Genomic DNA, 72089 nt, shown 5'->3' with positions numbered 1-72089 from the left:
GAATTGATGTGTGATTTCCCGTGTGCTGACACAGAGACTGTGGCAGAGGAGTCCATTGCGGACGAATCTTTGTTTCTTATCAGTACTTTAGATCCGTGGTACGGAGATATAATCATCTATCTCCAAACCCAAACCTTTCGGCCTGAAGCTTCCAAAGCGGACCGTCAAAAAATTCGGTTTCAATCCCAGCAATACAAAATTATTGGAGATACACTTTATCGCCGGGGGGCAGACTTAGTTTTTCGACGTTGTTTAACTCACGAAGAGGCTGAGAAGGTTTTGAATGATTGTCACTCTGGAGCATGTGGCGGTCATATGTCTGGGTATGCCACAGCTCAGAAGGTGTTGCGCGCTGGTTACTTCTGGCCATCTATGTTTAAAGATTGTATCATTGCAGTCCGGAAGTGCCACAACTGCCAAGTGTTTGATCGAAAGATGCCCGCACCACCTGCTCCTCTCCACCCTATAATTGCCGTTGGTCCATTCGCCAAATGGGGTATCGACTTTATTACTTGTAACCCTCACTCGGCCGGGGGGCATGCGTATATCATCCTCGCGGTTGATTATTTTACTAAATGGGCCGAGGCGATGCCTACATTCGACGCAAGCGGCAAAACAGCTGCAGTTTTTGTATTCAATCATATCATAACTAGGTTTGGTGTCCCACAAGCAATCATTACTGACCATGGGAGCCATTTTCGAAACATCATGATGACTGAGCTTACAAGCCAGCTTGGTTTGCGCCACGATAGCTCTACTCCTTATTATCCGCAAGCCAACGGTTTGGTTGAGTCTATCAACAAAGTTCTGGTTATCATGATCCGACGAACCATTGGTATTCATCGGTCGAATTGGCACAACATGTTATTTTCAGCGCTATGGGCATACCGAACCTCAGTGAAAAATTCAACAGGGTTCACTCCTTTCCAGCTAGTTTATGGCTTGGAAGCTGTGTTACCCATTGAATGCGAAATCCCATCACTTCAAATGGCTGTCGAATTACTCCCAGCTACTTCCGAAGAGGAGAAACGTTTATTATACTTAGCTAAATTAGATGAGACTCGACGTGACGCTACATTGGCAATCGAGACTCACGCGAAGCGAATGAAAGCTCAGTATGATAGAAATGTGACCCCTCGAAGTTTTTCGGAGGGAGACCTAGTGCTATTATATGATCAAGCTAACGATAAGCTAGGTGCTGGAAAATTCGTTCCTATGTGGCATGGACCCTACATTGTAAAGCGAAAGCTAGCAAAAGGGGCTTATGAGCTGGTTGATTTTGATGGGGACTCTTTGGGTAAACCCAGAAATGGACTTTACCTAAAGAGGTATTATGCTTAAATGGTGGGTATGGAGAATTTTTTAGTTAGGTTAGGTTTTCTTTCTAGCTAGTATGCTTGTTAGTTAGTCAGTGTGTTTAGCTTAGAGAGTGGGTTTTTCGTCGTTATTCTGGCTTATCTTGGTTTTACTCTTGATATTGCAGATGTCGACGCCTCTCCAAACATACATTGGATTTGCTGATGGTGCTTGTCGTAGTACACGGAATATCTCTTCCGCAGCTTGGGTTATCTATTCACCCTCTGACGAGTTAGTTTCTATGCATGGGGTAAGCCTCGGTCAAACAACGAACAACATTGCAGAATACAGTGCAGTGGTTGAATTATTATCCGAATCTATTTCATTTGGAATTCGACGTTTGATAGTGAGGTTAGATTCTGAACTTGTTGTATTACAGCTTAATAGAGTTTATGCCATTAGAAATCCTGTGTTATTAAGGTTGTTTTTGAGAGTGCGTCTCTTGGAACGTGAATTTGATTACATTGAATATCAGCATATTCCAAGGTCTTTAAATACATTAGCAGATGCAATTGCTTCTCGAATGTTAGAGAGACATTTACGATAATCATGCAAGTAAATTAAAAACATTTCATCACATATGTTAAACAAGATAAGCCGGTAATAGTGATATATATATAGATAGGAGTGTGTCAAAAAATATACATCGTCTTCGATCACAGGTTGAAAAACACCTTATGATCGGCAAAAATGGTATAGTACAAAAAGTCAAAAATGTCACATGTGTCTACAAGTGACTAGCCAATCACTGGTGGTGCTCCCTGTACGACACCACTGCACGGGCTACCTTGCGCAAAAATCTCCTAAACGGTCCAGGGACTGCGACTACATAGTGCTGAAGCCTGATAGGAATATCATCCATGGTAGTCTCAGGCATATCCGCCGTCAGACGCTCTAGATCATGCTCCAACTCAGCCAGTACCTCTGTAGCCACCGCGTCCTGTGGTGCCGGTACCGGTGCAACTGGATGTCTCCTCTCAAAAGGCCGGAGGTTGGCTAGGCGTTGTGGACCAACATCTGCATTTTGAAAAAAAATTCTGTCAGTTTTGAGACGATATATATAAAAACAAAAAAAATACATAATTTGAAAACTTGTGAAAAATAAAGTACCTCTGTCATCCCATTGTTCTCCCTGTGGAAGAACCATGTCCGGATCATGTCGAAAATCTACTCCGGCATACGGAAAGTCCTGGATCGAGAAGACCTGGTCCTCCAACCAGTGAAAGTAACTATCAGAAAATCGAACAACTGCCGCGCCCTTGTCAGGATGCCGGGCCATCACCGCAACCCATCGTACCAGCTTTGGCTCCCGAGGACCCAAGATATCAACAGTGAGTTGCTGAGGGATCAGCATCGGAACTCTCTCTAAGGCAAAGCTCACGACTAAAGGCCCATATCCAAAAGTTTTCAGTCGTCCGTTCTTTGCCTTAGTCAGTTGGCTCTTCACATTAGCCGACACAGCATCACACCAGTTGAAAATGGTGCCTTGGTAACAGTCAATTGCCATCCGCATTTGGGACCCAGAAGCAATGTGTAAAGCGGCTGCGCCGCAAATTCTGGTAACCGTGAACGCTATAACTTTGAGCTCACGCAGAGAGATGTGTTTGATCTCCACGCCTTTCGAATGGTCTGCACCAATCTTCCCGGAGACTAACAAGGGATTGGCCACCCGGCCTAGTCCCAGCTAGATTGAGTTCCTCGCCTCTGTTTGGCAAGCCAGTGAGAAAGTATACATCTGAGGGCTCTATCTCGAGCTGGTGCCCTCCTATGTAAAAGCATTGCTCTTGAACGTTCCATCTCTCAACCAGCCATTCTAAGAATCTCACCTGAGCCCTCATGCCAGGTATGGCCCAGTATTTATATAGCTCGCATTCTTTTAGTTCATCAATGGAAGGTTGATGTTCAATTGCAGCTAAATCAACGTCCTCGTGCTCTCTTTCTCTCCAATCCAACATGGTAAATGCCCTACACACCAAGAAACATGAATAAATAGGCATTAGAATTAATTTTGGGAAATTTGAATGGTTGATTTTGGAGTTTGGGGTTTCAAAATCCGCGTTTTGCGGAGGACGCACCCCGCGTTTAGAACACAGGGCGTCGGGACGCAGCTGGCCTGAAGGTGGACTGCGTCCCCCGACCTTTTTTCTGTATAGAAAAAAGTCGGGGGACGCAGGTCACCCGAAGGGCACCTGCGTCCACCGCAGAGCGCATTTTGAAACCTAAAACCCCCCAAAAATCAAAACTAAAACCTAAAATACAATTTTAATTGGATGAAATTGAAGAGTAGGATGTTGTAAAATACCTGGAAGAGACAGCGTTTGATTTTGACGGTCGGATTTTCCGCAGCAACCACGGGAAGTTTCTTGCCAAAAGCCCTTTTTTCAACCTCAACAGTAAAATGGTAAAAATGATATTGTAAAAAGTCTTTTTATAGGTTTTTTGGATGAATTAGTTCATTTTTCACCATGGAAAGATGTTTTTCGATGTATTTTTGCCTATCTTAAACAGGTATGAGTAATGTGTTGCTTTTGTGCAGGACAAAGGGACTTAGAGGGAAAATTGTCATTTTTCACGAACCAAAATATCAGAGTCATCTTTTAAGCCCTTTCCTGACTCCTAAAAAATGAAAAGATTGCCGAGCGTTTCTTTTACACTCGTTAAAACGGAATTAAAAGACGGTCCCCTTATAGCTCTTTTCTGACCGTAAAATCAGGAAAAGATTGCCGGGTTTTTGTCGTTTCAAACTCGATACGGAAATAAAACGACGTGTCCTTGATCGCTTTTTACTTTTCAGGTCGGTGACACTAATTATGAAAGTACTCCTTGGTCGCAAGATCAAGCGGTTCCCCCAGGTATTATTTTATACTTTTTCGGGCTTGAGGGACACAAATCTACGAAAAAGTTCAACTTGGAGTCTTCTTAAGTTTTTCAGACTCTCTAAAATTGAAAAACGCCGAGTTTCTCCTATACTGGGCTCGTTAAACATTTCACAGTAAAGGACATGTTCAATTACAAACAGGAACGAACCACTCCTTCCTAGGGTTCGAATCAAAACTAGGTTGGACTCATCCGAAGGATGAGCTTATAATCAAGCATATGTTATCCTCCTCAAGCTTGTTAAAAATAAAGAGGTACTTGCCAGAAATGGTGGGGGAAAAGAGAGAAGAATGAGCCTATTTGTTACCTTTTGTCTCAGAAGAAACTTTGTTACCACTCTTGAACACGACACTTTTTCATTCACCTGGGTTGGGAAATTCTTACCTCACAGTGGATCAACCCACTTTGAAAGTCTTTAACCGGGTTCCGGGGATTAAATTTGAATTATTCATCACCAAGCCATCTGTCGTGTCGTTATGTGTTCAAGAGGTCTGCAAGTAAAACTTTCATCTGCAAAATACTTATCATCCATTTGACCATCCCTGAGTCAGTCCTTACAGCAACATTTCTTTAACTTGAACAATGATTTCGTGTTGCAGGCTTGCCTGCAACGAGTCGCTTTCTATCGACATCAGCACATTATCTAGAGAGATGACTTAGAGATCGTCAGTACCTTGAAGTCTACATGCATCAATGGCAGGTTTCTCGCCTTTGACGTCAGTTTACATCATTGACTTTCGATCAAAGGATTCCGTGAAATGTTCGACATCAACTCATTCATTCACATCTCATGGATTGTACTGTGTACTTTGAGAACCATTGACATTACTGGTGGTCTCTCTCACGCTTGTTAACAGTTTACATCATCGACTGGTAATCAAGTGGTTTCTACCATGTTCGACATCAACTCATTTATTCGCATGGCTAGAATCGTACCAATTCGAGAAGTAGAAATGAAGACCCTGGATCTAGTTTCTACCATCCAGGCTGCGAGGAGTTTTGTATTCATTATCTAAGTAGACTAATCACAAACAGATGACTGCGCCCATACTGTGTCTACAAAAGTCTATGATTATGATGTACTGCAAGATCATTCCTGTATCAGAGTAGTTAGTCTGTTAGTTAAAGTTTTAATCTGAGTATGGGAATGCCTACCTCAGTGATGATATAATCTTATACATGTATTTTGTGTTGAAAATTGCAGGTTCTGACCAGGCTCTCCACGAGATAATCCTTGAAATGATAAAGCGCTTCATCCTTCCTAGATAATACAAAACCCTAATCTATTTCAGGCTTCGCACTTTAGGGGGCAATCTGTTACACTAAAAAATGTCACCATGACCATTTACAGTTAGGATGACTCTATCAACAGTCATGCTACCCTCTTAGGCAAGTCTTATGCCTCTGCTTTCCATGTCAAACTCCAAAAAAGAGAGAAAGTCTTTCTAAATGTATTTATCTCTGGGGACGCAGGTTCTCTCAACCTTACCTGCGGGGACGCACCCAATGTTCACAAAAACTGCGTCTTTGGACGCTCTGTATGTAAAGGTGCAGGTGCGTCCCCCTGAAAAGGTTAAAATGCGCAAGTTTCATCTTTAAAAAGTCACTTGTGGTTATTTCTAGAGCATTCTAGAAGGTTGTTCGACGTGTATTGAGCGCCTCCAGATGGTTCATGCACTCCTACCAAAGAGGAACGTATCCCATCAATAGGGGAGCTATCCCATCCAAAGAGGGGATTATCCCATTGATGGTGGACCTGATTAACTTCCTCTTGAGCACTATAAGTACAGGCATTGGGCCAGAAGGAAAGGAGGTTGAAAGCTATACATTTCTAAGGGTAAATGTTGCAGGAATTAGGACTCCCATTTAGAAGCTTGTGAGGAGAAATTGCCATCTTTGCTTGTTCTATTTGGAAGTGGGTGAGCTTTGTCAAAGTAAAGGAAGACTCTTGTGGACCCTGGAAGGAGCTTGCACAACACCAAGGCTCAGGTTGTAATGGTTCCTTTTGATTACCTTTAATGCAAATTGGTCCATTCTTCTCAATAACTTGTTGTTTATGAGTTATTTCATGTACTCCTTGGTCTATATGTTGAATATGCTTTGTTTTATGTTATAATCAGGTGCTATTTAATTGTTTGACTGTTGGTGATTGCAGGTTTTGGAGAAAAGGAGGAGCTCATCCAGATCAACAAAGCTTGGACTTCTACAACAGCGTTTGGACAAAGGTAAGAACAAAACACTTGATTTCTCATATTATAATGCATGTTTAGAGAAGGATAGTTCTAGTTTGTCTGGTTTGTCACTAGAGAGTCTTAGGCTCCTAGGGAGGTTGGTTGTGTCCGCACAATCGACTCTTTCCGCCTGACAAGGCCTACCTCCAGCACTACATCAGTTAGTTGTTTCTATTTTTACTTGTAAGTTATTATTAGTCATCATAAATATTATCTCACAGCTGTTATGAGATATTTTTTGTACATATTTTGTTGTATAAATACCCCCTCCATTAGAGGATTGGGGTGGTGTGTGGATTCTTAGACTCTACTGTAATACTAAAATTTTTAAATAAAGAGTTGTTGGGATCAAACTCTTGCAAGGCCTATTGGATGAAGAATTGAAGCAGAGGACTTGTCACAGATTTCTTGAATCAACTTCTGGAACAATAAGTCCCCTATATCTTGTGTTTTACAGTTTTCTTGTTTATTATATCATCTGTGTTTCATGAACTGAATGATAAAGAAAATGGTTAATTTCAGAATATGCTTGATTTCACTCTGTTTCAGTCTTTGTTGTTCTTTGTGTTTTCTTCAGAATTTGAATAAGTAGTGAACTCTTAATTTCTCCTGTTTCCTGATTCTTTCATGTTGATTAGTTGTTAAAGAATTTCTTAACTGCTCCTTATCAATAATCATCCATTTTCCCTCTTTAAATAGTTTGAAGGATTCTTAACTGCCCTTCACCCATTTGAGCCCATTCCATATGTTTCCAGTCTCTATTTGTTCCCTGTTTGACTACCTTGCTCTGTGAAGCCATCCTCTGTTAAGAAACCAAACCCAGAGATCAATCTTCTTTGAATCCATTAGCCCAATGGACTGAACTACTCAATTTTACCTCTCTGTTCTATCGAATCTCACCACCCAAACTCAAACAAAACCCTTTGAACTTCATAACTAGCCTAATACCTTTAAAAACAAAGCTAAATCATAAAGAGAGAGCCCTCTCTAGATACAGATTGGCTAGATTCTGTATCTAAAAGATTGGTCTGTGGTTACCTCGCCATCCTTCCCTTTCCTACCACTTTTGGGAAAAACTGAGTGATAACATTACCCAAGGGGGGTAAAGCCAAAGGCTAGCAGTATTTTTTGAATATATTTCCAACTTAAAGTATCGAAAGCTTTTGAGAGGTCAATTTTTAGTAGCATACCTACCTTTTTGGTTTTCTTTAGGGAGTGAATGATTTCATGAGTGAGAATTATGCCATTGGTGATTTGCCTCCCTTCCATGTAACCTGATTGCTCCGGTGATATAAGAAGAGGAAGCAGGGGCTTGAGGCGTGTGGCAATCACTATGGAGACAATTTTATACAATATATTGCATAGTGCAATAGGTCGGAATTTGTCCGGAGTCTGGTTGTTCTCCTTATTAGAGATGAGGGCAATGAAGGTGGTATTCAAGGATGGAAGCATCCATCTGTTAACTCTAGACTCCTCGACTACTTGCCAAACTTCCTCCTTGATTAGATCCCAGAAGTTGTGAAAGAAGTCCGAAGTGAATCCGTCTAGTTCGAGTGCTTTCCCAACTTTGAGTTGTCGCATAATTGTCTCCACTTCCTGTAAAGAAATAGGCCTGAGGAGTATTTGATTGTGTTCCTCAGTTACGATCTTAGGAATAATCTTGATGATCTTCTCTATAGCTGGCAGCCGATCAGTCTTTATTTCCTAATGCACCCTCCGAAAGTGGGTGAGGAGTTCTTGTTCTATATCTTCATGCTTCTCTAGATGTTCCCCTTGTCGATTTTGGAGGAGAGTAATGTTGTTGTGTATTCTCCGTTGGATAGTGGTACGGTGGAAGAACTTTATATTGCATTCACCCTCTTTAAGCCATCGGATCCTCGATTTTTGTCTCCAAAGAATATCTGCCTGTCTTGCTCTTTCTGAGATCTGCATTTGTAGTTGACATTCCTATTCTGCTATGGTTTCGGATCCGCCTTCAGCGATGATTCTCTGCTGTAATTTTTGCATTTCTTGTTCAAGAGTGTTTTTCACCTAAAAGATATTGCCGAAGGTAAAGCGATTCTACTGTTTTATTTTTTCCTTGATATGTTTTAGCTTTTGTTGGAGCTTGTACATTTTTGCGCCTTCTAGTGGTGAGAAATTTCTCCATGTCTCTCTTATCAGGTTATGAAAATTGGGGTGATTCAGCCAAAAGGCTTCAAAGCGAAAGGGCCTGCGAACATTGTCTCCCGATCTTTGCTAGTGAAGCCTAATAGGCCAATGGTCCAAGCCATATAGTGGCAATATAGAGGCCAAGAGATCCCCGCCAAGATGTATTTCATTATCAGAGATCAGGAATCTATCTAACTGAGATGCAATTTGGTGGGCATCTGCACACTTGTTGTTCCAAGTATAAACACCATTGTTGAATTCCATATCTATAAGCTTGTTGTTATTAATGTAGTTTTTGAAGTGCGTGCTTTCACAGTCCAGCTTGATCCGTCCTCCTCTTTTTTCCTCCAATCTTGTAATCATCTTGAAGTCCCCTCCTGTGATCCAAAGCGGGTGGGATCTTTCTGAGTTGATATGAGTTAGGGTGTTCAGTGTGTCTACTTTGTTTGTTGCCTCCTGGGGGAAGTAGACATTAGTTAAGTGTCCATGAACATTTTTCCCTGTTAAATGAAACTTGGCCTGAATAAAGTGCTTACTTGCATGTATGTTGGTAAGTGTTATAGCTTTATCATCCCAAATGATCGCTAGCCCTCTTGAGGCTCCCATGGCTTCCACCGCCACTTCTTTGCTTCCTGGCCATGCTTTGGCAAGGATCTCATCCAACGTTGTGGAATTACACTTGGTCTCCTACAAGAAGAGAATTTGAGGCTTTTCCTGTTGTAGCATGTCCTTTATTAATCGTCCCTTCCCCGGGCTATTGAGCCCTCTGATGTTCCATGAGATGAGCTTCATGATTCACAATTAGGAAGGGGATTATAGTATTTGGTGAGCTTGGAGTATCTTCTAGATTCCACCAGCATCTCCTCTATGCGGATGGTTCTCTGAAGATCGATTTTCCGTCCTCGTTTCTTGTTGTCTTTGAAGATATTTCTTCCATCCCACTGACTACCAGTTTGGATGCCTAATGATCTTTACTTCTATGCTCTTGAGAGAATTACTTCTAAGTTCTCTAGCTGTCGCTCAGGAATTTTTGTAATATTCCTTTTTCTTATAGGCCTGTTCAAGTCCCAGTATATCTGGATCTCCGATGTCGAAGCTCTTTGGTTCCTCTTCCATGTGTTGTACTATTTCCTACTCTACCTCTGTATCATCTACAATCGTGAGCTACATCTGAGTGCTATCTACCTCCATACCTTGAGCAGTCCTTTTCTGCATGCTACTGGGAGAGGGCGTTTTGGTGTCCATGGGTTGCTTAGAAGTGAGGGATTTCTTTGAGCTCGATGGAGCAGAATGGGCGAAAGTCTTAGGAATGGCTTCACGTTGTTTTTGATTATCTAAAATATGAGCCTCCGGCTGGAGCAGGATTTCAAAGTTGTTGCTTGTTGAAGGCAAGGAGGTGCTGGTGACAGGTTTTTTGACTGAGGTAGAGGGCTTTTTATGGGTCTTTTTGCGATTGAGAACTTTTTTGAACCCATCCAAGTCGGATTTTTCCATTGAAGGGGTGGTCATGGATTTCATATTGGAGGGATAGTCTCAGAACAAATGGCCTAGGGCGTGGCATTTTCGATAGCGGAATGGTACATGCTTGTAATCTATTGTTTGTAACCATTCATAATCATCATGGTAGAGGCTTACCGAATCTGAGAGAGCTTTGATGAGGTGCATGTATACACAGATCTGCGCATAGGAGGTGTACCGCTTCAGCTTTGTCTCCTCTGCCACTTTGATGAATTCGCTTAAGCCATTCCCAATGTCTTGCAAAGAGTCTTCATCCCAATACTCTAGAGGGAGAGAATAAAGGTGCAACCACACGAGTCTTTGTTGTTCTTTGTGTTTTCTTCAGAATTTGAATAAGCAGTGAACTCTTAATTTCTCGTGTTTCCTGATTCTTTCATGTTGATTAGTTGTTAAAGAATTTCTTAACTGCTCCTTATCAATAATCATCCATTTTCCCTCTTTAAATAGGTTGAAGGATTCTTAACTGCCCTTCACCCATTTGAGCCCATTCCATCTGTTTCCAGTCTCTATTTGTTCCCTGTTTGACTACCTTGCTCTGTGAAGCCATCCTCTGTTAAGAAACCAAATCCAAAAAGCCATCTTCTTTGACTCCATTAGCCCAATGGACTGAACTACTCAGTTTTACCTCTCTGTTCTATCGAATCTCACCACCCAAACTCAAACAAAACCCTTTGAACTTCATAACTAGCCTAATACCTTTAAAAACAAGCTAAATCATAAAGAGAGAGCCCTCTCTGGATACAGATTGGCTAGATTCTGTATCTAAAAGATTGGTCTGTGGTTACCTCGCCATCCTTCCCTTTCTTACCACTTTTGGGAAAACCTGAGTGATAACATTACCCAAGGGGGGGTAAAGCCAAAGGCTAGCAGTATTTTTTGAATATATTTCCAACTTAAAGTATCGAAAGCTTTTGAGAGGTCGATTTTTAGGAGCATACCTACCTTTTTGGTTTGCTTTAGGGAGTGAATGATTTCATGAGTGAGAATTATGCCATCGGTGATCTGCCTCCCTTCCATGTAACCTTATTGCTCCAGTGATATAAGAAGAGGAAGCAGGGGCTTGAGGCATGTGGCAATCACTTTGGAGACAATTTTATACAATACATTGCATAGTGCAATAGGTCAAAATTTGTCCGGAGTCTGGTTGTTCTCCTCCTTAGAGATGAGGGCGATGAAGGTGGCATTCAAGGATGGAAGCATCCATCTGTTAACTCTAGACTCCTTGACTACTTGCCAAACTTCCTCCTTGATTAGATCCCAGAAGTTGTGAAAGAAGTCCGAAGTGAAGCCGTCTAGTTCGAGTGCTCTCCCAAATTTGAGTTGTCGCATAGCTGTCTCCACTTCCTGTAAAGAAATAGGCCTGAGGAGTATTTGATTGTGTTCCTCAGTTACGATCTTAGGAATAATCTTGATGATCTTCTCTATAGCTGGCATACGATCAATCTTCATTTCCTGATGCACCCTCCGAAAGTGGGTGAGGAGTTCCTGTTCTATATCTTCATGCTTCTCTAGATGTTCCCCTTGTCGATTTTGGAGGAGAGTAATGTTGTTGTGCATTCTCCATTGGATAGTGGTATGGTGGAAGAACTTTGTATTGCGTTCGCCCTCTTTAAGCCATCGGATCCTCGATTTTTGTCTCCAAAGAATCTCTGCCTGTCTTGCTCTTTCTGAGATCTGCGTTTGTAGTTGACATTCCTGTTCTGCTATGGTTTCGAATCTGCCTTCAGCTATGATTCTCTATTGTAATTTTTGCATTTCTTGTTCAAGAGTGTTTTGCACCTAAAAGATATTGTCGAAGGTAAAGTGATTCCACTATTTTATTTTTTTCCTTGATATGTTTTAGCTTTTGTTGGAGCTTGTACATTTTTGTGCCTTCTAGTGGTGAGAAAATTCTCCATGTCTCTCTTATCAGGTTATGAAAATTGGGGTGATTCAGCCAAAAGGCTTCAAAGCGAAAGGGCCTGCGAACATTGTCTCCCGATCTTTGCTAGTGAAGCCTAATAGGCCAATGGTCCAAGCCATAGAGTGGCAATATAGAGGCCAAGAGATCCCCGCCAAGATGTATTGCGTTATCAGAGATCAAGAATCTATCTAACTGAGATGATTTGGTGGGCATCTGCACACTTGTTGTTCCAAGTATAAACACCATTGTTGAATTCCATATCTATAAGCCTGTTGTTATTAATGTAGTTTTTGAAATGCGTGCTTTCACAGTCCAGCTTGATCTGTCCTCCTCTTTTTTCCTCCAATCTTGTAATCATTTTGAAGTCCCCTCCTGTGATCCAAAGTGGGTGGGATCTTTCTAAGTTGATATGAGTTAGGGTGTTCAGTGTGTCTACTTTGTTTGTTGCCTCCTGGGGGAAGTAGACATTATTTAAGTGTCCAAGAACATTTGTCCCTGTTAAATGAAACTTGGCCTGAATAAAGTTCTTACTTGCATGTATGTTGGTAAGTGTTATAGCTTTATCATCCCAAACGATGGCTAGCCCTCTTGAGGCTCCCATGGCTTCCACCGCCACTTCTTTGCTTCTTGGCCACGCTTTGGCAAGGATCTCATCCAACGTTGTGGAATTACACTTGGTCTCCTACAAGAAGAGAATTTGAGGCTTTTCCTGTTGTAGCATGTTCTTTATTAATTGTCCCTTCCCCGGGCTATTGAGCCCTCTAATTTTCCATGAGATGAGCTTCATGATTCACAATTAGGAAGGGGATTATAGTATTTGGTAAGCTTGGAGTATCTTCCAGATTCCACCAGCATCTCCCCTATGCGGATGGTTCTCTGAAGATCGATTTTCCGTCCTCGTTTCTTGTTGTCTTTGAAGATATTTCTTCCATCCCACTGACTACCAGTTTGGACGCCTAATGATCTTTGCTTCTATGCTCTTGAGAGAATTACTTCTAAGTTCTCTAGCTGTCGCTCAGGAATTTTTGTCATATTCCTTTTTCTTACAGGCCTGTTCAAGTCCCAGTATATCTAGATCTCCGATGTCGAAGCTCTTTGGTTCCTCTTCCATGTGTTGTACTATTTCCTGCTCTACCTCTGTATCATCTACAATCGTGAGCTACATCTGAGTGCTATCTACCTCCATACCTTGAGCAGTCCTTTTCTGCATGTTACTGGGAGAGGGCGTTTTGGTGTCCGTGGGTTGCTTAGAAGTGAGGGATTTCTTTGAGCTCGATGGAGCAAAATGGGCGAAAGTCTTAGGAATGGCTTCACGTTGTTTTTGATTATCTAAAATATGAGCCTCCGGCTGGAGCAGGATTTCAAAGTTGTTGCTTGTTGAAGGCAAGGAGGCGCTGGTGACAGGTTTTTTGACTGAGGTAGAGGGCTTTTTATGGGTCTTTTTGCGATTGGGAACTTTTTTTAACCCATCCGAGTCGGATTTTTCCATTGAAGGGGTGGTCATGGATTTCATATTGGAGGGATAGTCTCAGAATAAATGGCCTAGGGCATGGCATTTTCGATAGCGGAATGGTACATGCTTGTAATCTATTGTTTGTAACCATTCATAATCATTATGGTAGAGGCTTACCGCATCTGAGAGAGCTTTGATGAGGTGCATGTATACACAGATCTGGGCATAGGAGGTGTATCTCTTCAGCTTTGTCTCCTCTGCCACTTTGATGAACTCGCTTAAGACATTCCTAATGTCTTGCAAAGAGTCTTCATCCCAATACTCTAGAGGAAGAGAATAAAGGTGCAACCACACCGGGGCCTAGCTCAGATCTTCTTTGTCCGGATTAAAGCGCTCGATCCATCCTCTTAAGTATAGCCCTGCTGCGTTAAAGAAATATGGTCCTCCATCCAATACCCTATTTCAGTCCTCCAGACAATTGAAAATGGTAGTAAAGAAGCCCTTAGGCCCTAACTGTAGTGTTATGTGATTTTTTGGCTTCCATTTGGCTACAATCCAGCCATGCAAAGCTTTCTCCATTGGCCAAAGGCCTATGAACTTTCCTATCAAAGCATGATCCCTCATAAACTGGATCTGAGTGTTGATGCACTGACTTGGGAGCTCGATTTTGGGTCTAGCAACTGCTACCGGCTTGCAAGTGTTTGACGTCACTCGTGGTTCTTCATTTGTGTTGTTATTCTTTGGCATATTTTCATTCTCTGTTGTTGTATCTTCTAGATGGTCCATCTTGACATTTTCAGTATGTCGCAGGTCGTTTTCCGTATCAGCAGGGAGAGTCATCATGTCCTCCCCTTTAGGGGGTTCCATTGCGTGATAGCTATTCCTTATTGTGTTGTGGCTACCTTATGGATGAACGTTAATGGCAGAACGGCGCAGTCTGTGAAGGTGTTGCAGAGCAGCGTCAAACCCTAAGCGCTCCGCTCTCCATTTTCATTCGAGGTGAAATATCATATTAAACATAGGTTTGATCTAAAGTGGTCATTGTATTAAATATAAAGTTTTGTCTTAAAATATTTTTGTCTCAAAATGCTTTTGTCTTAAATATAAAGTTTTGTCTTAAAATAATTTTGTCTTAAATTGTTTTTGTCTTAAACTATTTTTATCTTAAATATAAAGTTTTGTCTTTAAATTTTTGTCTCAGACTACTTTTGTCTTAAATATAAAGTTTTGTCTCAAAATATTATCGTCTTAAATTATTTTTGTCTTAAATATATATTTTGTCTTAAAATATTTTTGTCTCAAAACTTTTGTCTTAAAATATTTTTTTCTTAAACTATTTTTGTCTTAAATATAAAGTTTTGTCTTAAATATAAAGTTTTGTCTTAAAATATTTTTGTCTCAACCTATTTTTGTCTTAAAGTTTATACTTAAGACAAATCAATTGATATTAATCTTTAATGTAAAATAACTAAAATAAAAAATGATTTTTTAAGACAAAAGATTTCTTTTGTCTTAAAAAAATGTCTTAAAAGTGCCCTTGGTGTAGTAGTGTAACCACATAAATGTGTTTTGGAATCGCTTGAGAACGCCAGAGTAATGGATGAAATCAGAGGTTTATGGTACTTTGTAACGTTTTTCTTGGTTTAAAAGCTCATTATCATGTCAGGGAAGGAAATAGGAAAGTTTCCTCGAGGACCTCCCGGATGGACCATTCTTAGGAATTTCCTGCAACTTGGGGAGAAACTCAATGAGTCTCTGTCTCACCTTGTTGCGAAATATGGTCCTTGATGACCCTTCATCTCAAAATGAAAACAACATTTTTGGTTTCATCTCCAGCCATGGCGAGGGAAGTATTGAAGAGCCATGACCGACTCTTTTCTACACTCCCCATCATAGAATTAGAAATTAATAAGGGTTTTTTTTATTACAACAATTATATTAAAAAATATTAAAATTGGTTTTTTCTTTTAACATTTTAGATGATGTTTAATTTTTATATCATTATTTTCATTTCTACAACTAAAAGTTTATTTTCATTTCAAAGTTGTAGAGTAGAAAGGATTCTAAAAGGATTCTTATTATTCTTTTACTTATTATTTCTTTGTAAATAGTTAGTAGGTAATGAAAGGACAGCTAAATATGAGTAGAAAGGGTTCTGAAAGGACCATTTTTATTATTGTTTCACTTAGAGTGTAGAATATGTATAATAAAAGTGATTAATATGGAAAATTATTATAAGAAAATGTAGGTTTACTATTTTTTATATGTTTGTAAATAAGATTACACTGTGCTACACCATGAAGATATCCATCACATAACAACACTATAGCTCGACATGCACTCCAGCAGCAACACGATTGTACTAGCATTGTCATGTCGAGTCATGTCATGAGTCATGTCGCCCACATCTCTACTATGGGTTATGTCGTCAATCAATGTAATGTAACGTGGAATTCCAAGAGACCCATTTGTTGTACTAAGAGTCATGTGAAAGTCGAAAATTCATGGAATTCAAACAGTCATGAGGGTAGTCGAACAGTCATAAGGGTTAGTTTCACCCTTGGCTATATATACCCCCTCATTTCTACATGTAAAGGACTTTTCACCTCAACAACTCCCACATAACCAAGAGAGCCTGTAATGTTTTCTTTGAGGAGTAAGTAGTGGTTCCAATTCCCCTCTCACAGGGTTAGTGATGTATGGTGTAACGATGTGTCTTGGAACTTTTGCTTAATTCAGAAGCCTGCTAACAGGCCAGCACGTTTTCGCACATGTATTGTAACTGTTGTAAGACTAATCTTAAAAACTTGTAATGCATGTTTCTTTAACTTGTGTTGAACACTTGAACTATTTCACTAGTTGTAATACATAATCTGTTAATGGAAATGTGTTGTATATGTTGTTAACGTTGTCTTGTATGTGGTGGCTATCTCCCTAGACATGAGACAAACCTTTCAGATAAAGCTTGTTGTAAAAATCATTGCACTCGTTCGGACTCATCCATTGAGTGATGTATGTGTTATCTTACCTTGTGTGTTGTGATTGCCGCATCCTTATGGACTACTCCTTCGGAAGTTGTGCACATCCTATTGTGTTGTGTGTTCCTAGTCGAGTTGGGAATTCATCCCAACCAACTTGGGACTCACTCTCACCCTCTCCCTTTACAGTGAAAGAACCATTGACACAAGTACACTAGCATTCACTAGGCACACAAACCTCACTTCTCGAAGGCAAAGCAGACCACTCTCCTGTGCTGACAAGCAAGAGTTGAGGCAAATCCTTAAGATAATGGCAATCGGGCCATCATAACGGATGGGACTCCCACACCAAATGGTGTGAGGTCTAGTTGGGACTTCATACTAGGGTGATCCCCTGAATGTTAACAGGTCCAGCACCATCAACATCCTTGGTGCTAAAAGGAGGGCAACTAGTTGTATATGGCTGAACATCCCCTCACACTCATTCATCAACCATCTGGTCAAGGCAGTAACTCGCATTCCCTCTCACCTACACGCGACTCCGCAGTTGGTTACTCCTCACCACCCAAGATTGAACACGAGATTCCATATCAACGCCTTCGCTCTATCCATCCCATCACTCGCCAGTTTGCAAAAGCAATCGGACTGATCCCAGGCATACAGCATCTTCCACACACATCTAGGAAGCCAAAAGCCACTCCCACAGGAGTTGTTGTATCATCGATGGAAGAAGCAGTCCTCACCACATTTGAAGGTCTCTAAGAAGCTACTAAAGATGGAGAGGAACCTCTAATCTTCTGTGAAGGCAAACAAGAAACTTGTATGATCTTGGGATCAAACTCCGGTATAGGGGGCAGATGGGAAGGCAGCGGAGGAGGTGGAGGCGAAGATGAACCAATGGACTCAGAGCAAGAACCATCAGATTCTGAAAGAGAGGATGAGGACAAGGAAGAAGAAGAGATGGATGACCCAAACTTGGAGTGGATGACTCAGGGACCATTATCTCTCCCAGTTGTTCTGCACAAGATGCTGAAGCGAGCGGAGAGAATGAACATCAAGTTCAACCTTGATAGCACAGTGAAGGCAGAAGACCACTTAGACAACTTCTACCTACAGTTGCATACCCTTGAGGTACAGCATGAAGATGTAGCATGTAGATTATTCCCACGTACCTTGGATGGTCACGCAGCTTCTTGGTATCACAGCGTTCCACCGAAATTTATACAGAACAGGGGTGCATTCAAACACATTTTTCTTGAGAAGTTTGATGATGACAAGACCCTAGCCATGCTACTCAAAGAGTTGGGAAACCACAATATGGAGGGAAAAGAGAAAGTGAAAGATTTCAATCAGAGGTTTACACGTATATTGAATAATTTTGCAACAGACACTAAACCTCATGACTCCATCACTATTGATTACTACACGTCCGCACTGTCGACCATCGTTGCACAGTTCGTTAGGTGAGCTATGAAACCAACACTTTTGGAAAACTATGAAGAGGCTATCATTATTGAGAAAGACCTGCATGCAATTGGAGTCATCAAGGATGATGAATCAGCAAAGGACTCCAAGGATGCAAGTAGGAAGTCCCAAGCAATGGCAAGCAAGGGTAGAGACAAGGAAGGAACCGAGATTGACACCCTCACTAATCTTATCAAGATCTTAACCACTGAAGTGTCTGAACTCAAACAACGTAAGACGGACACATTTTCAAGCAGTCATCTGTCAAGGCAAAGACAGGAAAGCAACTCATCAAGAAGCAACCGGCTTGCTTCAAAAACTCTGCAGAAGTCTGTGTTCCAACTCGAACAGTGTACACATCCTAAGTTTTGTTCTTTCCACAAAGAACATCACCCCAAGAACTCTTGTTCGGACTCAAAGCGAGTCACAAGTGCTTTCTACAGTCATATACCCGATGTAGGAAGCAATATGCAGGAGCAACCGGAAGACACTGATGATCACGAAGAATTTGCACTTGATGAGCCATCAAGCTATGGGCATGTGGTGAACATTTATTAGTGCTCGTAAATGATGTCAAAGACGAACACCGAGAAGTGGCCCCGAAAGCAAACTGACCATTACAATCTTAGGAGTAAAGGGGCTCCCCCTACACTTGGGAAGATACAAGAAAAGGTTAGACTACTGATAAGGAAGGCCGATCCACCGGCCACCCAAAAGCAAAAAACACAAAGCAAGTCTGGGAAGACAATGGCGAATAAGAGTACATCCATGAGAAGCAAGCTACAAAACACTCCGCCAGAAAACACAAACATCCATTCCACTCCGAACACCTGGGTAAGTCTACCACCTATGGACTACAACATTGTTGAAGACATGAAGAAAACTCAAGTGAACATTAGTTTTTTCAAGTTAGCTAAGATCTAGAGTCAGCAAGATATCCTATTGTGCGCATTGGAATAGACAACAATAGACAGCGCAACCTCTACCAACAAGGGAGAAATCACACCTCCGAGATCACTTTCCATTGTGCTCAATACACTCTAGATGGAAGAAGCAAACTCAAGTTTCCTCCATTCCTACTTTCATTTGAATTTTTTAACTAAAATGTCCACAACTGCTTGGTTGATTCTGGCACAACAGCCAACATCATGCCACTCTCCATTGCTAGGAAGATCAATGCGCAATGGAGTGAGACAACTACGTGAATCATCCAAATTGATTGAACATCGGTACCAGCCATTGATGAACTGTGAGACGTGATCATCCGACTATCCCATTGACAATCGAGTCCACCAATGCATCAACATAGTTGTTGTGGACATACCGGAAGCATATGGTCTATTACTCAGCAGAGAGTGGTCCAGCAAGCTAAATGGATATTTTGTTATAGACTGTTCTCACATGTGGCTTCCATAGAAGGGCAAGTGCAACCAAATCTGGGTAGAATCCGAGAGGTACATGAAACATAATTTCACTCCCCTCAATGGCAAGAATGAAACATTGGCCTTCACAAAACTCATGTTTGGAAACTGCCTCCTTGAGACAACATTAGGGTGTTATCCTACATGGCTAGCTCCAACTCCACCAGATGCGCAGTTGGGACTCCTTCCTTGCCTAATTGATGGTAATGAAACTTTTACAGTACATTATACCAATAGTAGCAATAGTAGTAGTAGTACTAGCACATCAAGCAGTCCATGTACAAATGAATTGTGGACCATGTACTTTGACAGATCAAAGACACAGGATGGCTCAGTAGTCGGGTATGTTATGATCGAAACTTACAAACAAAAGCATCTGGTTTCAAGTTGCTTGGAGTTCAAGTGCATGAACAACATAGTAGAGTATGAAGCACTCATGTTCAGCTTACAGAAAGCCATCAACCTCAATGTGGTCATGCTCAAAGTGGTACGTGATTTAGAGATAGTTGTGCGACAGGTATGTAACACCATTCATTGTTTATCACCGCATCTTAAAAGTTACCAACAAGAGGTATGGCAACTAATCTCAAACTTCTAAGCTTTTAATATTGTTGTTGTACCACGTACATGTAATGCAACTGCTATTGCACCGGCAAATGTAGCGTCGAGAATGTCACTGATTAGGGATAGGTTTAATATTGAAATTTTGTACATACCATCTATCCCGGACAACATAACTAACTTACGCGTTTAATGATGACCAATAGATTCTGCATTTCATGGTCAACACTGATGTTTCAAAGATGCAGCGATAGATGATGATGAGTATGAGCGCTCTCTACAAGAAAAAGCTAGTAACAGGAAAGGCAACCTTATCACAAAAGGTGTGGAAACATTGGAAACACTTTATGACTTGCAAGAACATTTTCAGGTGCCAAGGAACAACAAGACCCATAGTTCCACCATGAGGCATGAATTGATAAACTTGGGAATAGAACAGGATCTGAAGTTTGTCAATCTTGGTACATGTTGTACACAGCAAGAGCGGCAAGCCTTTATCCGCTTGTTCAAACAATACCGAGATGTGTTCACGCGAACGTATGATGATCTGAAAACTTATGACACGGGGATTATCCAAAATATCATCCCAATCAAAGAAGGAGTAAAGCCATATCAGCAAAAACTGAGGAAAGTACATCTGTCGCTTAAACCCCTCATATAGAAAGAGCTTACTAAGTTGTTGGAAGCATGGATCATATACAAAGTTCGACATTCCACGTGGATCTCCAACCTTGTTCTTGTACGTAAGAAGTCCGAGGAAATCCACTTGTGTGTCGATTTTTGGAACGTAAACCGTGCCTCGAACAAAGACAACTACCTCGTGCTGTCTATGGACCATATTTTTCAAACACTATCTGGGGCACAGATGTTTTCTCTTATTGACGGTTTCTCAGGATACAATTAGGTTCTAGTAGCAGAACTTGACCAATTTAAAACTATTTTCCATACCAAGTGGAGTACATTCGCTTATAGACGAATGTCATTTGGGCTTGTAAATGTAGGTGCAACATTTCAGCGTGCCATGGACATCACCTTTTGCAGACTCATTAGATAGAGCATGGTGGTATACCTCGATTATATGACTATGTTCTCAAGAAGACGAGAAGACCACGTACGTCATCTGAATAAAATCTTTGAACGATGTCACAGATACGGAATTTCCTTGAATCCCAAAAAAATCATATTCGCAGTGTTAAAGGGGAACCTCCTCGGGCACATTTTTTCCAAAAGTGGGATCAAGGTGGATCCAGACCGGATCCAAACCATTATACATATCCATTACCCAATCAACAAGAAATCCATGCAATCCTTCTTGGGTGAGATAAACTTCCTCTGGAAGTTCATCTCGGATTATGCGTAGATAGTTAAGCCCATGCAGGACATGATCAAGAAAGATGGAGTCTACAACTAGGGTAAGAAGGAAAAGTATGCATTCACCCAGATCAAGCAGGCCATTGCAGAAGTGCCTGCACTCTACAGCCCAGATTTCAAGGAATATTTCATGCTATACACCTTTTCTTCCGATAATTCACTAGTTATGGTACTCACTCAAAAGGATGAAGCTAATGATGAATGTCCCATCTCCTTCATGAGTGCAAGCATGCAGGGACCAGAGCTTAATGACCCCGTCATTGACAAGAAAGCTTATGCATTTTACAAGGCAGTGAAACACTTCAGGCCCTACCTACTGAAGAACCACTGCATAGTCTTCGTCCCCCACCCAGCAGTCCGCACCTTGCTTGTACAATAAGAACTGGGTGAACGATGTGCAAACTAAATGACAGGCTTACAAGAGTATGATCTTGAAATCAAGCCAGTGCACACGATTAAAGGACATAGGCTCTGCAGACTTGCAGCTGAAGCAGTACACACTCCGGAGAGAGAAGAAGAGCTTGCCTGTTGGGAGCAAGAAATTGAGATGTATGACATAAGGTGAGAAATACCCACTAAAGATGAAACCTCTTGGTATGCAGAAGTGCGCTAGTACCTTGATCACAGCACCATACCCTCTCACTTTTCCATCAGACAGAAGAGGGAATTGCACCTGAAAGCCTTAGCATATCAGTCGGTGCACGGAGTGCTTTACAGAAAGCATAGTAATGGAGTTTTTCTCAGGTGCTGGGAGGAACATGAATAAAAGAAGGTACTTCAAGATCTACATGACGAACCTGCCAAGGGTCACTTTGCGGGAAACACCATTGCACACAAAGTTATGTGAGCCAGTTTTTACTAGCCCACATTATTCAAGGATGTGCATGCTTATGTCTACAAGTGCCCAGTCTATCAATGATGCGCTGGCAGAACATGAAGATCAGCAACCCCACTGCACCTTCTTGCAGTGACCGAACCATTCCAACAGTGGGGCCTGGACATCATTGGGGAAATTTTCCCTCATTCGTCAAAGAAACACCACTACATCTTAACAACAATCGACTAATTCACACGATCGACAGAAGCAGTTCCTCTCAAACAAGTGAATGACCAGGAGGTCATCAGCTTCCTCCAGAAGAACATCATCTCACACTTCGATGTTTTAGTATCACTTGTTTTTTGTAATGCATCTTATTTTTCATCTTTGAAACTCTATGACTTTGCATTACAGCATGGTGCTATGTTAAAGCATTCATCTAACTATTACCCGCAAGGAAACGGTCTAGTAGAATCCATGAATAAAAATCTCATCTGTATAATCAAGAATACCATTTTCTTTGAGCAGCACAATTGGCATACCGCCATGATGAATGCATTATGGGTTGACCGTGTAACACCCAAGCCCTCTCTGAATACCTCATCGTACTTCCTAGTTTATGGTAAAGAAGGCATCCTTTCGCCAAATATCTACTTGTATTCACTTCAACTTTCCCAAGAATCCCAAGGCAAGCCTTGCCAGCTAGTTCAGCGTAGGATGGATTCCCTCCATAAGCTTCGGGAAGAAAGGATGAAAGAAAAAGAAACTTTCACACTCCACTAGAACCGTATCAAGAGATGGTTTGATAAGAAGTCTGCAGGGAAATCTAACTTCAATGTTGGTGACTTAGTTTTGAAATGGGATAAGCCCCATGATGACAAAGGAAAACATACAAAGTTCAAGTCCCTGTGGATTGGTCCGTACACACTCCACTAGAAGCTTGGCCCACACACGTATCATTTGCAATCACTTGACAGGATGATTGATAACCTTGGTGTCAACAACCAAGATCTCAAACATTACTTTCAGTAGGCTAAGCCACACCCTTTACATGTACATAGTCTGCTCGTTTCTTGTTTTTTTCATCTCGTTTGCTCTACTTATTATTTTTTATTTTACTTTGTTTGATTTTTCTTACTATTTTTGTTTACGTTTTTTTGTTTGCTTGGTATATTACTATTTTTGTTTCTGGAAATAAGTACTGCCAACTACTACACTATGGCTTTTGAATAGAGTATGTGGCTGAAATTTGAAGAGACTTGTGACATTGTAGCACTTGGATAGTATTGTGTCTGTCTTCTTTGTGCTTGGTTATAACATTCGGCCGATGAAGTATTGACGGAGAATACGAGCCGTCTGCAAAGGATGTTTTGGTCCAACCATGAACCTGTGTCCACACTGGGAAGGCCCATGTGTATACTCAGCCTTTTGCCCTATGTGTTCAAGCTCGTCCAACTAGTAGAAGCGAAGAAGGGGAAAATCCAAATGAGAAAACCTATGCCAGAGGTCTTATATGCTTCTCTAAAGGAGCAACCTCTTCTGCTCTCAATAAGTTGGGATCCCTCTTCTGCCCCAAAAATAAATAAGTGCCTATGCACAGTCCTCTTGAAAAATACAAAGGCAAAAGAAGAGAAAGGATTCCTACACAGATAGGTGAAGCATGCAACTCCACCATGGTACTAAATAGGCTCATTAGTAGTGGAGCAATGTGTGTTCCTGCATGACTCCACCGGGGTACTATCTAGGCATGCTCGCAGTGGAGAAACACCAGAGATGAAAACTCATACTTTGAAAATCTTCAACTCGCGAGCTAAACTACCCTTCCTGGATTTGAAACAATGAGATCTAAGTTTAACTTTTGATTGTGTTTGACTGAATTGGAAAAGGGTGAACCATTTATTTCCATGGGGTAAGTGGGGAAGATGGAGTAACCTACTCAGCGATTCAATACTCCCCGAAAAACCAAGGCCATGTGCTAGCAATGAACTGAAACAGAGAAGTTGGAGTTCTACCAATGTGTTGACAAGTGTTGTAGTGGCTAAAACCACCCTCCAAAAATTTGGCTTGCACCTAATTTCGGAGCCTCCCTTGGGAGTTTCGCTTAATGACTGCACACCCTCAAGTTCACTCCATGAGCCCTTGGGAGTCTTTTCATCTACCTTACTTGTTCATTTCACCCAAGTTTCTACATGTTGGTGTCTAAGTCATCCTTACGACCATGTTCTAGTTATGCTCAAAGTCTTTGCTTCGTGTGTACTTATTGTGTTCGCTATGAAAGCATCTGTCATGCTCACACACGGAGTCACATTAACTGTCTCACAAGCGTCGCCACGGTCGATCAACGATCAGTCACGAGTGTCACGCTTGTCGCTTGCACCGTTGGTCAGTCATGTTGAACATGTGTGTCTAGATGTTTCGAGTCGCTTCATCGTCAAGTCATATGAGTGTGAGTTTGCATGACCACCTATCCATCTTTCGATTGTTCACACACTTAGTCATTTTGTTGAAGTTCTGGCAACCGAACTCCCATCTAACAACCGGACCATCACCCCCTCATCGACTCGATTGAATGTCACCCTTGATATAAATACCCCCTCATTTGTACATGCAAAGGACTTTTCACCTCAGCTCCTTCCACATATCCAAGAGAGTCTATAATCTTTTCTTTGAGGAGTAAGTAGTGGCTCCAACACCTCGCTCACAGGATTAGTGATGTATGGTGTAACGATGTGTCTTAGAACTTTCACTTCATTCAGAATCCTGCTAACAGGTCAACACATTTTAACACATGTATTGTAATTGTTGTAAGACTAATCTTGAACACGTGTAATGCCTGTTGCTTTAACCTGTGTTCTACACTTGAACTATTTCACTTGTTCTAGTACATAATCTGTAAATGGAAATGTGTTGTATATGTTGTTAAGGTTGTCTTGCCCATGGTTTCTATCTCCCCACACATCAGACAGACCTTTCACATCAAGCTTGTTGTAACAACCATTGCACTTGTTCGGACTCATCCGTTAAGTGTTGTACGCGTTATCTTAGCTTGTGTGTTGTGACTGTCACATCCATGTGGACTGCTCCTCTGGAAGCTGTGCACGTACTGTTGTGTTGTGTGTTCCTAGCTGAGTTAAGACTTCATCCCAACCAACTTGGAACTCACTCTCACCCTCTCCCTTTACAGTGAAAGAACCATTAACACAAGTACACTAGCATTCACCAGGCATGCGAACCTCACTTCTCGAAGGCAAATCAAACCACTCTCTTGTGCTGACAAGCAAGAGTTGAGGCAAATCCTTAAGACAATGGCAATCGGGCCATCATACCAGATGGGACTCCCACACCCAACGGTGTGAGGTCTAGTTGGGATTTCATACCGGGTTGATCCCCTGAATGTTGGTGGGGCCAACACCATCAACACAAACTCTTTGAAAATCCTATTTTTCACGATCAATCCAATCATATTGATATCTGGTATCACCATCTTTGAGATTGTGCGCAGAGGTGGATTATGTTGTTGCAGTACATTCCGACAGAGGAACAAGATGTTGATATTTTGACAAAGGCCTTATCAAAAGGGAATTTTCGAGTTCCACAGCTGCAATATAGGGGCGGTTGATAATCCCTTTCTTACTCAAGCTTGAGAAAGCATATGTAGGGGAGTGTTGAAAATGCAGTAAGAAAATCTCAGTTTGACTTTGCCTTGGTCAAACTAGAGAAAATTTGAATTTATATTTTAGTGAAAATCCTAGAGGTAGTTAACCGAGGTGACATGGCACTTGTCACTTATTTAACCTAGTAAATTCGAGTTGGGGAAGCTTGAGTCCAATTCAGTATGTTTGATTTCTAATTTGTAGCAATCTATTTAAGTTAATTTGAGTTATTTTCAGTTTAACTAGTTCTAGCTGTCAGAAGACCTAGTGGAGGTCAAGTTGTGGAAGTGGAAGTTCAACCACACTCAGTGATCAACCAATTAACTGATCAATCAGCCCAAAATAATTGTTTCATGCAAAGAATTCGAGTTACCCAGTTAAGATGGAGATTCAAAAGAAGTGAACTATCATTTGTAGCATATTCCAATGTGTATAGGTGGTGCATGCAGTCAAAGGAAGGACCTAAGGAATTGCACAACTCCATGGTGGGAAATTCCAAAAAAATAGGGGCCAATTTCCCAAGGGAATAGTGCAAGGAAATATGAGCTTGGATGGCTTAAAAATTAGCTAATTTTTGGCCAGATTCAGTCAATCAGGCAAGGGGATAGACTATACACTTGCAGGTGGTTTTCAGGCTTGAGAAAGCACATGTATTTCATCTCTATTCTCTCATTAATGCAATAAAAATAGTAAGGGGTTTTGGGCAGTTTCTTTCCCCTAGATGAATCTTTTTGCATGTGTGATGTTTCCTTTTTCATGTCTATGATTCTTGTTCTAAATGGTGAATTAACTTCCGCATAGCAGTAGAGTAGCTTCAAGTCTTTTGAGTTAGTAAATTTCATGAGCAATATTGAATCTACACATTAATTTCTTTGAATATGAAACCAAATTAATATGACTACTCTAGTCTAGATAATACATCAAAGTTTTCCCTTGCACTCTTTAGTTGATGATAATGTTTTGGGAAGTTTTAGAAAGTACGATAAAGAGGTCTTCATTAAAATATATGCAACTTCCAAGTGACAAAGAATTTGTATCTTATGCTAGAAATTGGTAAGGAATTAAATTTTCAAGGTCAAAAGCAATAAAAGAGATATGGTAGCCTATAGATATAATTAAATCCCTTAATTGATTAGTTGTCTCTTTGTGATATAGGTTATTGCCATTTTTCACTTATTGAGTATAGGCTATTAGAATCAATGAAAGTATCAAGTGAGCTCTTAAGACTACAATTTATATTCATTATTTCTCTATAATTTCTCTCATGTTCATTTTTTCTTAATATGGTTCTTGATACATATGTTCCATGAATTGTTTAATAATGAATTTAAGCTATATTTTACTTCTTCGTATTACAACTAAATGATGTAGACCTTGCCTATATTTTTATTAGGCCCCTCATCCTTTTAATTATTTTTGTTAAATACATAACTAAAATTTACTAGAGGCCTTGAATACTTCTTTATCAAATTTGGTTATATTGTTAAGTATTTATTTTTAAAATATATTTCAAATTTGTAATTACAATTAAAGGTAGTGTTTATGAGAGCTTGCATATGGATTTCAAGTTATTAGAAACCATTTGTAGGTCCCTTTAAATCATCTAATGCAAGTAAACTGATGCTTTTATTTTTTGCTAGTGAAGAAGTCAACAAACTTTAGAGACACAACTTATACTAACCTGAGGTTGATTAAATGAAACACATAATTGAATTTCTCTAATATAACTTAACTTTATTATGAATCAACTAACAATTTTTCAGTGTTTCACGGGAATCCATCCATGAGGTTGGGGAACATGCTCCCCTTGTTTCCCATGATCCCCAGATGGGGGGATGTCTAGGGAAACATTTCCCTAGTCCCCATTAGGGTAAACTTGGGAAAACATACGATGAATTTTTTCCCATTATAGGTTTTTATGGGAATCCTTCCTAAAAAATGGTTGGGCATCACCCTCTAACGGGGGATGTCATCGTATCCCCATGGCAATGATTCTATCTCTTCACCCCCTTTATAGGAATTCATAGGTAAAAAACTGATTTATTTGAGGATCTTTAGAGCTAGGGTTTTTTCAATAAAGATCAATGAAAATTTTTCAAAAGGGGTTGGATTTTGCAAAATGTTCACGCAAATGATTGTGGGTAGTGTGATCACATAGGATTTGGCTAAACACTAGCTTTGGAGCTTACGAAACTCATTTATACCAATTAGTTTGGTTTTATACCCCAAAAGAAAATTGACAATGTGACCTTAGATGGCTCTTAGAAGTGAGTTGCAACTCACAATAAACTTCAAGTTGGGACTCTAATGGGAAAATCATTGATTTTATTGGACCCTTGGAACCAAGTTACAACTAGGGACACCCTCCTCCTAGACTCCATATGTTAAAAATTGATTTATTTGAGGTTCTGTATAGATATGGTTTTATTCAGTAAAGATTAACGCAAATTTTGCACATAGGGTTGGTTTTTGAAAAAGACTTCCATAAATGATCATAGGTAGTGTAATCACATGGGCTTGGCCAAACATAAAAGTTGGAACTTATGAAACTTGTTTATGCTACTTAGTTTGGTTTTTATACCACTAGACAAAATTCACAATATGTCCCTAATGTGCTCTTGGAAGTGAGATGCGACTCTCCATAGAATTTAAACTAGGATTCAGATGGGAAAACCATTGATTCTGTTGGAAGTTTGACATTGAGTTACAGATAGGGTTACCCCCTTCCTAGGACTCCATAGGTCTAAAATCGATTTATTTGAGGATATTAAGAGTTATGGTTTTGTTTAGTAAAGATCAATGCAAATTTTCTTGTATCATGTTCATGTATAAATCCCCCTTTTGCACCCATCCATGTGTCTACTCCTATATGAGCTGATATTGTTGCTCATACACTAAGGAATAACTTGGTTGTTCATGGGGCCAAAAATTTGTGATCTAAATTTTCTCACTAACAGTGTCATAAATGGGATGACTATCAAAATTAGCATAACTTATATCCCATTTGCACCATTCAACATAGAAAAATATATCAATAGTTTCAATCTCTTCATAACTGCCATCCTCTTCAAGAGTATTCCCTTTTGTTGAATTCTCATCTTCCAAGTCACTAATAGATGTGTCATGAAGATCAAGTGCTTAGAAAGGAGTGTAGCTAGTTGAACTTGCGCTTTCATCTAGAGGAAGGCACATGGGTTCTTGAATTATCATGTCCTCATGGTTCTCCTCACATCCTTTTTCTTCAATTAGTTCTTGATTTTTGATGGGAAAACAAGGAGGTTATTCTTCATATGTACAAATAAAGATGTCTTCTTTTAATTCCATCACCTTGTCCTTCTCAATGAGATGAGACTCTCCATTCAATTTCGTTGCAAGGATTTCTTGATTTTATTCTTCAATAAAATCATGTCTATGACTATTGTCCAGATCATGCAATAAAGGTCTAAGAGACGAGATGAAGCTTGACTCTCCTCATGGAAATCGTCTTCTACTTCATTGACTTCCCAAAAAAGACTAGGGTCCACTCCTAGAGCTTTTTGTTCCAAATGTACTCCTATTACTTTGATAATGGGAATCCAATTCAATGAATCTTGATCCCATCTTGCAGAAAATGCTTCCCAAAATTTTGCATTGGAGGGAAACATGAATTTTCCAAGGCCTTTGTATCAAATCCATGTAGGTCCTTCCAAACCTACTGTAAATTTGGAAGGTTCCAAGATGGAGGCAATAATGAGGTGAAGGCAATAGGTCAAGCATGGTCGCAAGATTGGCATGTATGGTGAAGGCAAGAAACATTATGACAACATCTAGCAAGACATTGAAGATGATAGCCATAGAAGACCAAAAACAAACAATTATAAGAGTGGGGACCCCCCAATAAGGGCATTTTCATGCCTTTTGAATGAGCTAATTTCAAGCACTTGTAGAATTAAAAAAATTGATTTGTTTGGTTAAATTGTGTTATTTATTAACATAAATTTTAGATGGTTATGAAATCAAGGTTATTCAAATTTTAGATGCTCATCAAACCCAAGGTATTTGAGTTTAATTTGAAAATGCCACTTGTTTTTTTCATAATTGTATTGAGTGAGCTATTTTAATTGGTCTAACGATGAAAGAATGCATTTATTTCTTATGTCCATTTCGTAGAGGTTATGGAGTTTTTTCATAACTGCATTTAGCGAGCTCTTTGCATTGCATCTAATCTAAGGATTCAGAATATGTGATTACTCCTTGGAGGACAAATTTGAATTGGGAAGGGGACAAGGGTGCTAAGAAATCAAGCCCTACTATATAGAGAGGGTCTCATATGTAAATTTAACATATCAATTTTGTTTAATGATTAGGCACTCAAGTTATGTGGAAAGAGGGTCTCATATATCAATTTGAACTAATGCTTAAGAACATATTTAAATAGAGAAGGTTTCATACATCAATTTGACTATTACATGGATACGTGTGTTTACTTTGGAATAGAACTTCTAAATTTTTAATTTAATTAATTTAATGGCATCCATAGAATATTTTTAGTTTTCAGGATAGAAACATGTTACATGTTTTTTTTAAATGTACACATGTTTAGCTTGAATATATTAATTCATTTTATAACTAGTATCACTATATAAATTAAATGGTTGATAAATGCATGTAGACATGATTCAACATGTTTATCTCATTATACATCTCACATTAGCCAAATTTACAAATCATAAAGCTTAACTAAATTATAACTTTACTTTATATTGTTATTATAATTATCAATTAGATTAATAAGAATAATTTAAAATAAAGTCATAATTTTATAATTTAAAAATAAAATTAATAATGTAAAATATAATATAACAAATAAAATAAAATTAATAATGTAAAATATAATATAACTCAAAATAAATTATGTCTATTTTTTAACCATTTAATTTATATAACTATCATAGTATTTAAAATTTTAATTAAAATAAATATATATCTATTTGAATTAATGTTTAATATATATATATATATATATATGAATCAACCTTATAATGAATGTTATTGATTTAGCCATATTCATATTTATATTTATATTAATATCAATATCACAATAAAAATATGTTAATAGTAAAAAATTCCAGGCAAAAGTAAAAGAATATAACAAATTGGAAAAATAATACATAGCGAGGGAAGTAAACTTTCAACGTTGTCGTTCTGAATCATCGAACATTGGAATCTTGTAACATAAAAACTTGACATTATTACTTGGCAACAGTCTATATTGACAATGATATAAAGTCTAACATTTATTTCCCAAAGAACAAATGATACAGAGATAAGCATGCTTCAAATTTACAAGATTAGGGGAGTTTTAAATTAAAAATGATAACAATACTTTCTTGGATATCTATTTTCTAAAAATTTAATAACATGGTATAAATTAATAATTAAAATTAAACTTATTAATTCACTTATATATTATAATTATTAGAAAATATAAACATTATTTTTAAAGTACATAGTAGTTGTGTTGTGTTGACCTATTATTATTCTTTATAAATATCAATATTTACATAGATTTTATAGATAATTTTGTTGGTCTTATTCAAACCGGGTTTATTGATTTGAGTTAATTGATCAAGACATACATTCCACAAAATACCCAAGTTAGCCGACCATAGCCTCGGGGGCTAGGGATGTAAAAAAACCATCAAAATCAACAAAACTCTAAAGGACATTTCAGTCATGACAAGTGATGGAAGCAGGATTATCTAACCCAATCCCCGGTTGGGGGAGGGTGGTAAAAGCAGTCAACATGTTGTTCCAGGTGGACCAGCCAAGCTTCCAATTGTTCCAGTTTTTCTAGGAGGGGGCCCACACCACCACTACATGTTCCCGCAGGTGACACTGAAAGTATTGAATCCGGGTCAAAACCGCCATCAAGGCCTCGTGTTCCTCTCGACGATTCTTCTCGAAGATCTTGAGTTGAGCTTTTGCAGACTGTCGTGGAGGAATTGGAGCAGCATGAGGGAGTTTTCCACCCCTCCTTTGCAACAGATGCGGCCTCTACGAGAGCCCGAAGCACACATGTCCCCATTCCTTGCCGAAAATGTAGATTGGGGTACCTTGGCTTGACGACATCCTCTCAGGGTCGCCTCAGAGGCCTTTATATTGTCATAGAGGGTCAAGAGAGAACTCTGTCTAGGGGCCATGTAGGATGGTGTCCAAAAATAACCACCAAAGAACACAATACACTCAAGATCCCCCTACACCACCCAATTCAAATAGGTGGTGGCACCTCCTGCTCGAGCAAACCACCTCCCTGTCAACACCACGCCAACAATGAGGTGAAGTATTTTACACTGATGCCCACACTAGATAGGCCTATCTAGTAAATCCATAGTCCGATGTTACAGACCTCCACCAAACTGTACTGAGCCACTACAATTCTAACTGACACTCTTGAATTCCACACGCGTAAACCAAACCCCCCAATAGAAGACCTTGAAGCCTATCACCCAAAATCACCCCTACAGTGGCCACAATCACAATAACATAATCTCGAAATAGAAACGAGGGTGAGGAGCCGAGCTCAAAATGAGGATGCCACCCTCTGTTCTAGCGCAACAGTTTGTTGGTTCTTTGCTCCTTCTAACACCACTAATTAACACGTTTGAGGAACCAAAATAATAGGCATACGGCAGCCAAAATGAACTTCTGAACCACACCAGACACCATAGATATATTGATTTAACTTGAGGTTCCGGTGGACGCCAAAGAGATTATAAAGTGGGACAAGGAGTGGAGATACTTCCAGAAGTTTTTCCGAGCGTCTCCTCTCCAATTACTAGCAGGGTCACACCCAGGGTTAGAATTTCACAATAGACTCATCGTCAAATGTGAAAGTTTTCACATTTCTAACCTATTTTCATAATTTCAACAAAAAATAATGATAGTCTTGTAAAATTTCAAGTTGTATTTGATAGACAAATCACCCCGTGATAAACAATTTGCCCATCCCTAGTCACACTTGGCCTCCCCATTCGACCTCCCACAGCATGTAGATGGTGGGTGGTGGGACTTTGTACACACTGTGGTGCATCCCTAGTCACACTTGGCCTCCCCATTCGACCTCCCACAGCATCCAGATGGTGGGTGGTGGGACTTTGTACACACTGTGGTGCTCAACTTCTCCACATCAGAAACAAAATATCGCCAAAAACACCCATGATATGGCATATCTAATACCTAAACCGTTTACATCGGCTTGAATGCCCTCGTCCGCTGATGCTTTTCCTCGCACAAACAAACTCGCTCAATTACTTCCATACCCCTAGGACAGTTGTCCTCCCACTTGCATTTTTATTCTTGAAAAATGTCTGGCACAGCTCCCGACCATCTTAGAGTTCGCACCCCATCGACAAACTAGTGCCATTGTTTAAACTTATTTATTTCAAGATATTATAATCATTTAGAAAATATAGACATTGTTTTTAAAGCAGTAGCACTTGTTTTGAGATACTATCGCCATGGTTTAAATTTATTAATTCACTTATTTATTACAATTATTATAATCATTAGAAAATATAAACATGATTTTTAAACCGGGCAGCAGCTGTTTTGAATACTACCGTCCTTGTTTAAATACCCATTCTACTTTGTAAACATTTTGGTTTCATAAAGGTGAGTGGACCTTGCATTTCTTTCAGTATTTTTATAATGTACTGTCACACTAAATTAAACCCCTTAAGAAGCGGATCTATGCCCAATTACAACTTGTACATATAAAAATCGATAATAATTTGACTTCTATTCTTCGTAGACTACTTTTCACTGAAAAATGATACCAATATTGCTTTTGTGTTAGATATAACATTTTCATAAGCTCTGGTTTATAATAATTTACACTACCATCTTACAACAGCCTAGAAGTGCCATTAAAAGAGCCTAGAAGTGTCTTCCCCCATTAAAAGAGAAGATATTTAAAGGGTAGATCCCACAGAAGTGGCAAGATGTTCAGTTCCTGAAACAAATACGTTGAGTTCCCCGCAAAACCTTTAACTCTACGCTGTTTCAGTCAGAGACATGCCTACAGCGGCTGTGATTAAACTATTAAGTGGATGGGATCATTCTTTCTACGATACTCTTACTCTGACTTTGTTTTCCATTTTTTTCTCACACAGTTATAATTCAATTCAGATTGTGTAGTTTGTATCAGTAAAAACGTAAATAGTAAGTACTAACTAATAAATTAATGTTCACTATTTTATTTTATTTGGATGGGTATTAAATAAGGAAAATAATATTTACTAGACAAAATGAAAATTCTAATTATTCTAAAATTAGTATAACAAAAAACTAGAACACCCCTCAATTTTGATAACTTAAATATCCTTACACCACCCCTCCTAACACATATATTAATAGATTCTTTTATCTTAAAACTAACTAACAAAAGCTATGAAAGCTATGAAATGTATCATTAGTATCTCATATTTGCCCAATAATAAAAGCATTGTACATTATTCATTTAATAAGATCTGTGTACAAGTTGTCATTGGCAAGCTTTCATTCCCTTTCGGATGCTGCTGCTTTCATCACTCCAGATTCCGCATCCGTTCCCAATTCGGGGTCTTCAAGGCACCGGGCTCCACTTCTAATGCCTACCCACGCAACGATGTCCGAGAATACCAATTCAATGTGCCCCGAAGGTTCTCCATAAGTGAATCCATGCCACATATCGGGATACAGTTTCAGAGTCTTGTCTGTGCTTTTGGCAGAAGCATACAGTAATTTGCTCACAGATGGGTCTGTCACTTTATCGGCTTCACCATGAACAATCAGAAAAGGCAAGCTCACCTGCGTCATATAATTCATTATGACCGTGGCAACCCATTTAGTTAAGGGGTTTATTAAAGGTAGCCGCAGAAAATTTGCACGTTGAATTAAATGTTCGAATACGGTACCTCGTCCAGCCGTTTCTCTATGTCCATACTGACGATGAGAAGCTCGTGAGCCGTTTTTAAACGAGGTTGACCTTGATAAACATACAGATTTGCTCGAATCTGTAAAAAGAGACAAACCATGAAAACTAATAAAAATTCCTACAAATTGATTACAATTCACAAACATGAAACAAATCAGTGATACAATTCATTACCTTGTGTCTCTTTTCTGGGTCCTTGAAACCAATGTCTACAATATCCTCAATAGGTACAAGCTTCCATGTTGGAAATATAGCAATTAACTCCTTCGATACGCTAATAACCAAATCGTGAGGCTTTAATTCTTCTGCTATTTGTAACAAGGTCCGCAAGTGGCGGTAGTCCCTGCCGGGCTTGAAATCAAATAATAAACTAATTCCATGTTTGGAATTGATGAAAAGAGACGTGGTAGCACTAGTAAGGCTATAATCAATTATACTTGCTCGGGTCGTTAAGAATAAGAGAATGACCTCCAAATATCAGTAGTGTGATTTGTAACTAAAGAAAATTCTCAAGGCTCACTACAGCCGGTATCAGAAACCACCGCTAGTATTCCTCATTTGATAGGAGTGCAGTGATGTTGAATAGCGTATCTTGGATAGCATTGTGATCAGTCTCAGCTCCTTGCCAGTATCAGAAACCACCTCTAGTATCCCTCATTTGATAGGAGTGCAATGATGTTGAATAGTGTATCTTGCACAGCATTATGATCAGTCTCAGCTCCTTTGTTGTATAATTGTTGACATAGATTTAGTTATTTGGACAGTTGGCCAGACATAACTGCGCTCTAGTAAGTTTGCTGCCTAAACATATCCTTTAGAAGTTTGATTAACCATGTCAGCAAACTTGTCAAGCAATGCCCCACCTTCCAAAGGAACACCTTACCTCCCATGCATTCTCGTTCTTAGTTTATAATTAGTATGATTGGAAGTGAGGCCATCTGCTACACTCAGGTCTCCCTTGCTTGAAGCATCAAACTTGTTGCTTTCACATTGTTTGTCGGCATGCCCTTCCACACATAAAGATTCAGGGAAGATTGCTGTTGCAAAGCCCTAAAAAGCTTTCTTGGTGAAGTAAAAAGATTGAAACCCTCAATTGTCAATGGGGATGTCGACATCTGAAAATATGGGCATCATTAAAACTTTGAACTCTCCAAAATAAAATTTTGATTAAAAACAGTGCCAACATCGTAGAACAAATTAATCCCAAACCAAAGCTTGCATTAAAAATGGACAATAATGACAAAGAAAGAAACGACCATGAACGAGTTAATTTAAAACCAATGCAATTGGGCCGTTAGTTTCTTAACAGTGAAATTTGTTCCATCTAAGAGCATCCTTCCAAAAATTTGCCAAAATCATCACTGTAGCATCAATTTATTTATTAGAAATGTGGACTACGAATTTAATAAACTAAATTTCCATAAACAAACGCCTACTTTGTAAGAATGACAGGTGGTGGAAAATAGTTTTAATTATAATTTATAATTCATTAAATCAGAGGTTAAACAATCTTATTATTACTTTTTTTATTCTAATGACTTTTTTAATTCTAATTGGAAGTGATACACGTACTCCACATGCATCCTTGTGAGTGTCGCTTGTTTCAAATTTTTTCTGGAAAGTTCTCACTTCGTTTGTTCAGTTTCGTTTCTCTGTTCAACACGCTAGCCATGGTGATCAGTGAGAACTTTATTACCAAAAATTGTTCAACACTTGTCGTTGCTCAGGGTTTGCTTGGGATAGACAGCGATGACGGAAATGTCCCACGAGTCCTGATACAGTGTCGCATGAGCTCTGGTGGCAGAAGTGTCTCGTGAGTCATGATACTCGAAGCATATGATGTTCACCCAGTCCAAATTGTGGGAAATGGAGGTCATAGTGTACGACCTCTTGTCGGTGGCTAGGAGGAAATATTGCGCAAAATAGACAGTTGCGGTGAGGAGGAGTCGAGGGCAATGCCATTCCCTGGCTTCCAGTTTAATGGCATGCCTCCATTCAACGAAGACACTGCCCAAGTTTTGCATCTCCATCGCATCTTTGGGAATCTCTGAGTCGAGGTCGAGGCCGTGAAAACTGTATTTCTTGTCCTGTCTATTGCGATAGCTGAATTTATGAACACCTTGCACCGGAAAGAATTTTTGGCCATTAAAGCAAAGGCGGTATCATTTGATCCCTCACCGCCTATAGAAATAAGTGTCTTGAGAAAGGGGCTTTTCTTATGCAAAGTTAGGGTGAATTCTACAGGTTCAGCAGTGGCAGGCAATTCCCCCTGGAATGTCTAGTTGTTTAAGTTTATTGTTGGAAATTTCCAGTGTGGAACGAGCCTAGAGAACTACACAAACATTTCTAGATGGTACTCGTAGATCGCAAGAAAATTTGGTGATGGCAGTAATCACAAAAATTTTGTTGGTGAACAGTCTCTGACTGATTGGCTGCAGAGGGTAAAGAAGGAGCAGAAGAAGAAGAATGCTAGCCATGGCGAGAATACCATCGTGCTTCCTTCTGTTGGTCATGGGGTTTGCTTTGTTGTATTTTCAAGGATTTCATAAAATCAAAGATCAGTGGTTGTCAAATGACATAATCAGTGAGAAAAACGTAGAAATTGAGACACTACAGGAACAATTACAGGTGCCGAAATCCTTTCTTTTTTCTTTTCATCTTCTGAGTGTACTGCGGTATTGTCCTCAGTAATACAATCATTCATAATATTGCAAACACCATTAAGTATTCAGAAATTTAGTTTAAGCATACCTTGGAAATTTCATCTTTTGTCCTACACATTTTAAATATGAAATATTTCCACAAATATAATGTGTTTAATTTTCTTGGGGTGTGTATACACAAGAAGGCATTATTATGATTAAGATTTCAGGATTAATTAAAAAAGGTGGAAACCACAGCTAAAATTCCATCTGAATACCCCTACTGGCCATGAGAGATCTGGCTCACTTGTGCCATAAAGGCTCTCGGGGGGAAAACCATTGACATAAGAAGTTTAGCTCAGCTACGCTGTAGTGATAAAGTATTTCCAAGGTATCTTCTTTGTCTATGATCAGTAATCTGTAGTGCTCAAGTGATTGCTTAGTGATTTTTCAAATGGAGTAATATACATATTATAGAACTTGTATACCAGAATGTAAGAAGAAACCTCAATAAAGCATGAATATTTGAATAGTTTACATGCCTAATAAATATTGTCCTCTAAACAACTAGGTAGTTATAAGTAACGCGTTTTAAAACATCAAAGCAAGTCCAATTCACTAGCGTAGAAACTAGATGGGAGTAGATATAGATACGAGTCGTGCAACTCTCAGCACATAACTAAAAAATAATTGCATCATAAATTGAGCACAAAACCAACAACCAGATGCTACCAAAATGTTTCAAGGATGATGAGTCTCTGTAATGATTTTTATGGTTATCAAATTGAAAATTGTAATTGGAAAAATGTACTTTTTCTTTTGAAATATGAATAGATAATGTAAAGATAATGTAAGGATTGATAATTAATATTTACCTTTGGAATATGAATAGAAAATATAAAGATTGTTTAATGATATTTACCTGTGATGTGATGCAGGTTAAGAATCACGAGATCTTCAAAAATCACGACAATTTACAAATTTTCATTTGTAGAACCATTGTTGGCTTCTTTTTCTAAAAAATCACTCTGCAAGTCCCTAGAGGGCATGGCTGTCAAAATCACTCCACAAGTTTCTGGAGGGCATGCCAATTCTCTATGCTCCACAAGTTTCTAGAAGCCATGCCAATTCTCTACGCTATGGAGCTGCGAGAGGAATTAAGAGGAGGTGGGAAGATATTGCGTGGAACGAAGAGAGAGTAGGAGATAGAAGAGGTGACAAGTGGCAAGAAGAAGTTGCAGGTGACGTGTTGCTGGAAGTGGTGGCTTTGGATATTGAACAATGCGTTTTAGTTTTAAAAACTTTGTATAAAATAGTTTACTTGCCCCAACCTTCCTAGTTTGCATAAAATAACTTGCTTGCTCACACATTTGTTTTGAAAAACTTATGATAAAATAACTTGCCCTCACTGAAATAACATTGGGGCACGTGAGGTCGGCAATAAGAGGTCCAAACAAAAACATTGGACAAAAATTTGTTGAGAAAAACATTTTATTTAAAACATTGGTTTAAACTTGAAATGTACCAAATATATTAATCGGTCAAAGTGATTTAATAGCTGGTCAACGCTGGAGCAACCGCTAATAATCCGTGCTATGCCAGAGGCAGGTACTAATAAGTATAAACCAAGTGAGAGGACACATAAAGATTCAGTCATGGAATGTGAAATGCCATACAAATGATACCTTGCACATAAGGGCAACCAAAATAGCTCCACTCCAATAGTTAGGCTGTTTTCTATGGATGAGAAGTGCCACTGCTCCTCCCATTGAGTCTCCGTAAAGGAACCTTGCTTTCTTTTTATACGCAGCCTGTTCTGCAATGTAATTATCATATTTTCTTATTATTTTAACTACACAATTTGATTCTTTCTGTAAATATTAATGTTGATTTACATGTATATTATTATTTTAATTAGACAATTTGATTCTTTCGGTAAATATTAATGTTGATTTACATATATGTTAGTTAGTTTTAATTAACTTTAATACTTGTATGTGGTGTATCTTGTATGTGGTATATATGCATATTAATATAGCATAAAGTATACTGACTTAATATACTGGATGAAGCACATTCATTCTTATTTTCAACATATTTCTTATAGAACGCTCTTTTCAACCTAACTTTTATGCACACATTTTCCTGAAGCTTGCTTTCCAAAAAAAAGTGACCGGAACACTTGGGATCATCCACTATACCTCATACATACAAGACTACAGGGTTGATTCTAGCGGCGGTTTTCACAGTTCCTAATTGCTTTGATTTTAGATTTTGACGTTAAGAGAGATTATATACTTTGCTTTTTTGAAGGATGGGATTTTTTTAACTACAAACTTCTTAATATTTTTTGAATAGAACGTGGTAGGTTTTTTGGTTTTTGAACCATTATGCTACTGGCAAGCGATAGTGTTGAAAGGTCAAGGTCTGTTTTTATGCAAGATTCAGGATGATTAGAAAACACTAAGATTTAAGTATATGTATTTTTTTTAATATATAAAAATTAGCTTATTTTTTCAGAGTATAATATAAAATAGATTTAGCTTTAGTTAATTGTAATTCTTCAAAACAATTAAACTTAACTACTTTATATATTGATTCTCTCATCAATATTGAAATACAAAATTCATTTTCTTACCACTTTTTTTCAATTCTGACAAGTTTCTATCATTATTCTCCCACTAAATCCTTACCTTGTGAGTTCTAATATACAATTAATTACCCTAACATTTAAATGTCACATACATAAAAAATCCCAATAATACATACCAGAGACCCTCCTAAAAAAGGTTGTACAATCCGTTACAAGTTCATCGAAGTTTTTTATGTAACAACGTGTTCCAACAGATTTGGCATGTCCTTCACAATCTATACCAAATACTGCGTACCCGGCATTTGCAAGCCTCACTTCTGTGTCTGATAATAGGTGCAAATGGGTTGATTAGTTCTGAAGATAAATTAATACGAAATTTCTGTTGACAGAGATACAACCAAATAATTATTGATTTATTAAAATACATGAAACCAAGATAACCAAGGATGGACCCAGTCCAAGTACCTTCCATAAAAATGCTGCACTCCATACCATATCCTGCCTGAAATTCTCAACAAATTTAACAAACTCCCAAATCTATAAAATCGTGATAAATGTTCCATTATGAAGTGGACTCTGCACAGCGAATTGAAAGGGTATTCGATCTTGACCATGACAGAGACATACAAGGGCTTTGGCTTCCCTGTCTGCGGGAACCCATCTGCAAGTAAATAACTTCACTCCTAAGGAACTAATAATGAACTCCTACATAAGGATTTAAGTTAAAGAACATCAGTCATGGAAATTTATGAGCATCAGGAAATTTAATTTAAAGAACGTCAGTTATTTGTGATTATTATGGTAATTTTCTATTATTCACCTCTTCATATCTGACATTATTGAGCTACTCCCCATTGAGCTGCTCCCCTGACATGTCGACAGGCACCTGAAAAGAAAATCCAGCAGATTGAGAAATTGTTTAACAAAAGTTCTGCGCTACTGTCAACCGAATATTTTTTGAACTGTATAAGCACTAGGCTTCAAGACAAGGTCGAACAACAGATAAATTTGACAAAAAGTTGGTTATACCTCATGCATGAACACAAATTCCATTTATAAAAAATTAGTTTTTCCCAGTTTCTTATCGAGAACATAACTAATTGAAAACAACCTAAGAAAAACAGCAATACCTATAATTCTTAATTAGTTGAAAATAATTAATATTATTTTGTATTAATGGAGAAATGGTTACATAAGTTGTAACGTATATCCTTAGTTTAGGATTTGTTCCTAGAGTTTAGGAGTTTGTTTGCAACTACCTGATTTCTAGTGATGTACTTAATAATGTAATCATTCACTTGATGAATAGTAGAGTGTACGAAGAGAGTTCTCTTTGTTTGAGTGCAGTCTCCAGGTGTAGTACTCACCTGTGAGCTGTAACTCCTTCTTTTTAATTCAAATCTGATTTTTATCTTGGTATCAGAGCACAGAGTAGGGATAGCCTTAATTTTTTTTTTAGGATGCATCATTGATTACAGAACTGTAGTGGCGGCATTTGTAGAATCAGGTGGACTGCAGTAACACCTAAAGACAGGTCTCAGATGACTGATCATCTCTGAGCACAAGAAAGTGTTGGCACGGTTTCGTCGCGAACAGTCACTCCATTTTTGTGCAGAAGGAAGAGCTGGCGCGATTTTTTAAGGAATAGACGCGCCAGTTGGCGCGGTTCTGAGGGTGATAAGTGCGCCAGAAAGTACAATTGGCGCGAAAAATCAAGGATTAATCACACCAATCTCGGGAGACCGTCGATTTTATTTCTGGCGCGGGTATTTCGCTGTCGAAGGAGCGCCAACCTCTTTCTCTTTGAAAAACCTGCAATTTCTCCAGATCGGAGTTGCCCGGTGGTGGCACTTTGAATTTCCGGCCCTGTTCAGTGGCAGCAGAGCGGAGTATCCCGGTGGTGGCGTATTAGAGTCCCTGATCTACTCGGTGGTAGCAGATCAGACTTTCCCGGTGGTGGCGCATTGGAGTTCTGGATCTGTTTGGTGGCAACAGATCAGACTTGCCCGGTGGTGGCATATTGGAGTTCCGAATCTGTTCGGTGGCAGCAAATCGATTTGCCCGGTGGTGGCACATTGGAGTTCCAGATCTGTTTGGTGGCAGCAGATCGGACTTGCCCGGTGGTGACTCACTGAAGATAAAAAAAAAAAAAATCAGTAAAACAAAGGTTTGGATCTGATATGTGGTGATTTTTTTAGTATCCTAAAAGTGTTCAGTTCGATGGACTTATTCATCAGGGGATCAGAAATTTTATCAATCTAATATGAATAACAATCTAGAATCGTATCTCCACGAGTCTGGCAAACTCGATGGATCGAATTTCAACAACTGGAAATTCAAGATGCAGACTTTACTTGAAAGTGCAAATGCGTGGTCGATCATTACAGGAAGTGAGCTGAGATCAGGATCAGCCACACAAGAACAAGATTGGGATAAAAGGGAGACAAAAGCAAAGGTCATATTGAAGATGTCCATCAAGGACAATGTTATCCCACACATTAGAGACTGTAAATCGGCCACTGACATTTGGACGACGATCAAAAACCTATACCAGACGCATAATACAAACCGTGTCTTGTCACTCAAAGGCAAGTTGTTCGCATTGAAGATGGAGGAGAATGAATTCTATGCTGGATTCATTGCTAGAGTCAAAGACCTGAAGGACTGATTGGGAGATATCAGAGATAAAGTTTCCGATTCAGATCTGGTCACGATCACGTTGAATGGAATGACTGATGATTATCATACATTCATCACAGGGTTGTCATCAAGGGAGAAAGCCCCTTCATTTGAAGAGCCGACAGGGATTCTAATACAGGAAGAAGAGTGACGACAAAATTTGAAATCTCAGAGCAATGACCTTGCTCTGATGGCAAAAAGGAGACAGTTTAAAGGGAAGCAGCATCAGCAACCGCAGCAGCAGCAGCAGAAAGGAGCCAACACATTTCAGAAGAGACCGTTTAAAGGTATGTCTGCTAATAATTTTCCCATCAAGAAATGTTTTTATTGTGGGAAACCTGGACATGAGATTAGAGATTGTTATAAGAGGCAAGCAAACAAAGGAAGAAACAAACAGAGAAAACATAAGGGTTAATTCGTTAATGAAAAGGAGGATCATAGCCACGAACTTCGACTATTTGTAGTCGATCGTGCCCTTTCAGCTTCAAAGGGAGATGAGGACGACATATGGTATGTTGACTCGGGCGCATATTCACATATGACTGGTAAGAAGGATTAGTTTGAATCTCTTGAAGAAACTTCATGTGGATCGAAAATCTATTTAGGAGATGATAGTGGACATGAGATCAAAGGACATGGTGACATTCCAGTAAAATTACCTAGCGATGACATTAGACATCTTAAAAATGTATTGTATGTTCCAGGAATTAAGAAAAATTTGGTCTTTGTCTCAATGATTACTGATCAGGACATGCAAGTTCAATTCTTTAAGACTAACTGTGTCATTAAGGATAGCCAGATGGAAACAGTTGCAACAGGAGTGCACGTGGGGAACCTGTATAGACTAATGTGAATAGTATGCCACAGTAGGAAATGGTTGCAACTGGATCAACAGCCGAAAATCTCTGGCATCAGAGATTCGGCCATCTTAATCTGCAAGACCTCATCCTACTTCAGAGAAAAGGTATGGTCGATGGACTCCCTGTTTTCCATAATGTTAAGCTGGATTTTGATGGATGTGCATTAGGGAAAATGCATAGAGAAGAGTTCCTTTTGCATGTTAAAAATGAAAGGAAAGAGATATTTTAGAACTGGTGCATATAGACATCTATGGACCCATGCAAACCAGGTCATTAGGAAGAGCATATTACTTTCTCTTATTTACATATGATTGCACTAGATTTTCATGGGTATACTTTCTGAGTAAAAAGAGTCAAGCTTTTCAGTATTTTAAAGAGTTTAAATCCATGGTAGAAAACCAGACATGAAAAAGGATAAAAATTCTCCGCTCAGATCAAGGGGAAGAATACAGGTTGGGAGAGTTCATGGATTTCTGCAAGCATCATGGGATTGTGCAACAGTTTACAGTGCCCCACACTCCACAGCAAAATGGAGTGGTAGAATGGAAGAACAGAACTCTTGTGGAGTGCGCAAGGAGCATGCTTCAAGGTAAGGGTCTATCAAATGGTCTTTGGCCAGAAGCTATTAATATTGCTGTATATTTAAAGAATAGGAGTCCTACTAAATGTCTAGGCTTCAAAACCCCTTTTGAAGCATTGTTTGGATTCAAACCAGCAGTTAGTCACTTAAGAATATTTGGGTCAAAAGCTTATGCTCATATACCTAAGGCAGATAAGAAGAAGTTAGATCCTAAAGCCCTGAAATGTATATTTTTGGGATATGGCACTGAGTTCAAGGCATATAAGTTATTTAATCCTGTGACTCACAAGGTTTTTGCAAGCAGAGATGTCATATTTCATGAACAAGTTGAAGAAGGAAAAAATGACTCTAACATTGATTGGCACATTCCATTTCTATTGGAAGAAAACAGTGAGGAAGATGAAGAGCAAGAGGAGAAACAAGAAGAAGAAGAAGTAACAGACGATGTAATCAATGAAGATGCAAGCCCAGAAAAGGCTGAAATAGACAGAATTGAGGTAAGTCCCCTACCAAGGAGATCAGGTAGGAAGACTTGATTGTCATCTAAATTGAAAGGCTATGCATTAATTTCAAAGATTTTAAACATTGTAGAACCTGCAAATTATGAGGAAGCAAGTAAATCTGATGCGTGGAGGGCTGCAATGTATGAGGAAATTGAATCAATAAACAGAATCCATACTTTGGATTTGGTTGAATTGCCTGAAGGTAAAACTCCCATAGGATGTAAATGGTTGTATAAACCAAAAATAAATGCAGATGGGAGTATAGAGAAACTTAAAGCTAGACTGGTAGCAAAGGGTTACTCACAGAAAGAGGGAATAGATTTCGATGACACCTTTGCTCCTGTAGCCAAATTAAACACCATTAGAATGCTAATTTCTTTAGCAACAAAACACAAATGGCAGCTACACCAGCTAGATGTCAAGTCTGCATTTCTGAATGGTGACTTGAAAGAAGAAATTTATTTAGTACAGCTTGAAGGTTTTGTGAAAAAGGGACAAGAACATCTTGTGTGTAAATTGAAAAAGGCACTTTATGGTTTAAAACAGGCACCCAGGTCATGGTATGAGAAAATTGACTCATTTTTTGTTCAGCATGGCTTTCATAGGAGCTTGAATGATCCAAATCTACATACCAAGTTTAATAAACAGAGGCAAATTATTTTGATTTCTTTGTATGAAGATGATATGATCATAACAGGGAATGCTAACAATCTGATCAAAGAAATCAAACAGCAGATGTCACAAGTGTTTGAGATGAAAGATCTCGAAAACCTTCATTATTGTTTGGGATTGGAGGTATGGAGAGACTCTGGACAAACTTTTATTACTCAAGGGAAGTATGCCAGAAGCTTGTTGGAAAGGTTCAGAATGGAGCAGTGCAGATGAGCAGCAACACCATTACAGCAGAACTTAAAGTTGAGCAGTGACGATGGTACTAAATAGGTGGATGCTACCATGTACAGACAGCTAGTTGGCAATTTGATATATCTGACTACAAATAGACCAGATTTGGCATATTCTGTTAGTGTGTTGAGCCAGTTCATGTCAAACCACTCGAAAGTCACTGGGTCACAACAAAAAGTGTGTTGAGGTATCTTAGTGGTACTAGTAATTATGGCATTTTGTACACTGACACTTCTAATGTTATTCTAGCAGGTTTTTCAGATTCCAATTGGGTAGGTAACTTGGATGATCGAAGATCTATCACAGGTTACGCATTCAGCATTGGATCTGGGGTCATAGCATGGAGCAGCAAAAAGCAGCACACTGTAGCTCTATCTTCATGTGAAGCTGAGTACCAAGCATTGTGTGCAGCCACATGTGAAGCTATCTGGTTGAGAAGACTTCTCAACGATGTAGGAGAATAGCAGAAAGAATCAATTATTATCAAAACCGACGACCAGAGTACCATCAAGCTTGCATACAATCCAGTCTTTCATAAAAATACCAAGCATATCGATACTCAGGTTCATTTTGTTTGAGAGAAACAACAGTCAAAAGAGATATGTGTTGAATATTGTAAAACTTGTGATAACATGTCTGATATTTTTACTAAGCCTCTTGGGCGTGTAAAGTTTGAATTGTTTAGAGGGATGCTAGGAATTCAGGGTAATCCTTTCTCCATTAAGGGGGGAGTTGAAAATAATTAATATTATTTTGTATTAATGGAGAAATGGTTACATAAGTTGTAACGTATCTCCTTAGTTTAGGATTTGTTCCTAGAGTTTAGGAGTTTGTTTGCAACTACCTGATTTCTAGTGATGTACTTAATAATGTAATCATTCACTTGATGAATAGTAGAGTGTACGGAGAGAGTTCTTTTTGTTTAAGTGCAGTCTCCAGGTGCAGTACTCACCTGTGAGCTATAACTCTTTTTTAATTCAAATCTGATTTTTACCTTTGTGATTATTATGGTAATTTTTTGTTATTCACCTCTTCATATCTGACATTATTGAGCTACTCCCCTCACATGTCGACAGGCACCTGAAAAGAAAATCCAGCAGATTGAGAAATTGTTTAACAAAAGTTCTGCACTACTTTCAACCGAATATTTTTTGAACTGTATAAGCACTAGGGTTCAAGACAAGGTCGAACAACAGAGAAAATTGACAAAAAGTTGGCTATACCTCATGCACGAACACAAATTCCATTTATAAAAAAATAGCTTTTCCCAGTTTCTTATCGAAAACTAAACTAATTGGAAACAACCTAAGAAGAACAGCAATACCTATAATTCTTATTATGGAGTCACATCTTAAATTAATTTATCTTAAACCATAAATGGAAACAACTTTATAAAAACAGCAATACCTTCGATGCTTATTATGAAATCAATCTTAAATTAGTTTTCTTCCAATCTTGGCAATGTGATAAAGCATACTCTGAACTGCAGTGATCTATCTCCCCACCATACCATGTCTCTGCCGGTATAATAATAATCATTCAGTTGGCTAATAAGATCCCTTCGCCCGTTCTCAACTAAACTAGAGTGGTTACATTTCTCTCCATGTAAATGAAGGTTAAACTAAAGTCACTTAAGTGATCCGAGTCAGTTTAGTGAGTTCCACTGAGTTTAGTGAGAGTCTCACATTATGGTAGAAGGCCGAATTGTTCGGCTCACACAGAATATTTCCTCACAATTCGGTGCATGCTTACTCGGGTTTGAATCTACTCCAAACACAAGTAAAAGAAATAGTGCTGCATGTGTGGCATCGAAAATAAGGTAAACATATGTGACAGACAAAATCTAAACTCGATTAAAAGTTTGAATTTCATGATCTGATTATAGGGTCAAATTATAGTGATTCTCCAAAGTTGATTCCATCAAATTTCTAAATCAAATTGTTAAATTGTTTGGTGTGCAAGTTTATAAGCTTCTAACATTTACAATTAAATTGAAATGGAATTCATAACAAAATTCCAATTGAAAAAGAAATGTTAAAACATATGAAGTGCAATCTTGGACTACAGTGAGTTTGCTGGGTAACCCAAATAGCTGACAAATTTTATTAAATATTTCCATGTGGTGAGTATTACTACTTTAATATTTGATAAGATTATAAGGCCATTTCTTTGACCCTACTTTTATCGGAAAATGATAATACACAAGTTATATATGTTTACTCTGTAGTATATTTGATTTGCTCATTTCACTCATTCATATTTGTATCGGGATTTTAGAAACAAATAAATTCAAAATAAATCTTTTTTTTTTTACTATAACTATTTCATTGAAAAACTTGATAATTCCATAGTCACGAAGAGCTGGTACATAATAAACATAATTCATTAACATCGATTTTAATAAAAAAAAATTAATAAATATTTAAAAGAAAACATAAAATAATTAAAAAACAAAATTGTACTAAAAGTGTAATTCATTAACATCGATTTTAATAAAAAAAATTAATGAATATTTAAAAGAAAACATAAAGTAATTGAAAAACAAAATTGTACTGAAAGTGTTGTGTTTGACTAAATTAATGTATAGAAAATTGGAAATGGATTATAATTCATAGCGAAAATTGGAAATGGATTATAACACATACAGCAAATTTATACAAAAATGAATTATATTTGAATTGAATAGTCATATAATACTTATAGTTTTTCATATAAAAGTTTGAATACATAATTAGTTATAAAAAATCAAATTCTCCATCATTAATTATAAAAAAAAAATTATTAAAACACTTTATTATATTATAAAAAAATCAATTTTTATGTTAAAATTCTTTATTACCTTAGAGATTTACTAAACTATACTCCAAATTAACTTTTCAATTATAAAAATAAGAACTATTATTTATCTAAAATTTGTAATAAAATAATAAATATTAAATAAGTGAAAAATAACTAAATACCTTTGAATTTAATAAATGTTAAATAAGTGAAAAAAGAGATAAATACCATCAAATTTAACTATTAATCCCAAGCAGAAACATAATTGTCAAGTGAATAAATCCATAGTCATCCACTTCACAGAAACACAATTATCAAGTGAATAAATTCACAGCTCAGAATAACATGCGTCACTTTGTTAACAATTCCAGCAATGTTTTGTCTCAGTAATGTCACTATTTAGCTATTCTGTCAATTTTTGTCTGATCGTGTAGTTTAATTGGGCCAGAGAAAGGCAGGTGTATTGAGAAAAATATTTTCCTGAATGTGCCTGTTATTGAAATTGTCTGTTGATGATACATATTTTCAATATATTTTATTTGGAGCAGATGGCATCTTCAACCCTTCCATAGATGTCACTTTCCTCATCTGTTGCACCCCAGATGCAAATAATTTGCCTTTAGCTTCTTGGCTTCTGCTTGTAAGGCTTTGGGATTAAGCAGAGATATAGTCTGGATACTGTCGGAGTTTTCTTGAACTTGACTGACAAATTCTTTAATACTTATCCTAGAGGCAGCAATTAAATGAAAATGGGCTAAATCACTATAAACTTATGAGGGGGATATTGCAGGCAATTCCCATCTGGCAGAGGGCTGAGTTTCTTCATAAGTAAGTTCAGCAGAGTTAAGAGTTCTACTTGAACTACTAGCAAACATTTCCCTAAGGGGATTTTCCTCAGCTTGAGAATCTCTCTCTTCAAGTTCTCTGAAAGAAACAAATTTCCTGAACGATTCCATTCTGAATAAGAGTACTTAGGATTTTAGAGTACCAACCTCAAGAACCAGACGTTACTGGCTCTGATACCAATTTTATGCAGGGGCTCCTGTCACAAGCTTGCAACTTGTTGTGCCTCTTCGTTAGTGTTGATGGCCAACTCCTGGTGAACCAGTGGTGAACCTACTCAGATCTTTCACACTCTTTCAGCCTTCACAATGGCTTCCACACCTTCCAATGGCCTTGGTGTCCCTTTGATCCTTTGGCGAACTTCCTGCGAACTTCGGACGAAAGCTCAACAGAACTACTATCACAACAGACTTTTTAAATCACAGAGATACTCGATTGCAGAAATATGGTGTACTCATTTTATTTCAGAAACTCAAAGCATTACAGAGAGAGAATTTCTTTACAGAGGTCGACTGTCGTCGCTTTTACCGGACTATGTACCGTTCATAAAGAACAAGTAACACCGGAGGCCACCTGGCGATAGACAGACTCTACCTCAGAAATTTATATCAGACACCTACAAACTGAAAGACTTTCACTAATGGTTCAGCCACTTTAGGTTCTCACCAGTGCCGAGCACACTGATGCGCAGGCTTCCAAACCACCTAAGGACTTGAGTGAATCTTTCGTGGTGCAAGCAGATCAGACCCTTAGGTCTGCAGATGCAGAGCAAGAAATACACTCGACTCTGAAAACTCACAAGACTCACACAAAACTCTTGGACTCTCTAAACTCCGATGCCCAACAAATGAGCCTTACCCTCCTTATATAGGAAGAGAGGGGGGACAAACATCCGTGTTGGTCGGGCTGAAGAAAAGACTTAAAGCTAAAGGAATCATTGCTTTCCAGCCTTTACCAAAGCGACGTCTGCACAAGGATTCGGGTCTGACAGACAGACCAAATAATTGCTTTCGGGTAACGCTAAGATATTATCTGTAAAGTAGATTCTTGTACTTAAAGTAAATTTGACAGATATCATGACTCATTACATAGTGGATGCTTTTGTACTAAAAACCCATGAGAAAGATTGAAGGAGAATATTACACTGTGGAGGCTTTTGGACAGTAAAGCCCACGGGAAAACTGGTCACAATTTAGCCCTTGTGACTGGTTCACATCAGAATATTTTGAGATCCGGAAACCGGTCTCTTTTGTACTGCATAGTATCCCATGCTTTGGTGTAGATTCGTCGGACAATGATGGGCTTTCCCAGCACGATTTGATGTTGTACCTTAGTGAGGACGAGCCATTCCATGTGCTCTCTCATATATTCTTCAAGCGAATTATTATACGGAGAGGTTTGATAAGTTTTCCATTCAGTGTTGGCCATTTCTTTTACAGTATGGTACATTGGGTGATTACATTCTTTATTACATTGCATGATACAAGTTTTACCCATGTTTTTACAATATTTTTCATGTTCTACAGGATCCATAGTTGTTCTGTTTATGCCATAATCTCTCCACCAATCCCTGAACCATTCACACTGTTGATAACCCTGGTAGTGGCCGACTGTGCTGAACTTGAATCTGGTATAATGAGTCTCTGTTTGATCATCCATGTTTACAAATTGCCACCAGAGTTTCTTGTAATCTGCAAAATCATAGACAGTATCAGGAAACAAAATACAGGGATCATTTCTGGGCCATCGGGCTGCTGGCTGAACTCTTCCATGACCAGGCTCTCTCCATAAGTCTCTGGTTCTATAAATACAGACATATCTTTCATATATTCTTGTACTCTTCCCTCCATGATACCAGATAGTAGCAATATCATGAAAATTTTGTTCTAAGGCTATTCTTGCTACTTCAACATTTCTTCTGGCTTTATCATAGATCATGTCATGTATCCATTTTCTTCCTTTTGGATAAACTTTTCTCTCTGGCACATAATACTGGAGATCTGTATGAGGCTGTAGATTTGCATCCAACACTTTAGTGTTGCGGAGCTGCCAGGTTGGTTTCCAGTTTCTCTTATAAGTTTCCCATTCCAATTCATCTGGCACAGTCTTCAAAACCTCTTGTCTCTGGTTATTATCCCATTCAGTGATAATCATCATAACATGATCTTCTTTTTGTTCAATATACTCCCGGCTAAGGAAGTCAGGAAGGTTGTTATCTTCTCCCTTGATGTGCTCCACTGTAAAATCAAAATTTGCAAAGAGTGCTTGCCATCTGGAAAACTTTGCTTCTCCAGCTTTCTTAATATCTTTAGATAAAACTTTCTGCATGGCTGAGGCATCTGTCCTGAGAAGAAAAGGCTTGTTTATCAAATAAACTTCAAATTTGCTAATACAATTCCATGCTGCTTTTACCTCTCTTTCAATGACAGAGTAGTTCTGCTCTGCTGAATTCCAAACTCCTGAAGCAAATTGGACAACCTGTTCTTCTTTTCCAATTTTTTGTTTCAAGATTCCTCCCCAACCAACATTGCTTGCATCAGATTCAACAATCTTGAAAGCTTGATCATCAGCTACATATAGTATAGGTAAGGATTTTACCTTGGCTTTGATTTCTTGAACTGCTCTGGTGTGGAGATCTGACCATTCAGGGGGGTTCTTACCAAGTCGTTTATTGAGCATTTTTCTGTCACTGGCACAATCTTGGTAAAAATTGCTGACATAATTTAGGCAACCCAGAAACCTTTGCAGCTGAGTTTTGTCTTTCAGCACATCTAGGAATTTGTCTGCAAATTCGATGGCATGCTGCTGTAGAGAGATTTTCCCATTGCAAATTGTGTGTCCCAAGAATTTTATAGAAGTCTGGAATACTTCTATCTTCTTTTTGCTCAACACTAATCCATTCTTTTGAACCAATTTCAAGAAAATATTTACATGTTTGAAATGGTCATCAATGTTCTTGGAAAAAATCAAAACATCATCAATATAAACAATTAGCCAATCAAAATATGGCTTGAAGATATCATCCATCACCTTCTGGAATTTTGAGGGAGCATTCTTGAGGCCGAATGGCATGAAATTCCATTCATAATGCCCTGCAGGGATACTGAAAGCCAAGGATAATTTTAGGGGTGAATGTTCGCCCTTTGGCGAAATTAAGGGGTTTTAAATTTTTAGTGGGCGAATATTTTATATCATAGTACATTTTTACAAATCACCTCAAATAGCCCACCTTATTTTAAGGGAGAGGGTAAAAAAGGTAAATTTAGCCCTTGAAATTAGGACTTACAACCTTCCATTCGCCCATTTTCAAGAATAGGTTTTATTTAAGTGAATCCATTCGCCCATTTTCAAGAATAGGTCTTATTTAAGTGAATCCTATGGGCCAAATACCATATTTATAAAAGAGGTATGGTAAATTAATAAAAATATAAATAAATGAGAGGTATGGTAAATAAATAAAACATTGTTTATATTTACTCTATAAGTCACCTTATATACATGTAAGGGTGTAAACAAATAAAAATATAAGTAAAGTGGAGGTATGGTAAATAAATAAAACGTCTTTTTATACTTACTCAAAAGGTATGGTAAATAAATAAAAATATAAATAAACTAGACGTATTGTAAATAAATAAAACCTCTTTTTATATTTAGTCCATAACCCTCGTTCTATTTATGAAGGCTCAAGAAAGAGGTTTTATTTAAGTGAATCCTATGGACCAAATACCATATTTGTAACAGAGGTATGGTAAATTAATAAAAATATAAATAAACGAGTGGTATGGTAAACAAATAAAACATTTTTTTATATTTACACCATAAGTCACCTTATATTTACGAACACTCAAAAAATGGGTTATATTTAGGTGAAACCTATGGCCAAAATACTATGGGACAAATACCATGTACTAGATTGTTATTAATACCATGCAAAAAACCATTATTAACCCTAATATTAGAATTAATAAAAATAAAAATGGCACATGGTATTGACCCATGGTATTCACCTGGAATGTAGCCTATTTAAATGGGGGAATTAAACCATCATGTAGCCTATGCTAAGATTCACTAGGACTTTACAAAGTTTTATTATTTAGTGAAAGACTCGCCAAGATCTTACAAGATTTTATAATTGAGTAAAATATTCGCCATGCTTGGTGAGAGATTCGCCAAAAAATTATATATACATATTATATTATTGATAAAATCGCCTTCTATTTTTCCTTCTATTTTTCCTATATACCATGGAGATTCGCCCATTTATTATATTTATAAATTTAGGGGGGGTTCTTAAAATTTTCCCTGCTGAAAGCAGTCTTGAATTTATCTGATTCATCAATGGCCACCTGCCAAAATCCTGCTTTTAGATCAAATTTTGAAAATACCTTGGCACCTGCAATTCTTCTGATTAAATCTCCCTTGTGTGGAATCAGATAAGTGTCATCAGCCAAAACTGAATTTAGAGGCTTGTAATTTATAACAAGTCTAGGAATTCCTCTAATTTGTTCAGCTCTTTTATTCACATAGAATCCATAGCAATTCCAAGGGCTACTGGATTCTCTGATCAGTCTTCTGTCGAGCAGCTGTTGGATTTCTTTTTGGCAAAGCTCTCTGTATTCTTTGCTCATTGGGATGGCTCTTGTTATGAAACCAGCTCACAAAAAGATAGAAAAGAGAGATCCACGCCTTAGAATTCAGCCTCTTCGAGGGGGCAACCTCCTTTACATTACATAAATGAACAATTCTTGGATGATACAAATGAAAAAACCTCCTTTCTATATATAGGAGTCTAAGGAGTCACAATATAATCCAGCCGACCTAACAATAATAATATAAAGCCACAAAAATAACAATAGAGGGATTCTATGGGGCACAGAAATAACAATATGGGGGTAATAGGGGCACAACAATATAAATAAGGGGTATAACTACAATAGTAATGGGGTAATCACTAGTATTATAGGGACCCAACATGCCCCTCTCCTTCAAAAAAGTGTTGTCCTCAACGCTTGAGTAGTTCTGGATACTTCTGCATAAAATTCTCATCCTCCCATGTGGAATCTTCAGCGGATAAGTTCTTCCACTTGATAAGATACTCTGAAATTGATCGATTTCGTAGCTGTCGAGTTCTTGTTTCTGTGACTGCTTCCGGTTCCAATATAATTTTTCCTTCCTCGTCAAGTTCTGGCAATATTGTTTGAACTGGGAGCTTGTCACCTATAACCTTCTTTAAACATGAAACATGGAAAACTGGGTGCAATCGAGAAGCTGCAGGAAGCTCCAATTTGTATGCCATAGTACCAATCTTTTGCAACACCTTGTACGGACCATAATACTTTGGTGATAATTTATTATCCTTCTTAGCTTGCTTTAGGGACATTTGCTTATATGGTTGTAGCCGTAGGAATACCCAATCACCTACATCAAAACTTCTTTCACTGCGATGTTGATCTGCCTGTTGTTTCATTCTATTTTGTGCCAACACGAGGTTATCCTTTAAGAGTTGGAGGACTTGTTGTTGATGTTCGATGTGATGTTCCACTGCCTGAACCTTAGAATTTTCTCTTAAATATGATGTGATGGATGGTGGTTGATACCCATAAAGTGCCATAAATGGGGTCATTTTTGTTGCTGTATGGAAGGAAGTGTTATACCACCATTCAGCCAGAGGCAACCATTTGACCCATTGTGTCTGTTTATCAGATACAAAGCAACGAAGATATCCTTCCAAACATTTGTTTACTATCTCAGTTTTCCCATCAGATTGAGGATGATAAGATGAGCTATGAGCTAACTGAGTACCAAGACAAGAAAATAATTTTGTCCAAAAATTTCCAGTGAAAATGGGATCTCTGTCACTTACAATAATCTTTGGGTTTCCATGTAGCTTTTGAACTGTTTCCATAAATGCAGTAGAAACTGTACTGGCTTTAAATGGATGTGATAATGCACAAAAGTGTGCATACTTGGTAAGTCTGTCAACTACCACCATGATGACACTCTTTCCCTCAGACTTGGGTAAACCTGTGATAAAATCCATTGAAACCTCCTCCCAACGTTGGCTTGGAATGGATAAAGGTTGTAATAGACCCGGTGTCTTAATTGTTTCAACTTTATTTTGTTGGCAAACCAAACATTCCGCCACAAACTTTTGAATATCTGATTTAAGGCCATCCCAAAAAAATTCCTTCTTAACCCTGTGGTAAGTTTTTAAAAATCCTGAGTGCCCTCCTAAGGGAGAAGTGTGCAATTCCATAAGAATCTTTTGTTTTAGCTGGGAATTCTTACAGAGGTATAAGCGATCTTTGTACCATAACGAATCATTTTTCCAGCTAAATGTATCAGAAGTACTGGAATCTTGTTGTAGCTTTCGAATAAGTGCCCACACTTCTTCGTCATTCTTCCATTCCTCCCTTGCTTCGTTTATCCAATCTGGTTGGATAATAGAAATGGCACACAACAATGCTTCCACATCCTCATCCTTTCTTGAGAGTGCATCTGCCACCACATTTTGCTTCCCTTTTTTGTAGATGATTTCAAAGTCATAACCCAACATCTTTGTGACCCACTTTTGTTGCTCTTCAGAGGATAATCTTTGTTCTAAAAAGTATTTAAGGCTATCATGATCCGTTTTTACCTTGAAGTGTCTTCCCATTAGGTAGGGTCGCCATTTCTTAAGTGCATGGAGTATTGCCAACATTTCCTTCTCATAAATAGCTTTGCTTAAAAACTTTCCCTTGATTGGACGACTTTCAAAAGCAATGGGTCTTTCATCTTGCATTAGAACAGCACCAATTCCATTTCCTGAAGCATCACATTCCACAATAAAGGTTTTTGTGAAGTCCGGTGTAGCTAAGACCGGTGCTTGGCACATTGCCTCTTTAAGATGTTCAAAGGCCTTTGTTGCTTCCGGAGTCCATGAAAATGAATCTTTCTTCAATAATGTTGTTAGAGGTGCTGCTATTCTCCCATAATTCTTAACAAACTTGCGATAATACCCTGTCAACCCAAGAAATCCTCGCAGATGCTTTATGGATGTGGGGATTTTCCATTCCTTAATGGCTTTAATTTTGCTAGGGTCTACCTTAACTCCTTCATGAGATACAATATGACCCAAATATTCCACCTCCTGGACTCCAAAGAAACATTTGGATCTTTTTGCATATAATTGTTTCTCCTCCAATAGTTGTAGCACCCTGTCAACATGTTCAACATGATCCTTCCAAGACTTGTTGTAGATTAGTATATCATCAAAAAATACTAACACAAATTTTCTAAGGAATGGTTTGAAAATTGAATTCATCAAACCTTGAAATGTTGAAGGTGCATTGGTAAGGCCAAAAGGCATGACCAAAAATTCATAATGACCCTCATGAGTTCTAAATGCCGTTTTCGGAATGTCTTCAATCTTCATTCTGATTTGATGATATCCCGAACGAAGATCCAACTTGGTGAAGTAAATTGATCCATGCAATTCATCCAGTAATTCATCAATGACAGGAATGGGGAACTTATCTTTAATAGTGAGCTTGTTGAGCTCCCTATAATCTGGACACATGCGCCATGATCCATCCTTCTTGTGCACCAATACTACTGGAGCTGAGAAAGAACTTTGACTCGGTTGAATTATACCAGCCTCTAGCATTTCTGCAACCATACGTTCAATTTCACTTTTTTGGACATAGGGATATCTGTACGGCCTGATGTTTGGAGGAACACTTCCTGGAATCAGATGAATAGCATGATCATGATCACGCATAGGTGGGAGACCTTTGGGAGTCTCAAATACCTTGGAATGATTGTCCAGGACTTTTTGGAGATCTGGAGAAATAGATGATTCCAATGTGGAAACATCTAGCGAACATAATTGTGCAATTACACCTCTTTGCTCCTTTTTTAGAAGCTTTGTCATGCCATTAGAGCTGATTATCTTTCCTGGTTTCCCTGCAATACCCCTTAATTCAACTTCCTTTCCTTCCACAGAAAATTTCATGAAAAGTTCTTGAAAATTAAAAGCTATTGTACCCAAGGATTGTAGCCATTGGACTCCTAGTACAACATCAGCACCTCCCATTGGAATGGAAAGCATTGGGCTAGTCAATACATATTCTCCCATGGATAGCTTGATATTATGGCACTTTCCAGAACAATTTATTGTTCCTCCATTTGCAATCATCACTTGACACTCTGGTGCTGGATATAGGAAGCAATTCAATTCTTTTGCTACCCTACAATGAATAAAATTGTGGGTGCTTCCTGAATCAATCAACACTATTACCTTTTTCTTCTTGATTTGTCCTTCTATCTTGATGGTTTGAGGAGTGGTAATTCCCGCCAATGCATTACAAGATATGGTCGGATTTATTTGTTCTTCATCTAGGCTTTGTTCCTGGAATATATCCTCTTCTTTTGACCTTTCTTGCTCCTTTTCTTCTTCCTCTTCACAATCTATGTAGAATAATTTCTTCTCAGCACACTTATGACCTTTGTGTATTTGCTATCACAATTGTAACAAAGCCCTTTTGCTCTTTTTTCTTCCAATTGTTGTGGTGTCAACCTTGTAGGTTGTGGAAGACTATGGGCAACAACACTTCCGTCTTTATAGTTGTGAATGGTATGCTTCCTAGTTGCCATAATTTTGCTTTCCATTTTTCTTGCTAACCTGAATGCCTTCTCTAATGAATCAGGTTCCCAAAGGCGCACATCATGTTGGATATTATCCTTTAAAGACCCTATGAACACATCAATCCTATGCTCCTCTGGAATATCTTTTACCCTTATGTTCAATTTTTGGAACTCCTCAATGTGCTCCATTATTGAACCCTTTTGTTTGAGACTTATCAATTGGCTAAAAAAAGTGTTGCTTTTTGTATCCTCATAATGTGCTATCAATTCTTCCGTAAAAATTGCCCAAGTGATAAATTGTTTACGAGAACAAAGCCATTGATACCATACAAACTGATTTGGTTCCAAATATAAAGTTGCCATACGTACCTTTTGTGTGTTTTGCACATTATTGAGATCGAAGAATTGCTCCATCTGTAATATCCATGTGGCGGGATCCTTGCCATCAAACTTCCTCATATCGATTTTTGGAACATGGTGAGTCTTCGATCCAACATTAGAGTCTATGGAATCATGATTAACATTTCTTTTGTTCTCATCATGAGTTTCCTTTACTACCTTTTCACCATTAGTGACCCTTTCTTGTAGCAACTTCTTCAATTCTTCCATCGAATCCTCCATCTTAGCTTCCATGCCCTTTATCTTAGATTCCATGCCATTTATCTTAGATTCCACGCCACTTATCTTAGCTTCTGTTAGCTTTTGTGAGCGTGACATTTGTTGCACTTGTTCTTGTAATTTTGATATATCATGTAGCATTTCTTCCTCTTCTTCATGAGTCATGCTAGAGCTTTCAGGTTCCTTACTAGGTGTTTGCATTTTCTTTCCTCGGGGCATCAGTTACCGATAATAATGCTTTACTATGCCCTTTGAATTCCTTCAAACCAAGCTTATGCAAAAATTTAAAAAAAAACTACACACCTTTTTTTTTCTTTGTAGAAGCCTGATATTGAATCTGATGTATCTCTGTAATTTTGAATCATCCAGTTCTAAAATTGTGATCTGTAGTAGCCTTCTATGTCCTCTTTCCAATGCCACTAGTCTGATCCAAATTGGATTCTCCAAGAAAGAGTTATGCACAATCTCCCACAGTGACCTGATTATAGACTAGTTCAGTAGAGCGAACTTGTATGAAGTGCCACGTGTCACTGTTTCAACCTTTGACTCTGAAAAATATATAAAAGAAAACTACAGTCTGTCCTCTTTCTGTACCTTCTTACGAAATTTCAATCCGATGCTCAGAGAGAAAGTTATGACGATTTTCCCCAGGTCACCTGTTTTGAATGTAATTCAGGAGTCTGCAAAAAGACCAACTTCCTCAGATCATATCTCCGAAAATATCGCGCAAAAAGTTCTGAAATTCGGACCCAAGGTTCAGCGCGATTTCTTCTCAAATGGGTTTTTTTTGCGACTTCTGAAACGTCACAGAAAAAAAGTTATAGCGAAAATTCCACGATGACCTGTTTGGAGCAGCGAAACCCTAGAATCCAAAGCTCTGATACCAAATGTTATGAAACCAGCTCACAAAAAGATAGAAAAGAGAGATCCACGCCTTAGAATTCAGCCTCTTCGAGGGGGCAACCTCCTTTACATTACATAAATGAACAATTCTTGGATGATACAAATGACAAAACCTCCTTTCTATATATAGGAGTCTAAGGAGTCACAATATAATCCAGCCGACCTAACAATAATAATATAAAGCCACAAAAATAACAATAGAGGGATTCTATGGGGCACAGAAATAACAATATGGGGGTAATAGGGGCACAACAATATAAATAAGGGGTATAAATACAATAGTAATGGGGTAATTACTAGTATTATAGGGACCCAACAGCTCTACTCTTACAGGGTTTGCCAGTGTACCCTTCCTTATAAGGCAGCTTGATAGTATGCTGCTTCCTATGCCAGAAAGCATTGGGCTCTTCTGAGCAGCATGTTTCTTCCAATTTTTCTTTCAGATTCTGGATCTTCATTTTTATTTGGGGTGATTTTAGTTGTTCTTCAATCCTTAATGTGCCTTTCAGTTCTTTGAGATCTGACAATAGAGATTTTGCTTTGTCCAATTTTTGCATGGCTTGGACCATTGTTGAAATCCTTGGGCTTGAAACATAAGGAAGTTCAATCTTCTTTCTTTTGCCCTTTGATGTAGGAACAGAAATGAAGTAGCCGGCTCTTCCTCCCTTTAACCTGGCTGAGCCATGTGGCTCGACTGCAGCTAGAAAGACATTTCCTAATATACAATCAACAGGAATGTCTGCAATGGAAAACTTCATATATACACAGTGAGTATCAAAACACAATGAAGCTCTAGGAATCTCATATTGGAGTTTCTTGTTTCCTAGGCCTACTACCTCTCTTTCAGCCGAAACCCAATATTTGGCTGGAACATTCTTGATGTTAAGAATATTAATGTCTGCACCAGAATCTAATAATGCAGTCATGTGAAAGATTTTCCCTTGGATGCAGATTTTTACCTTAACATGGTGTTGCTGATAGGTGATTGTGAACAACCTCATATCTTTAAATCCAAAATGTGGATCTTGCATCCCTTCAGCAACTTGCACTTCTTGATGATATGCAGTAGGATTCCAAGAATCCTCTTCTTCTTCCTTTTTCTTTCTTTTTGTATTTCTGCAATTTGGACTTTAATTGCAGAGATTTCTGATTTGAGGTGGTGAATTTCACCACTTACTTCACCCAGAGTTAGTGATCTTACTTTGCCTGGCTTTTGATGATGCATTTGAAATGATTTAGTATTTCTCTCATAAGATGCATCAATAAATAAAGGCTTCTTACCTGATTCTTTAGAAGCTTTGGTTTTGAGTTGGTCAGTGAATGCCTCTATCTGGCGATTCTTCATGTATCCTTCCTCCATTGCCCTTATTTGAGATAAGATCTTCAATTCTAATTCTTCTTCAGTAGAGGCCATGAGAACTTTTTCTTTCGGTGGCATATGCCTTTCTTCTTCACTGGAGCTAGTGTAATATTCAGGATCATCTTCATAAAAGACATGACAGGCACACTCATTTGGATCTGAACATGAACATTCTAATGAATCTGATTCAGGATACTGGCCCATATTGATCTGCAATTCTTCCTCTAATGTAGTACTAAAAGAATCAAGAGAAGATTCTTCTAGTTGATGCTGCTGGGCTGTATCTCTGATAGAAAGATTTGGGCATCTTTCTGTAACATGTGTCTTGGATTTGCACCTAAGACAAAAAATAGGTCCTGAATGTTCTTTCTTGACTTGCTTGGACTTCTGAGCATAAATAGTTGTTTTCTTACCTTTATTGAGCTTTGATTCTTCTCCTTGGGGACATCTAGAAGCTGTATGCCCATTCTAGCTGCACAACCAACAAGTGATTTTATTCCACTTTTCTTGTTTGGTTGAATGCAGATGAATATCAGAGGGATTGTAATAATGAGTCTTTGGAACATATCTATAATAACCCTTCTTCTTATATCTTTGATTTTTGTCCTTTGCAGGATATCTTCTTTTATCCTTTGGGTAATTTCTCTTATTTCTGTAGAAAGTCTCTTTGAATTCTCTTTTGGCTCTCTTTCTGGACTTTCTTTTCTTGACTAAAGGATCATCTATTGTGAGTCCATACTTGCTGCAGATGGACTTTTTATCTGGTAATCTTGATAATTTTTCCAGAGACTTGTTAACCTTTGAACTAGTACAAAGACTCACCAATGTCTTTGTGATATGGGAATATATCTCTCCCCATGTGTAAGATTCAAAAGGTAACTGAAAAATCTCTTGCATTCTGATATAATCAACAAATCTAGAAGGTAGAGCAGCAAGGTATACCTGTTTCCACAACAAATTCTTGGAGTCTTTTACCTCATAGATCCGTTGCATCCAGTCTCTATGAAAATCATCAAATTGTGACATTTTATGGCACTTGAGGTTCATAAGAATAACCTCATGTTTATTGGCGATCTTTGTCTCACTCCCACACCAATGTTCTAGAATCATTGATGTCAATGCGCCAATCATTTTGCTGATGACAGTGCCATCTGGATTGTGAATAACATCTCCTTTTTCATCCTTGAGGACTTCTGCTTCCATGGTTTCAATGAGTTTAGGAAAAGATTCAGTCTCCCACCACCTGAGGAGAGTACCTGTGAAACATTGGATGATGGTTCTGCAAGCATCTATTTCAGACTTTCCTCTGAGACACATGAGCTTATATTTAGTATACATCAAATCTATCATCTGTCTTATTTGGCCAATGCTCATGTTATCAATGTTCCATTCTCTGTGAGAATCAGGGAAGAAAGTATGAGCTTCAGGCATTTTCCCTTTTCCTTCAATGTCAGGAGCAGAATATCTAGAAAATCTATGTTCTAGAGGTTCATAGATTGGAAGAATCTGTGTCTCTAGTGCTTTCTGCTCTTTTTCTTTTGTTTCTACTTCTGTTTCCTTAAATAAGGAAGCAATACTGATATGTTCTGAATCATCAACTCCAGATGATGAGGCAATTTCTTTAGGAAACAAAAGAGGAAATTTCTGAATATTTCTCACAGGATTTTCAATTTTAATATTTCTCTTTACCAGAAAAGAATTTGGGACTGGCTTTTCAATTTTTGATAATTGTATCCTTTCAACTTTTGCTGTTAAGCCAGTAAGGAGAATCTTAGTTGTATCTATGTGTCCAACTAATTTTTCTCCTACTTCTTCTATCTTGCTGACTGACTCCCTGGTAAAAGAGCGAGTTATGCTGGAATCAAACTGCAAATTATTCAAACAACTATTTACACTATTCAATGAAGATTGTACAACATCTATCTGCTTTTTTACATCTTCTGATTTTGCTACATTCATCTCCAGGCCTTTTATAGCAGTATTAGTCCAATTTAATTGTTCACTGGCTTTTTGGATTCTCCCATCAATGCCTAAAGCATTTTCATCCTTTTGGACCAGAGGAATGGCTTTGGCTGCATTTGTATTTTCTCCTAAAATAATTCCTTTATAAGGAGGAAATGTAGTAGGAGTTTCTACTTTTGATCCATCAAGTGCAGTCCATCCATGTTTATCAGCTGGAGAGCTAGAGGTTGTTCCAGTGAGAACATTTATAGGAGCAACATTATCCTTCCATGAATAGAAAGATATCCAAGTGTTGTTTGCTTCCATATAATGTTTCCAGTCAGTTGCATATTGTTTCTTTTGCTCTGGAGTGTAGGCTTGGTCAAACTCTTCTGCCTGAGGATTTGTATACAAATCCCAATTCAGCATATCTTTCATCCATTTGGCACTAATTTCTGACTTCAAGCATCCATTCATGAGTGAAAAGAACTTATGCATCTCCATAACTGCAGGCTTCTTACAGTTAGAAGGAATTTGTTTAAATCTGCATTCTGGGATTAGCTGTGATTGCTCAAGTTTTCCTAGCCCATACCTTGGTTTTGCTGGTCTCATTAAGCAACTCATTTCAGTGAGTCTAGGATCTTCTTCTTCAACTGTATGTATCATAAGGACATGGTCTGAATCTGGCTCTGGCTCATGTGGGAAGGGAATGTCAGAGCATTTGGGATTCGGACATGAATTGATAGAAGTAGAAGGAGGAGCAATACCAGTTCTTGGATTATGATGCAGATGAATATTTTGTTCAGCCAATGTAAGCAGATTTATGGTATCTTCACAGTCTAGACATTTTACTTCTAAAGAAGAATAGTTTACAAGCTCAGCTAATTCATATAACTGGTTATGTCTACAAGAAGATGAGGATGAACAGGCGGTATCCACAGTGGAAGGATCTCTGTAGTATTTTGAAGATTTACAAGCAGCATCAATTCTTCGACGGTCAATGGTTGATCTTCGGGGAAAAGAAATAATTGCACTGGAAGAATTTTCAGTAATATTTGCAGAGGTGATATTTATTGGGATATGAGGCCGAGAATGATTTACAACCCAATGTTCTGGAAACTGCAAGTCTTCCCATTTGATTAACAGATGTTCAACCTTTTGGTTCTTAGGATCTGTCTTGACAACAACACTGGACTTGGAGTCTCTACTGGGTGTATGACGGATAGCAGGCCACAAAGTATTTGTATGACAAAAACAAGCTTTGGTCTGTATGGCTATATTATTTCTCTTTTTCTTCATGTCAAACCCCATGGTTTGGATCTGCAACTGCAAGATTTCTTCAATGGTTTCATCATAGACATGCACAGAGAAATTTGGGAAGCAGTCGAAGTAGACTGGGCCATCAAACAGCGGGGCCACAATTCCACCAATAATGGAATCCGTGTACTTATTGTGCATCATGTCTCTTACAGTAGCAAGCACAAAAGTATGTAATCATTTATGGATTAAAGGATTGATTCCAACCCGATGGTATCAGAGCATATGCGATGGAATGTCGTCGTTCTCATTTATTTCAACCTTCCCACCAAAGGATCCGTCATGCGATGTCACCTTTCTCGTTTGTTTCAACCTCCCCCACCATCCATCTGGGCAAGTGGATCATGGTATTCATTTTCTAAACAATGTCTTCATGTCTTTTTCGATGTACGCATTCACGCATGTTAGGTTTTAGTTTTTGGTACTCATCAACATAAAGATGAGGTTAATAATTGTTATTTCACTATTAATATTAATATATATTAACAAGTTCTACATATTAGTTATTTTTTCCATTTAATTTAAATATGGTTAAACCAGTATTTGTACAGATAGGTGTAAATATAGTTAAACCAGCATTTGTACGGAGGTGCAAAGCAACACTGATAGGATATATAGACTCTGAGTTAATTCTTGTTCAAGTTAAACCAAGGTTATTAGTTTTATTATTAAACTTAGCCAAAAATTGTATTGAAATCTAAACATAACAAATTTCCGGCAAAACCAATGAAAATGGACAGTTTAATTAGTATAACAACAGCCCTAGATGGAAGTGAAAAGTGTGTCATGTTGTGATTACCTCTAATATTATAGACCTGATATAGTTATTAAAATGAGTTAATTATGTTATTGCATCTATTCCACATGGGAGGTACCCATATCACAAATGTTTCGTGTTGTCTCATTTTGAATGTTGCAATGGGAAAACCTCTAATTCCACTCTGCATCTGCCACTTGTCATTTCCATATGGGGCTGCTATTATAATAATTAAAAAGCCTATTTTCATTGGTTTTGTGGGAAGCTTGTGTGTTTAGTTTTTTTTTTTTCTTTTCACTTAAGTTTAATATAGGAACTAATAAACTCTATTTGAGTGAAATGCCGATGAACCCAGGGTCAATAAGGAGGAAGTATCTACTCAATCCGAGATTTTCAATCACTCTCTACCATGAGATACAACGCAACTCTAAATATATTAAATCAATTTTAAACCTTAGTACATGTTAATTATCATCAACATCAATAATATATGCAGATTAATACAATTCTAATTTAACTAAATAAAAAACATATATTAAATATTTGACACTAACTAAAAAAAATAATTTAAAACCACTTTGCTTTTGTGTTACATTAGTTTTCTAATCATTCCCTTTCATTAAAATCAAAGTAAGGAAATAATTAAAAGAGAAGCTACATTATTTCCCAACCATTCCCTTTTTTTTTGCATCTAGTCTCTTTTTATATAGTTTTTCACTTTAAATTAAAATTAAAATTAATTATATATAAAAGAGATGGGAAGCAAATGAAATGATAAAATATTCAAAAGGTTAATTTCAAATTCTTAAAATTTTATCCTTTTAAGAAATTAAGAAATGAAAGGGAAATAAGTGAAATGTTTCTAATTAAAACAAGGATACAAGGATGTTCAAGTGAGTTACAAAGTGATATCAAAGTGTCATTAAATCAATTTAAGAAATTTTAAATAGGGTTATGTTTGAAATAGGGTGGATAATTTATCAATGCAAAATTTAAATGTCAGTTAAATCTCGGTGAATATTTTCATGATTCTTGATGATTTGGGTCAATTTATAAACCCCCCAAACCCCTTAGAATGTGGTTATGAATAGATGAAAACACAACTTTGGGGTAGTGGAATTGTAGTTTTGAAATTCTAATGAAAGATAAGTTTGAAAAATTACCTAAAATTGCAAAAACCACCATTTGGACAAAACATGTGAGATTAAGAACAATTATGCATATGAAATACACAACAACTTACAAATTTGATATCTCAAAAATTCATAACTTAGCTCAAGGTGTAAACATTTCAAAACATTTTGACGATATCTCTATCAATCAAATAACATATCTCTTTAACCTTGTCATTTTAAGTCATATGTCACAAAATGCTTGAATCTGAGTGAATAACTCAAGATCAACCATGCATTTTATTGCCATGAAAACACAACACCCCCATTATATTCTACCATAATAGACATGGGGACCCTTTTTGCATTTTATGTAGTGTGATTACTTTATTTATGGTTTAATTTGCTTTGTATTTACATATTTTGCCTAAGTTTGTTTGTCAATAAACTTTGTAATCAGTATTTGTTCTAAACATCTTAGATCAATGAATAAAGCATAGCCCCCGAGGCTAAGATTTTCATGATTAATTTTTAGTGGCTATATTTTTCCAAATAGTGTCCTTTAAACAAATGTGTCTTTTGATAAAGTGGTTGTAGTTTATTGGAGACTCACATATCACATAATCCTTTTATCGGAGAAAACACATATCAGAACCTTATATTAAAACTTAAGTCCATCATGCATATTCGCAAACAAGTGGTTGTTGTTTTAAATCCCTTATTAGCAAAACTTATCAGGGTATTTCAAATTGTGTAACATGTCCTCTTTTAGAAAGTTGCGAATTAAAATTTCTTTGATTGAGTTTTCTAAATCAGAAGCCTAGAAACAAAAAAAACAATTTTTTTTGAATAAAATAACAAAATCCCGACTCCACATGCCACATCATACTCCGCTTTAGCATATCGGAGATACCATATCGACATCTTTGTTATGTGACACCATGAAAAAACTCTGATCTTTGATATGCGATAAAGGCCTCCACTCTAATATTGTGATATGTTAATCTCGTAGATTCCTCGATTTCCACTCCTTCTGATATTATTTCACCCCAGATCTCTAACTTTTGATACAATACTTCCTTTGATATCCATATCCCATCGATATCCTTGAATACCTCTGTTCTGATATGTGATAACCTCCGACCTATGATTTGCTCCAATCTCCGATATCCGGACCTGATATGGTGTATTAACGTTTATTAATAAGAATTTTGTGTCCACCTTGATATTGGGACTTTTGAATGAAACCTTCTATATCAAATCATTGATCATCGATTCACTTCCGAACCCGACATAATTATAAGAATGGATTTAATCTAATATTGCATCAATTTATCGGAGCTTTCATTATGTGCCATCATTTAAAATCGTCGATAATATGGATGCGATTTTGATATTAAAACAGGTTTATTTGTAATTTCGTGTCCAACATATCGGAGCTTTACTATATCGCAAGTTTGCAAAGTGTGTCATGTTGCGATTATCTCCAATATCAAAACCTCTGATATTATGGACCTAATATAGTTATTAAAATGAGTTAATTATGTTATCGCATATGTTCCACATTAGAGGTACCCATATCGCAAATGTTTTTCAGTTTTAATATTGCAATAAGAAAATCTTTGATTCCACTCTATGTCTGCCACTTGTCATTTCCTCATGGGTCAATGTTATAATAATTAAAAAGTTTGTTTTTATTAGTTTTGTGAAAATATTGTGTGTTTAATTTTTTATTTGTTTTTTGACTTAGTTTAATGTTAGAACTAATAATCTCTATTTGATTGAAACAGGGATGAACCCAAGGTCAAAACCTGTGATACCTATCTACGTCTGCCACTTGTCATTCTTCGATTTGATCACTACTACAAAGTTTGTACAGTTATTGTTTTAAGGTTTCAAGCTGTTATTATGGTTTTCTTTGTGATTTGTTAGGATTTGTGTGATTTATAATAAGACCCTCTCTACTATATTGTATTTTGATTGGAGGCATAATCCAAGGGGTCGATTCTATAAGATCTTGTACTTCTAATTTTTATCGGATAGTTAAACTACTTCAACGCTAAAGAAAGGCGGAGGCTCGAGTTTTTTGTTTGATATGTCTCTATGTTGACACTATTATGTTTTCTAGGAAGTTGGATTCGCCTCTCTATGCTGACACGGATTGAGGACAATAGAGTTGCAAGCCAGCGGTGCAAAGTTTCGATCATTGGTCAATAACTGACCTCGCTTACTCAAATTAAACAACCACCTTCTCAAACCCATATATATATTCCTCTATTTGGATCTCCAATACCTTCCTTTGACTCTCTTCCTGTGTCGAGGCTTGATTGCACCTCTGCAACTACCATTCAAGATCCTTGGGCTACCTGCATTGGGATTCAAGATTGGTCTGCAGATGTGATATTTTTGTGATCAGACCCACCTTCTCACCTTCCTAGTCGTCTTTCTAGTCCTGAAATTGTTGCTGCAACTTCTTGTGAGCCTCTCTTAGGAGCCCAAATTGTTTCTTCATCCATTTAATCTACTCCTCAGTAGTATTATATTCCTATTCAAAATCCTTTCGGCAATATCATATCAATGTTTTTATCATGTGTCACAACATAAAACCTCTAATTGCTAATGATCGATATCACTTGACTTCCGATATGTAATATCGTAATACCATATCGACGTTTTTATTATGTGCCACCACTCCTAACCTTCGATCGTCGATATAGCATAACCTTCAATTTGCTTAGATCACCAATATGCAATATCGTAACACCTCTAATCTCTGATTTCTTCCAACCGCTGATATGCGATCTTTGCCTATGTCATCACCTTCAGACCTGATGTGGTTATAGAATTGATTTAATAAAATATCGCATATGCCCATGTCAGATTTATTTTCAATGACACTTATGCAAAATCATCAACCACTGATTTGGTTATGGACCTGATATCATTATTAAAATTAATTTAATAAAATATCACATTTGCTCATATCGGAACTTTCAAATAGTGTCATTTTCAATTTTCTTCGATCACCAATATGATTTGCGAATGTGATTAACTTTATTATAATTTTTTAATGTGATTTCGTGTCTATTGCATCAGAGCTTTATTATATCGCAAGTTTACAAAGTGTATCATATCAAAACCTCTGATGCTTATTTACATCTACCATTTGTCACACTTTGGTTTGATCACAGCTACAAAGTCTATACGGTCACTAGAAATTCACCCAATTGCAAGGAAATCCAAGCCCCCAAATTCGTTGAGCAAGAAAAAGAATCCCATAAAGAAGCTTAGGTTATCATGTATCTCTAAAGCCTTAATTTATATACCTTATTTCTAGTTTGATCATACCATAATATTTTTCCTTATGTTAAGATTAAAAAGCCCAAACTTACTCAATATTGTTTTTTCTTGTTTCTATTAGGATAGAGTCACCATGTTCCAAGTGCAACACACTACAATAATAGCAAATTTTTTCCAATTTTGTACATATTATTATTCAAGCCAGTGAACTTGACAAAATACTACACAGATTTCAATATGTGAGTTTTTCCATTAAATACAATTTTACACATGCTTATGCCCATGATAGCATCCCTTAATTACAAATATATATTTTATTGTTGAAAGTCGTAACAAAATAAACCTATATTAAATATCATGTATTTATTCTTTTTCCAATTTTATGATTTTCTAAAATATTTTCTTTTCAATATATTATTATAATAACAATTAATAATAAAATAAAATATTTATATTTCAAATACAATAATGAATATAAAAAATATATTAAATTAAATGGTTTTAGTTACATTTTAAACTAATAATTTTTTTAAAAATTATATTTATTGATTTATATAAATTTATAATTAATCGTGTATTATAATGAAATGATAAAAATATCATAGTCCTTTCTATTAAATAATCTTATTTATTAATAAAATAATCTTTAATTATATTATAAAATTCGTAAAATTAATATTTTATATTTACATATTTATTTATTTTAAATATTTTCCATTTATGTTTCATAAATTATTTTCTTTACCATTATATTCATAATTAAATTTCTTTTCTAACCTTTTAAATAAATATACAAATCGAGTTAAAAGAGAAAACTCAATAATATATGCCATAGAGGTTCTTGTTGTACAGTTTTTTTCCTATGAAATACACATAAGTCAAGGATATATATCTTTTATATTTATTTGGTCTTTGTATTTTTTTTACACATTTTTGCTATAAGCATTTTTTAATTTTCTAACTCGCAGTGCAAATATTTCATTAACAATAATCAAGGTTTGTTTTCTCTAGGTTTTACCTGTACAAAAATTATCTGCATATGAATTTTAAAAAACAAAAAATAAATAATGGCGAGAACATAAAACATAAAACAGATATACACAAAGATTTTTCCCTGTATTCCAAAACCTGGACTACTAGATTGATTTTTCATTATATATATATATATATATATATATATATATATATATATATATACATGCTGAAGCATCCATAAACCCCAATTCATTAACCCTAGATTAGAACATAATTGTAGTTCCCTTGACTGGATCTACAAATAACATGGACAGAAAACCATCATGCCCAGAACCATGTGTGAAATCCATGCAAAAAACCATAGGTAGATTTGCCCACCTAATATAGGGTCAAAAAAAAAAATTCCCCAAGCGCTGCCCTAGACCCCGTGCAAGGGGGCTACCACTACCTTGCATACCCCCCAACAGGGGGGACAGCCGCCCCCAGTGACCTCCCTGCTATGCTCAACGCAATGTATAGTGGTGCTACTACCCCGTATGAACCCCTCTGCATGTGGGGTAATCGTGGAGAAAATATAACACATGCCTAACACTCTCCCACTTGTTGCTTTCTTTCCATATGAGAGCTTACTCATTGGTCCAGCCCTACAACGCCCATTTTTTCTCTACACCAAGAGAAATTCTCAGTGCTCACAGACTTTGTCAATGCATCTGCAGTATTCTTCAAAGTGCCCACCTTTACCAGCAACACCTTTTTATCCTCAACCATATCCCTCACAAAGTGATACTAAACATCAATATGCTTTGTCTTGGAATGATAAGAGGGTTCTTTTCCAAGAAAATTACACTTTGGTTGTCACAGTCTATCCTTATAACTCGTTGTACTAACCCCATACTTGAACATAATCTCTGCAACCAAACTTCTTTCTTTCTTGCATGAGTGGCTACAATGTATTCTGCCTCTATAGTTTAAAGTTCCACTACAGATCGTCTCTTACTCATCCAACTAACTACACCTCCAAGTAGGTTAAACACATACCCACTTGTAGATCTTCTCTTATCTAGATCTCCAGCCCAGTCTACATCAACAAAGCCACGGATGCCCAAAACTTTGTCCAATCCTGGTCTTCCTTGGTTGCACAAACCATAATCACTAGTGCTACGCAAATACTTGAAAACCCACATCACTATTGTCTAATTTTCCTTCCCTGGTTTTGACATAAACCTACTCAATACTCCCATTGCATGTGCAATGTATGGTCCAGTACAGACCATTACATACATCAGGCTACCGACTACACTTGCATATGGAACACGAGACATGTCCTCTTCCTCTTCTTGTGCCTTGGGACACTGTTCAGCAGATAAATTTACACCTATAAGAATAGGAACCTTCACTGGTTTACTATCTTCCATATTAAACCTCTGTAGTATTGTCTCGACATACTTCCTCTGGTTTAACCAGAGCTTCCTCTTTGTCCACCTCATTTAATTTCCATGCCCAAAATATAGTTTCAGCACCAAGATCTTTCATGTCGAATTTGGAGCACAATTGGGTCTTCAAATCCTGGATAATTTCTTTGTCATTTCCAACCAGCAACATATCATCCACATACAAAACCAGATAAATAACATAGTCACCAATTAATTTAAAATACACACAGAGATCTACTTTGCTTCTGGTGAAGCCAATTCCCTATATAAATGTATCAAATTTCTGATACCACATCCTTGGAGATTTTTTTAACCCATACAGAGACCTTTTAAACTTGCATACAAGTTCATTCTTACCCTTCACCGCAAATCCTTTAGGTTGCTTCATGTAGATCTCTTCTTCCATATCCCCGTGAAGAAATGTTGTCTTCACATCCATCTATTCCACCTCAAAATCAAAAGCAGTAGCAACATCTAAAAGTAATCTAATAGAAGATATCTTGGCAACAAGAGAAAAAATATCACTAAAATCAATTCTAGGCACCTAGGAATAACATTTTTCTACCAACCGAGCTTTGTATTTCTCCACCTTGTCGTCTAGATTCATCTTATTCTTAAACACACATTTGTTGCCAATGGGTTTCCTTCCAACCGACA

General features: G+C 37.6%; 1 pseudogene; it reads right to left on the bottom strand.

Annotated features, from left to right (window-relative positions):
- Positions 1-34274: 34274 nt before the first annotated feature.
- On the bottom strand, positions 34275-40819 carry LOC149188661 (caffeoylshikimate esterase-like; annotated as a pseudogene).
- Positions 40820-72089: the final 31270 nt, after the last annotated feature.

Source organism: Pinus tabuliformis, chromosome 3_1, assembly GCF_031772625.1.
Source record: "Pinus tabuliformis cultivar Carrire ecotype Pingquan chromosome 3_1, CPIR1, whole genome shotgun sequence".
NCBI classification, from domain to species: Eukaryota; Viridiplantae; Streptophyta; class Pinopsida; order Pinales; family Pinaceae; genus Pinus; species Pinus tabuliformis.
This window is presented reverse-complemented; position numbering and strand designations above follow the sequence as displayed.